Below are 72,089 nucleotides of genomic sequence, written 5' to 3'. Positions count from 1 at the left end.
AGCTCTAATTCATAGGCATTAGAAGAAAATTTCCTCAAAATTTTATATGGACTAATTTTCTTGAGCTTAAGTTTGTTGTATGTTCAAATAGGAAATTGTTCCTTCCTCAAGTATGTCATTACTAAGTCACCAACTTCAAAATCTAATTGTCTTCTTTTCATATTTGCCCTTTGCCTGTACTTGTTGATGTTCTCCTAAAATTATTGCTTGACTCTTTCCTATAACCCTGGCATACTCACTACAAAATATTCGCTTGTTGCACTTTTGAGCTCTTGCCTTCCCAAATTCCTTAGTTCATACACTCCATGGGGTGCATTCCATACAATATTTGCAATGGGATCATCCTTATACTTCTATTAGATGATTCATTGCAAGAAAACTCAGCTTGAGTAAGTATTTGATCCCATTGTCTAGGATGTTCATTCACCAAACTTGTCATAATGTTTCCAAGGCTTCTATTCGTCCATTTTTTTGGGGTGATAAACTGAACTAAAGTTTATACTAGTGCCCAGTTTCCTCCCTGATGTTCTTGAAAAGTGACCTCAAATTTTTCACCCTTGTCTGATATAATGCTTTTCGTTGAGAATAGCAACAAGAAATGCTAAAAATAGTATTCAGAATATTCCAATTTTAATTTGTCCTTGAATTAAAATTGAGAATTAAAATTCGAATTTAGTCTCACCAGCTGCTTGAAAAATAATTAATTAATTCATTATGGATTAATTAGTTGGAGAAATTCAAGCTAGAAGTCTTTGTGAAGTCATGCAACAATTATCCCTTAAATTAAGGAGATTATCCCTTAATTAAGGAGATAAGGATGAGTTGTATTTGAGTTGTAATTAGTTAGCTCAGTTAACTGAGTTATGTCCAATTAAATTAGTTCCAAACAGTTTGAGGAACTAATTGTGAGTTCAGTCTGTTAATGCATACATGCATCAAACTAGTGTACTCCAGATAATTGAAAATTCTCTCATAAATAACTCATGCATGTCTATTCAGAGAGGGACCTAGTTGAGATTAAAGATAGGGACATTGTACTATCAGTTTCATGAGTTTTCCTATAAAGGAAACTCATACATGCAGAAGGAATAAGGTTCCTTGAGGATTGCACAATTCTTACAGTGTGTTAGAGCAGTGTGCGAGAGCAGTGTTACACTAGGTTGAAGGAGATCATCCCAGAGGTAACTGCGCAAGGAAATAGGAGCTTGGAGGGCAGAAGAGAAGGCTTGTGAGAAGCCTTGTTTCCCTGTGAGCATCCAAGAGGATTTTACTAAGAGCTGGCTAGCTGTGAGAGCTAAGGCTTTGTATTATTCTGATATATTTCCACCTTGTATGGTAATATAGATAGCGGGGGGGTTCTTAGCTGAGGATTTCCCCTGAGTATTTTCTGTGTTTCATGTGTATTGATTCTTCTTCTTCTGGTTATATGTGTTCAGCTCTAATTCAGCTAGATCTTTAAGCTTCCGCAAGTTTGATAGTAGAAGTAGATTATAGTATTTTGCTTTGGTATATTGCTTTATCGAGTTAATCTACAATCAGATTTTCTACATAGATCTCAGAGGTAGATTTGTAGAGAATTTGTAGGAATTTCTACACTTTTGGGCCATCCATGTAATCTTACTATTTCTTTAGATAATAAATTTTCCAAACTAGTTGCATTAGTGATTCTTCTACAAGAAATAAAATGTGCCATTTTAGAACAAATATCGACAACATCAAAAATGGAATAAGTACCTTTGTGTGTCTAAGGTAAACCCAAAAGAAAAATCATGATAACAGGATCCCAAGGTCGATTGGGAAGTGGAAATGGCTAGTACAATCCTACATTTTGACTTCTTCATTTTTCCGTTGACATATTCTACATCTTTCCACAAATATCTTCACAATACCTCACCTACCTGACCAAAAATAAAAAGAACTTAATACTAAAAAAATATTGTCATCTCTAAAGTGTCCTATCAATCCTCCATTGTGCTTCTCTTTGATTAAGTTGTCCCTCATGGAACTTCTGGGAATGCAAAGCTTATTATCCATGAACAAAAAGCCTTTTTGAATCATGTAGCTTGACCATGGATTTGAGTTCACACTCACTGGGTTTTCACATGGTTCATAGGCTTCTTTGAAATCTATATCATATTTATACATTTCTTTGAGTTCATCAAATCCTAAAACAAGGAATTGACTTGTAGTGTTAAATTTATACTCTTTACCTCTAGTACTTTTTACTACTTTATAACCCAAGATTGCTTCAATTTCATCCTGACCTTCTTTGGGTAGTTGCTTCATCCATTTGTTGGTTTCATCTTTAGCACCTATAGATGCAAACATTGTTTGGTTCCTTGAAGGGGTATAGGTTTGCCACATTGAAAATTGATGATATTCCAATGTCCTAGGAAGCTCTAATTCAAAGGCATTAGAAGAAAATTTCCTCAAAATTTCATATGGACCAATTTTCTTGAGCTTAAGTTTGTTGTATGTTCCGATGGGAATTTGTTCCTTCCTCAAATATGTCATTACTAAGTCACCAACTTCAAAATATAATTGTCTCCTTTTCATATTTTCTCTTTGCTTGTACTTGTTGATGTTCTCCTACAATTATTGCTTCACTCTTTCCTATAACTCTCGCATACTCACTGCAAAATATTCACTTGTTGCACCTTTGAGCTCCTGTCTTCCCAAATTCCTTATTTCATATACTCCATGGGGTGCATTCCATACAATATTTTCAATGGGATCATCCTTATACTCATATTAGATGATTCATTGTAGGAAAACTCAGCTTGAGCAAGTATTTGATCCCATTGTCTAGGATGTTCATTCACCAAACTTGTCATAATGTTTCCAAGGCTTCTATTCGTCCATTTGTTTGGGGTGATAAACTAAACTAAAGTTTATACTAGTGCCCAGTTTCCTCACTGAAGTTCTCAAAAAGTGGCCTCAAATTTTGCATCCTTGTCTGATATAATACTTTTGGGCCATCCATGTAATCTTATTATTTCTTTAGATAATAAATTTGCCACACTAGTTGCATTAGTGGTTCTTCTACAAGCAATAAAATGTGCCATTTTAGAACAAATATCGACAACAACAAAGTTGGAATAAGTACCTCTTCGTGTCTAAGGTAAACCCAAAACAAAATTCATACTAACAGGATCCCAAGTCTATTGGGAGTGGAAATGGCTAATACAATCCTGCATTTTACTTCTTCATTTTTCCATTGACATATTCTACATCTTTCCACAAATATCTTCACATTAGCTCACATACCTGACCAAAAATAAAAAGAGCTTAATACTAAAAATTATTGTCAACTCTAAAGTGTCCTCTCAATCCTCCATTGTGCTTCTCTTTGATTAAGTTGTCCTCATGGAACATTTGGGAATGCAAAGCTTATTATCCATGAACAACAAGCCTTTTTTAATCATGTAGCTTGACCATGGAGTGGAGTTCACACTCACTAGGTTTTCACATGGTACATAGGCTTCTTTGAAATCCATATCATATTTGTACATTTCTTTGAGTTCATCAAATCCTAAAACAAGGCATTGAAATACTTGTAGTATTAAATTTATACTCTTTACCTCTAGTACTATTTACTACTTTATAACCCAAGATTGCTTCAATTTCATCATGAACTGCTTTGGGTAGTTGCTTCATCCATTTGTTGGTTTCATATTCGTCACCTATAGATGCAAACATTGTTTGGTTCCTTGAAGGGGTATAGGTCTGCTACATTGAAAATTGTTGATATTCCAATGTCCTAAGGAAGTTCTAATTCATAGGCATTAGAAGAAAATTTCCTCAAAATTTTACATGGACCAATTTTCTTGAGCTTAAGTTTGTTGTATGTTCCAATATGAAATTTTTCCTTCCTCAAATATGCCATTACTAAGTCACCAACTTCAAAATATAATTGTCTCCTTTTCATATTTTCTCTTTGCTTGTACTTTTTGATGTTCTCCTACAATTATTGCTTGACTCATTCCTATAACTCTTGCATACTCACTGCAAAATATTCGCTTGTTGCACTTTTGAGCTCCTGCCTTCCCAAATTCCTTAGTTCATATACTCCATGGGCTGCATTCCATACAATATTTGCAATGGCCTCATCCTTACACTCCTATTAGATGATTCATTGTAGGAAAACTCAGCTTGAGTAAGTATTTGATCCCATTGTCTAGGATGTTCATTCTCCAAACTTGTCATAATGTTTCCAAGGCTTCTTTTCATCCATTTGTTTGGGGTGATAAACTGAACTAAATTTTATACTAGTGCCTAGTTCCTCCCTGAAATTCTCGAAAAGTGGCCTCAAATTTTGCATCCTTGTCTGATATAATGCTTTTGCGCCATCCATGTAATCTTACTATTTCTTTAGATAATAAATTTACCACACTAGTTGCAATAGTGGTTCTTCTACAAGCAATAAAATGTGCCATTTTAGAACAAATATCAACAACAACAAAAATGGAATAAGTACCTCTGCGTGTCTAAGGTGAACCCAAAACAAAATTCATTCTAACAAGATCCCAAGGTCTATTGGGAAGTGGAAATGTATAGTACAATCCTGCATTTTGACTTCTTCATTTTTCCACTGACATATTCTACATCTTTCCACAAATATCTTCACATTAGCTCACATACCTGACCAAAAATAAAAAGAGCTTAATACTAAAAACTTATTGTCAGCTCTAAAGTGTCTTGTCAATCAATCCTCCATTGTGCTTCTCTTTGAATAAGTTGTCCCTCATAGAACATCTCGAAATGCAAAGCTTATTATCCATGAACAACAAGCCTCATTTAATCATGTAGCTTGACCATCGAGTTGAGTTCACACTCACTAGGTTTTCACGTGGAACATAGGCTTCTTTGAAATCTATATCATATTTGTACAATTCTTTGAGTTCATCAAATCCTAAAACAAGGAATTGAAATACTTGTAGTATTGAATTTATCCTAGTTAAATTGTTTGCTACTTTGTTTGATGACCCACTAGTATGCTTAATTACAAAAGTGAACTTTTGCCAAAATTCCACCCATTTAGCATGTCTCTGATTCAACTGTGGTTGGGTGCTTATAAATCGGAGAGCATGATTATCAGTAAGCAAAACGAATTCCTTAGGCAAAGGTAGTGTTGCCACTTCTTCAAGGTCTACACAATAGCATAGAACTACTTATTGTATGAGGAGTACTTCTTCTTTGTTTCATTTAACTTCTTAGTTAAATAATTAATTGGTCACTCTTCTTGGCTCAACACAACTCCTATAACAATTTTGTTAGCATTAGTTTCAACCTGAAATGACTTTATGAAGTTTGGCAGCACTAAATCAGGCTACTATGTAATCCTTTGTTTCAACAATTTAAAATTTTGATCTACTGCTACATTCCATTTGAATGGTTGATTACTTTTCTTGATAGTTTCAACAATGGGTGCACACAAACTACTGAAATTCTTTATAAATTTTCTATAGAAATTGGCAAGAATGTGAAATGTTGTTACCTCAAACGCGTTTCTTGGTACCATCAAGTTAATTATCGACTTTAATTTATCTTAGTCCATATTCAATCCATCCCCTGAAATTACAAATCACAGGTACACAAATTTGTTCTTCATGAAGCTGCATTTCTTTAAATTTATCAACAATTTCTCTTGTCATAGAGTGCTCAAAGTGCTCAAAACTAGCTTGAGATGTCTTAGATGTTCTTCCTTTTTTTAATTGTACACTAAAATGCCATCTAAACACAAAATCGCAAACTTGTATGTAAACTCTTTTAAGACCTCATTCATTAATCTCATAAAAGTATTGGGTACATTAGTAAGATCGAAAGGCATCACAAGCCACTCATACATCCCATGGTTTGTCTTAAAGGCATTTTTCCACTCTCCCCCTTCTCTAATTTGGATTTGGTGGTACCCAGTTTTTAAATCAAATTTAGAGAAATATCTAGTACCACTCAAACACTCAATCAAGTCATCAATATGTGGAAGTGGAAATTTATACTTGGTTGTAATATTGTTTATGGCTTTGGGATCAGTGCACATCCTCCATCTTCCATCTTTTTTTGGACTAAACCATGTTGGTACAACATAGGGACACAACTTTCTTTGATAAGACCTTTATATAAAATTTCCTAAACTTACCTCTTTACCTTCTCATTTTCTCGTGGAGTCATCCTATAGGTTGTCTTGTTTCGAAGATTAGATCTTAGGATCACCTCTATGTGATGGTTGATGCTTCTAATAGGAGGAAAACTATTTAGCAACTCATCAATAATTATGTTAGCATACTCATCCAACATGCTTCTACTTTCTCAAGAAAAATGATTTAATCTCTTAATTCAACCTTTTGTGATTCATATTGTTATGATAGATTTATTTGGTAAAATCACATTGACAATATCTTGTCGAGGCGTTTTCAAACCATCCACTGTGGTTCATCATCAAGACGAAGTTGGAGAGTCTCATCTAAGAATAAAGTTAAATAATGTAGAGGTGAAACATAATTCCAATGATCAAATATTAATGATAAAATTATGAATCATTTAATAACATTTCAAATTGAATAAAAACCTTTTAATATAACATTTAAGAATAAATTTATTATTTAAATATTTAATAGAAATTAAAAAAAAAAAAAATCTAATTAAGAAATAAAGAATAAGGTTTAAAAAAATAATAATTAATAATAAATAAAAAGGGGAAAAAATATAAATCAAATACTAAACCATATAAAATAAAGAATAAAAGAATTTAAAAAATGGAATAAGAGTTTAAAACAAAATATCTTAATTTTAAAAATTAAAGGAAGAGAGTATATATACGTGGGAAAAAATAAAATGTGAGAAAGAATCAAATAAATAGAAAAAGTAAATCTAAAAGACTACGACTATATATATATAAGTAAGAGAGAAATATTTCAATATATATATATAAGAATAGTACAACTATTATTGATGATGATGATGATGGTTAACGTCCGCTGAGACCAAATAATGGTCTATCGGATCTAAAGAAACAAATTATCTATTTTGACTTAAGAATTTATTCCTATGCTCAAAAAGCTTGGAGAGAAGCCTCCCGAGCTCACTATAATTTTGACATTGTAAAAGGCTAGGAAGGTCAGTATTGTAACAAAGATTGTGAAACTGAGATCTAATGTGGTTATACGCGGGGCACTCTAAGAGGAAGTGGTTTTCATCCTCGATGTTCCTATTCTCACATATATGGCAGATCCTTTCCATCCATGGCATTTTAGGAACTGCCCAATGACCTGTTTCATTATGGAGCTCATGAGAATTCGTTCTAATCTTTGCTATATTAATTTTCTTCTTTGGGCTAGTTAAAATAGAGAGATACTTTACCCGGATGCGGGTGACTCTTCCAGCATTCAATGAGGAATTATGCCAGACAGACAGCCGGCCTAACGGATGGCAGGCCGGAGGACTGCATGGTACATGTCGTAGGTGGATATAACAAGTTAAAGGCAGGAGATTTAATTCCTGCACAGCCTCGAAGTTGGTTCGAATTCATTTCGAGCATGGCTGCTCTGCATACACTCTGGTTCAGTGCCATGGATTCGCGCAACGCAATTAATGTCTCAGGGTATTATGAAGCTAAGCCGCCTCAGTTCTGTTGTATTGTCATTTGGGTATGGATGTTTGATTGGTGCTAGAGATGCCCTGAGGTTTTTAGCGCTCTCATTTCTTCTGGTCTGCTCTATCTCAATTGTTCTCCATGTTTCTCTGCCCTTGTAATCATGCCGCATAGACGAGGAATCCCGCGCAGGGGAAGTCACTCAGGAAATAGAGGAAGCCTTTCACGACTTACGCCTCAGATTGTCGCTCCTATTGCCTTAGCTCCGCCCTCTTCTCCGCCGTTGGATCAGGATAGGTTTCCTCCGAACAATTCTTATCAGACCTCCAGGTTTTCTTTCCAGAGTCAGCTCAATAGGCCTATAGTGACAGTCAATTTTACAATATTTGTCTCAGAAGAGGAGGGCAATCCGTCTAGTTCGATTCCTTCCGTTTCCTCACCTTCTCAGGATGACAGTATTCTGCTCGGGGACCTATCGGGACGAGTATATCATGCGGACCATATGCAAGAGGACGCCCCTGCTTCGGAAGCGCCTCAGCAGCCGGTTCCATTACAGGAAGACGCTTTAGTTTGCGGGCCATCTCAACGAGATCTTGGAGTTCTGCACTTGGTTACTCATCCGGATGGTGAGCCGGTTCTGGACGCAGACGGTCTCGTGACCTGGCTGGCCTCTACTAGCCAGGAAAAGGAGGACACGCCAGCTTTGCCAAGTCATGCCGATTGAGCACAGCTCCTTCTTGCCGGGTGGCTCTCTAGCTCATATGTTTTGTAATTTTGTTTTTATGTTTTTGAGTCTGAAGTTAGAGGTCGATATCTGGTTTATTCTCAAGCTTCAGGCAGTAACAACTGCAAATCCAGGCTTCACTTTTTGTCTTACAAATGATTATGCCAGGGGCTTTTTTGTGCTTTTAGTCAATGCAGGCCATGAAGATTGTAGGTCTGGTAAATTTAGTCAGTATGTCAGGAACCAAAGCAAAACCTTTGAAGTCTGCATTGTAATTCTGGATGTAGGGCTGAAATGTAATATCCCTGTTTTTTTGGCTGAGGACTGGCTTCGGCCTCCTCTGAGGTCTTGACCTCATTGTACATATTTTTTCACCTTTTTAATAGAATTAGCATTTACGGAGAAAAAAAAAATAGAGAGATACTTTTGATCTTCTAGGGTGGGGTTGATGACCTTCTTATAATAACTTAATTTTCTTTTAGCCGCTAAGTCTTTCTCACACCACATTTTTTCTTTGAACTTAGAAGTAACAATATCTTTAATGTTATTTATGTTTTGCAATGCATCATTTTCGTTGATCTCCCAATAGTTTAACCAGGCCCTTGTGTCTTTATGCCACCCTCGATTGAGCCTTAGGTGGTTTTGGCTAGAATTTAAAGCTAGCTTAGGAAGTCTATGATCGTCTATGTTACTGATTTTGTGCTTGTACAACAAAAACCTAAGCATAGCTAGGCTCTCAATAGGGGAAAGACCCGCTTCTATAAGGAGAATAGGATAGGGTGTATTACTTTTAATTTTCAGGTTATAAGTTATAAAACGCTTCTGGATTTGCTCAATCTTTCTCCATGATTCTCTGGAGATGCTGCAACCCCAAACCTCACAGCCATATAAGATAACAGGAGTAACTAAAGTTTGAAATAGGAACTTCTTTTATCCCACATTACAAGGTTTGCTATTTTACAATTATTTTCAAGGCCAAAGTAAGCTTTCCACCCCCCATTAATCCTTTTCTCAATGCTATGGTTCCAGTTGAGCTTGTGATGAATATCAACTCCTAGGTACTTGTAAGAATACACTTCCTCCAAGTTATTATTGTCATACATAAAATTAGCGTAAGTGTCCTTCTTGGATTTGATAATCATAACTTTTGTTTTGTCAGTGTTAACAGTCATACCCATGGTAGAGCAGAAATCCTTAAGAAGCCTGAGTTGCTTATTAAGATCAGATGGGAACCTTGCCAAAAGAACAATATCGTCAGCATAAAGAAGAAGGATGACGACTATCCCAGCTAAGATCGTGCCATCACATCCTGCGTCCTCTAAATAGCCTTCGAGCTTATCGATGTAAACGCCAAATAGGGTAGGGGAGAGGGGGCAACCTTGCTTAACTCCGATGTTACACTTAATATCTTTCGACCACCCTTCATTGCTCTTTAGCTTGGTATCTATAAATAAATAAAGTATATATATATATATAATTAGAAAAAATAAAAAATTAAATAATATAGAAAATTAAATATAAAAAATTAAGATAAAATATTTTATTATAAAAATACTTTTTCTTTTTATATATAAGAATTGGAAAAAAAAGACATATATCATTAATATTTGGTATTAATCAATAAGAGATTATATATATATAGATAAACTAGTAATAAATTAGATATTAGAAAGAATAAAAGAAATAAAACAATATAGAAAAAAGAGCCCCACTTATAATAAAGAGATTAAAACTAAATATTATAATATTAAATATTAAAAATAAAATAAAATTATATATATATTAAACCAATAAAAACACAAAAAAACAAACAAATATTATTAATATTTAATATATATCTATTAAAAAATTAAAATGATTATTAATAAAAGAAATCATTGTATCATTATTACATTGCATGCGTGAGTAATATTAAAAATATTATTTAGGAGTTATGAACCTATTATAGTTGTGAACCTCATTCCAATTAGGAAGTTGTCAAATTAATTATTCGCTGAATAATATTTCTATTCAACGATGTCTCTTTCTTCCCAATTATATAATATTTTACAAATGAATTACGATGTTTTATAAATATATTATTCAGCAATTGTTTTTTATATAAAATTAAATTAAATTAAAAATTAAAAAATTAATACTCGTTATGTAATGGTATTTTAAGGATTTTATTTTATTTTTAATCATTTTTTAAGAGATTTTTAAAAATTTGAATTTAAGTGGTTTAATTTGTAAAATTTGAAATTTCAAGGTGTTGAATTTATTTATGCATTTAAAATGTATTTTAAATAACAAAAAATTACATTTTTAATTTTGGAGGGATTTTTAAAAACTTGAGTTTAAGTTGTTTAATTTGTAAAATTTGAATGTCTCGAGGTGTTTCAAAGTGTTGAATCTATTTATGCATTCAAAATGTATTTTAAACAACAACAAATCACATTCTTAATCTTGGAGAGATTTTTAAAAACTTGAGTTTAAGTTGTTTAATTTGTAGAATTTGAATGACTGGAGGTATTTCAAGGGGTTGAATCTATTTATGCATTCAAAATGTATTTTAAACAACAAAAAATCACATTCTTAATCTTGGAGAGATTTTTAAAAACTTGAGTTTAAGTTGTTTAGTTTGTAGAATTTGAATGCCTCGAGGTATTTCAAGGGATTGAATATATTTATGCATTTAAAATGTATTTTAAACAAACAAAAAAATCACATTCTTAATCTTGGAGAGATTTTTAAAAACTTGAATTTAAATTGTTTAATTTGTAGAATTTGAATGCCAAGGCGTTGAATTTATTTATGCATTTAAAATGTATTTTAAACAACAAAAATCACATTCTTGTTTGAAATTATATCCAAAGATTATGGTGAAAAAGACTATTTACTCTATAAATTAGAATATATATATATATATATATATATATGAAATTTGATGTTTTATCTTTATTGTGCTATAGGTGTTGTCCAACCTAGTATGGAAGAGATGTTATGTTGAGCTGAGAGGCTCATTCTACAACCCAGTATGAGAAGTAAAAAAAATGTGTGAATCAAATGTTTAAAGTTTATATTTTGTTGTTTAAATTTGATCTTTTTGGGCTCATGTTAGATCGGTACTTAAGATGGATCTATCTTGGTATGTAAACATTTTGACTTGATCAAATTCGAATTAAAAAATAAGATTGGTGAGGTCAAATCGGTTAAAAAAAAAACTAATTCTTATAAATATTGTTATGGTAGTTCAAGGAAAATTGAGTTCATAGAGTCAATTTACAGTTTTTGGGCTCCAAGTTTTTACAACCCATGGTTTTTCCAATGGTATTCTTATGTAATATATAGCCTAGTTCCCGGAGTATGTTTTAAAATTGCTTCTACTTTGCTAAGAGCTAGTCTTTATCGGACATAAGGAAACAGGTTAACAACAAGACCCAAAGGCATTTAGCAGGAGAGAAAGCCAACCCCCTTATAGACCACTCGTGGGTCATTTGAGAAAACATGGTTTTCATTTAATAATGGTGATATGTATGATAGTAGCCATAGATGGTTGTCCTGACTATTTATTTGACAACTAAATTATGATAGGTTCCCTAGTGTTAAAGAATATATAACCTATTTAAAACTCTCAAAATTCTTTTGTAATATTTCTTTGAAATATATATATAATTTCTTACTTAATAAATTTAAAATTAAATAAAATAAATAATAAAAATAATCAATTTAAAAAATAATTATAAATTATTATTGTATATAAATATAAAATCAATAGTAATGGATACACTGATTATCTTTGTCCATAAAACTTGTATTTAACCACAAGAGATTCGGAGAGAATTGACTTTATAACCTTTGATAAGAGAGACAATGACTTAACCAATTTAGCTAATCCTTAAAGCTATTAAAATATATTTTTATTTATATATTATAAAAAATTATTTATTTTATAATAATAAAATTTATTTATTTATTTCAATTTTATTATCATGATCTGTTTATATTAATGGATCCATTTATTTATGAAAGTGGTGCTAACTTAATAATTGTTGCTAACTGTCCTCCCCACTCAAACCAAAGAAAAACCTAATGACACTATTCCATAATGCCCCTTTCACACGCCTTGAAAAATGGTCTTTATTAAGTTTAATTAAAATACATACATTTTAGAATTAATTTATAACATAAATACTACACATATATACTTTTTTTTTTTTCTCATAAAACATATTACCTAATATACACTTTCAACCCAAATTTTTTAAACAAACCTAACTCTTTATCAATACTGTCATACTTAACAAACCAATGACCAAATCAATTATGCATATACAATCTTTTGTTTCTATATCTATTAACATAAATATAATAATAACATGAACAAAATAAAGTCGAAATTGACTTCATTACCGACTCTCTTTTGTTTTTTGTGTTCTTCATATAAACTAGCATGTTGTTTTGAGTAATTTCAATAAAGTGGAGGTACACATTAAAAAAAAAGATGGAGAATATGATTGATAATGTTGAACCAAATTTTAATATACAGATGTCATTGTCATAAGTTAATATGTCAACTTATATAAATAAAAAGTCAAACATAATCATCTAAAATATTAAAGTTAAGTTTTCTTATTTTAAAATTGAGAATGACTTTAATAATGAGAAGAGGATGTTATTATAAAATATCAACTTATAGACCTCCACTAAGAGACCAACTCCCGTGGATAATGCCTTTTAAACCATCTTTATCTTACAATTTATATATATTTGAAATTCTTCATAATAAACACACACCTGCAATTATGTAAAAGGTACATGTTTTTAAACCATCTCCATCTTATAATTTATATATATTTGAAATTCTTCATAATAAACACACACCTGCAATTATGTAAAAGGTACATGCTTTTCTAATAAAAGATTTGACCTTTACCCTAAAGCTTTGGTTCACATCCCTTACACTATTATAAATAATCCATTAACAACCCCCTCCATACTTTTGCACCCAAACACTTGAACACTCATAAGTGCACTTTGCAACTTACCCTAAAAGATCAATCTCAAAAATCTAAAAAAAATAAAAATACATATTAATTAAATTCTAAATGGAATCCAACTTAGACATATATATACACATAATTTAAATGAAAAAAATTAAAGAAAATCTCGTAAAAACCACAAACTAACAATAACTTATATATATATAAATTAAATGAAAAAATGTAAACACAATTTTAATTATTAATATTAAGGTAAAAAATATTAATTATGTATCATGTTGAGGGAGGAATGTTTTATGGAGAACTTCTGGTTGCATCTTATAGATGGGGAAGTCTTATACATAGGATGCAACAAGAAGTTCTCCATGTAGCATTCCTCTCTCAATATGCTACATAAAGAAGTCTTATATATGAGGAAAGTCATACCACGAATAATGTAGTGGAGTTTTGGGCATTGGAAAAAAGGTTTTAATTTGTAGTAAGAACAAGTATCCACCTACTATAAATTTATGGGGATTTTCAAGCCGTCGTTAACATGGTGCAAAATTTTTTGTTGGGTCACCCGTCTGGAAAAACGATTTCTAGTTGGCATTTGCAAGAGATAGCAAGCAATATTAGGGAGCTCCTACAGGTTTTTGATTATGTTGTCCTTGTTCACATGAAGAGGGAAGCTAATCAGGTAGTGAATATTTTAGAAAAATGGGGAAGTAGTGGAACTGAGGTAGATCTAGAGGAATAATGGGGTGTATGGTTGCAATGTGATCCCATTCTCGCACTACAACAATGGGTAGCACGGATAAGAAAAGAGTTGACAAGTTGATCCTCGATGAGGGTGTTCGAATGATGGTAAACCATCACCGACATGGGGAAGGCAATTTTTCAGTGGATGGGCAACATGAATCAAATGAGTATCATGCGAGGCGTTTTATTGGCCAAGGTGGGGGCAACCCTGGGTGAGTGTACCAAGCTACCCACTTGGCACAAAACTCCCGACGCATGGAGGAGGAAAACAACATTTAGAATGGGCATCATATGTTATTTCATGTGAGGCATTTACTTCACAAAATTATGGTACGTAGTAGTGGGCTCTGCAAACATCTTTGAACATGGAGTTGAGGTTTTCAAAGCCGCCATGGAGGAGCAGACCTGTGGGAGGCTGGAGATAGGAAGGATTCGCCTTGGCAGGCGATCGATCAACATTAATGATACATGAATTATGGGTGGTTTAGGACGAGGGAAGCACAAGATAGGGTTCAACACTTGGCGTGTGATGAAGGAATGTCGAAGGTTTTGTCATGTTCCATGGTTCGACATCTCTTCGTTGGCTTGGTTATATACATACCCTATTGAGCACGTACGGTGGAGGAGAGCACTAGCTTCTATAGGGTGGTGCCAAACACTTCTAAATCTTATGGGGTATGCTATTGAACCCATCTACGAACCAAGATCACTGGGTGGCAATATACTGTCTCCATTCCTTTCAGAAACGTGTTAGTGGACGATGTTTTCTATGGTCAAGGCTTTTATGGAGTTACACGCTCTCAAGCTCATTTCCTTTTTAATTGCTTGCTCTGTCCAAATTTGAGCAAATACTACATGGTATATTCAGGTTTAGGGTGGTCATGTGGTCAGTCTAGGTATTTTAATTGCATACGATTTCATTTTGGGTTGTGTGGTCGTGTTAGTCTATGATATTTCCCAGTTCGTCTTGTGATGAGGGATATAGTTAAGGGTGGTGATTATTTTGGTCGGTATCCTCTATTTGTTCTCCACTCTATTATTGTCATAACCAAGGTTGTGAGGTCACGAGAGGCCACCAAATGTATTTTGTGTGCTTTCTACATAACTCATCCCTTGGTCCTTCTTTCAAATTGATGGTGGTGCTTCCATCGACCAATTTACAGTGCCTTGAACCTTCTGGGTTATCTTTTAATTGTCTAGTCTTGGTTGTCGGTGTTTGATACAGTGGTTCATTTTCGATTTGGTTTTAACATTGTGAAGTTTTGAATTGAGCAATGGGTAGTTACATCATCTCAGGAAGGGAAATTGTTTGTGGTTCTTTGCTGCACCCAATCTTGAGTCCTTTTTGGTTGGAATATTCATGGTTGTAGATGTGTGGATGATGTTTTCACCAACTCTTTATTGCGCTAGTTGTGTCTGGTATTCATCAAATCAAGGGGTTTTTTGTCTTGGCCCGACCCTATGGTCCTACGTAAATTCCCTTGTGGGTTGTCTCGAGTCTTGTTGGTCAAATTTTATTGCAGGTTCTTTTGTTCGATGGCACCGTGACAAGGACTCGTTGGCAGAAGAAGAGGATCTACTGCAGGGTCCTCCTCTAGACAACGTCATCTCTTTGGTTGGGAGTCATTGGCAAATTTTTATGATGTTATGCCCCTGGAAGTTCAATAGGAAATACGATCTCTAGAGGCAAGAGAATATGGTGAAAGACATTATCATTCAAATTATGAGGTTTGTGAATGAAAAACAAAGTGGGTACCAGACCCAGGCAAATGGAGAAAGTGTCGGTTATACTTCCTGCATTTAATATTCTCTTATATACAGACAACATCTCTTCTTCATATGGTGTTGCAAGATAAGCAGGATGATAATTATAAGTTGTTTATGAACCAGGAGGACCTCAAGCATATAATGCGGGATATTAGATACGATATGGATGACATCGTGGTCCATTTGACAAAATCGAGTGCTACATCAACTCAAACTCATATACAAATTCCACAACGCCTTAGAATGGTGAAGTGATCATTGATGCCATAACAGTTAACATGGTCAGTGGAAATTCGCCTCTAGATCATCCAATGGTCATCCTTGATGAATTATTTCTCCTGGTGCTCTTCCACTATCCAGTTTCTACGTTGGGCTATTATGTTTTATGGTTCTCTCTTGTTATGGACATGTCTTCCAGTTCAGTAGTATGTATGTTTTGTCAATAGTCAACTTAGTGTGATCGTTACTTCTATTGGGTGGTACTTATGTTTTTGTTGATAGTCGAGGCAAATGCTATTCTCGATTATATGTAGATATGGACTTTTTGATTGACAAAGTCAACAATATGCTAGAACACACATCAATTATAAAATTTGTCTTTTGAATGTCAATAGAAATTAAAATCAAATATTACAATGTGTGTGTGTGTGGTGTAGGGATGAAATTTGATGGTTAATAATTTGTCAAGGAAGCCTTTACTCTACGCTGTTGACACATGGAAAACGTGAAACATTAAGGTGGCTATCTTTTAGAATTTAGTCCAAGGATTTTCCTTTAATTTTGGCTTATTTGTTGTTTCACTAACTTTTAAATTATTTGACAACTTTATAATGTACTTTCATCTTAAAAGTGTCCTATTTGGAGTGAAAGCTTTTTAATATGTATATCTAGTTTAGGGACACTTTATATTGAATTGTTATATATATATAACACCAAGTAATTTCAAAAATAATACAAGTTTTGTTAAAGAGATATTTTGAGTATGGGCTTTCAGGGACACTTTATATTGAATTGTTATATATATATATATATAATACCAAGTAATTTCAAAAATAATACAAGTTTTGTTAAAGAGATATTTTGAGTATGGGCTTTCAGAAGCTCTAGGAATAACTCATAGTGGCTGTTGAAAAAGGAGCTATAATATTTTTGTTTATAAGAAATATGATATGTTTGAATGTTAATAGAAGTAAAAAAATGCAGTTTTATTCTTAGTAGTAAAATTATGAATTATATAACCCCGAACGGGTGGAGGAGCGTGGCTTTAATAGTGTGGCAGGGAGCGGGTCTGATCCTCCCAGATGATGAATGGAAGTCACATGTGGTGTGCCAAGGATAGGTGTCGGTGGGATCCAGTAAGGTTCAATATGTTTGTCGTTTGGTTTATAAATAGGTTGGTGGGTTGGCTCCAACAGCTGGTGTTTCAGGTTATGGGTGATTACAAAGGTGATGAGAGAAACGTCGAGTATGCACAAGTTGCCAACTTGTCCATGCTCTTCAGTTTGGTGATATATGCATTTAATATTACAATAGGCTGGTGGGGTCTACGTCGGGGCTCCATCGGGGAATCAACTCACAGGGTGTGGGATCCTGGAGCGAGGGTTTGTTGGAATCTGTCTTGTTGCTGACTAGTTTTAGAGTGGAAGGGCGCTTCGTTGCGTTGGATCGTTGTTCATCGATGAAAGGGAGATTTGGGCTATTTCGACACCCTTCCGATAAGTCATCTTGTCATGGTCCCTAATTCACAGAGAGTTGCTCCTGTAAGAAGCTTGGGTGTGGGGTTGTTTTGTTTCAATTCAACCCTCTCTCCCTCAGAAAGTGTGGAAATATTCAGGGGTTTTCCAGTTGATAGTGGTAATTATTATGTCTTCAGCCATTGATCGCTTTGGGGTGGGGGGGTTGGAATTTGGATTTCTGTGTATTTTCTTTACGTGTTAGGGGTCTCAGTCCCTTAGTCGCTTGGGGAAATGTAGATGCTAAGCATCTCTAATTTTTTAGGGGGGATGTTTAAGCGACCCTCATGGCCGATTATGTGGTTCCTGGAGGCACTTTTTTTGCTGTACTTAGAAAATGGGCAATAGTGTTGGTCTCGCGTGCTTGGGTAAACATTTGACCTAAGTATTCATGGTTTTTCATAATTGAAATGATGCTTGAGGAATGAGGTTGGGCTCCGATGGGGTTGGGACCTCGTGGCCAGCTAGTGTCTCATGGAGGCCAAGTAGGGGAAGTGGAATGTGATGGGGTGTGGATATAGCGTTCGAAGGTGAATTGCTTATGATTGGGTCTCATCTCCCAATCAAGTGTACCTTCCACCCTCATGAACTCTTTGGACATGCAGATGCGTAATGTCACTGCACTCTTGGAAGACCTGGGGCAGTAGTGGCATGAGCATCACAACGAAGTGATAACTTTTATGAATGACCTACAACATAATCAGTGGGACATCCTCAATTGCTTGACTCATCTTAGAAGGAGTCAAAAGCACACAAATGATCGACTTGATTAGATTGAGGGTCAGCTTGCTCATATGGAGTTTCATGTTCACATGGATCCTAGACCTCCAAAAATACGTGGTGTCGGTACTTTCACAAAAAAAAGCTTTACTTAATTCATTATAAATCACACAAACTTAAATACAAAGATTAATATTTATATTAAAATATTTTATTTTTGATTATACATAAAATATTATAAATAATTAATTTAAAAATATTTTTGAAAACACGAGTAAGAAAATAAAACACAACCATTAGAATTAACTTCTATTCTTATTTTGTTTGCCTAATGATTATGTGTGTTGGTGTGATCAGTGAAAATATTTTTATTAAATCTGGTTAGTTTCTTTTTAACCTGCACATTAAAAATTATTTAAATATAATTAATTAAGCATATTTAAAATTTGTGTTTTTTAATATAATTAATTTAAACATTGTAAAATTTAGTGATGATTAGATTTATTAATTTTTATTACCATAAATATTTTTCATTTATTGAATTTTTTTATTTTTTTAAGAATGGGTAGGATTTTGGCATTAAAATTTTTATGTTTTTAAATCACATCAGTAAATGTTTAAATATAATTAATTCAATCGTATTTAAAATTTGTGTTTTTTAATATAATTAATTTAAACATTATAAAATTCAGTGATGAATAAGGTTGAAGGATGTTTTCATTTTATGTTATTAAATATGTTAGATTTATTAATTTTTAATACGATAAATATTTTTATTTATTGAATTTTTTAATTTTTTGAAGAATGGGTAGGATTTTGGCATTAAAATTTTATGTTTTTAAATATAATTAATTTAAGTGTATTTAAAATTTGTGTTTTTTTAATATAATTAATTTAAACATTATAAAATTTAGGGATGAATAAGGTTGAAGGATATTTTCATTTTATATTATTAAATATTTTCTGTATTCAAGTTTTTGTGATTTATAATGAATTAAATAAAGTTTTTTGGTAGAAATTACATGAGAGAATTTTTTGGCCAATGCGTTTGGAACCAACAAGTGTGGTTCATCGTCAGGACCAGATGAAGAGGCAAACCATGGCAAAGGAAGCCAGACCTGTCTTCAACTAGGAAACCCTTACGCAAGACCGTTCAAAGCGATGAACTTTAATAGCAGTGGCCCTTCCGTATAGGGTAGTAATTTCTGTATTCAAGCTTCTGTGATCCGTAATGAATTAAACAAATTCTTTCGGTAGAAATCACATGAGAGAATTTTTTGGCCGATGCATTTCGAACCAACAAGTGTGGTTCATCCTCAAGACCAGATGAAGAGGTAGGCCATGGCAAAGGAAGCCAGACTTGTCTTCAACTTGGAAACCCTTACGCGAGACCGTTCAAAGTGATGAACTTTAATAGCAGTGGCCCTTCCGTATAGAGTAGTAATTTCTGTATTCAAGCTTCTGTGATCCATAATGAATTAAACAAAATCTTTCGGTAGAAATCACATGAGAGAATTTTTTGGCCGACGCGTTTCGAACCAACAAGTGTGGTTCATCATCAGGACCAGATGAAGAGGCAGACCATGGCAAAGGAAGCCAGATTTGTCTTCAACTTGGAAACCCTTACGCGAGACCATTCAAAGTGATGAACTTTAATAGCAGTGGCCCTTCTATATAGGGTAGTAATTTTTGTATTCAAGCTTCTATGATCCATAATGAATTAAACAAAGTCTTCATCTAGTCTTGATGATGAACCACACTTGTTGGTTTGAAACGCGTCGGCCAAAAAATTATCTCATGTGATTTATATCGATAGACTTTGTTTAATTCATTATGGATCACAGAAGCTTGAATACAAAAATTACTACCCTATACAAAAGGGCCACTGCTATTAAAGTTCATCACTTTGAATGGTCTCGTGTAAGGGTTTCCAAGTTGAAGACAGATCTGGCTTCCTTTTCCATGGTCTGCCTCTTCATCTGTTCCTGATGATGAACCACACTTGTTGGTTCGAAATGCGTCCACTAAAAAATTCTCTCATGTGATTTCCACCGAAAGACTTTGTTTAGTTCATTATGGATCACAGAAGCTTGAATACTTACTACCCTATACGGAAGGGCCACTGCTATTAAAGATCATCACTTTGGAATGGTCTCCTGTAAGGGTTTCCAAGTTGAAGACATATATGGCTTCCTTTGCCATGGTCTGCCTCTTCATCTGGTCTTGATGATGAACCACACTTGTTGGTTCAAAACGCGTCTACCAAAAAATTCTCTCATGTGATTTCTACTGAAAGACATTGTTTAATTCATTATGGATCACATAAGCTTGAATACAGAAATTACTACCCTATACGAAAGGGCCACTGCTATTAAAGTTCATCACTTTGAACGGTCTCGCGTAAGGGTTTCCAAGTTGAAGACAGATCTGGCTTCCTTTGCCATGGTCTGCCTCTTCATCTGGTCCTGATGATGAACCACACTTGTTGGTTAGAAACACGTTGGCCAAAAAATTCTCTCATGTGATTTCTACTGAAAGACTTTGTTTAATTCATTATCGATCACCGAATCTTGAATACATAAATTACTACCCTATACGGAAGGGCCACTGCTATTAAAGTTTATCACTTTGAACGGTCTCGCATAAGGGTTTCCAAGATGAAGACAGATCTGTCTTCCTTTGCCATGGTCTGTCTCTTCATCTGGTCCTGATGATGAACCACACTTGTTGGTTCAAAACGCGTCAGCCAAAAAATTCTCTCATGTGATTTCTACTGAAAGGCTTTGTTTAATTATTAAATATGTTATATTTATTATTTTTTAATATGATAAATATTTTTTATTTATTGATTTTTTTTCAAGAGAATGGGTAGGATTTTGGTATTAAAATAAAATTCTCGGCTTTGTGCCAAAACCTTTACATGATGTTTTGCTTTCTAATTCTACACTACATATAGTTTGCTTTAGCTTATGCTTACTAGAAACCTATTGTAGGTTCTATAAAAAAAAAAACTTTTAACAACAGAACATAGAAATAAGAAAGAAGAAATAAATTATTTTAACATCCACTAGGCTAAAAATAGCTTATGGGATAGATTGCTTCTTCATCTGGTTGTTGTATTCGACCCTTTTCATGTGAAGTCTTACAATAAACGCTCCCAGCTTCTTAAGAAACCTCTCACTGAATAGATTATCCCAAGAGCTAGCTGCCAGAATATCTGCATAGTCTTCCCTGCCGTCTTTAAAGGCCTCACATTCTAAAATGAAATGATTTTCTGTTTCCACTTTTTCAGAAGAGAAAAAATACATACTCTTTCCTCCCACACTTCTTTTGGCATTTTCCAATGCCCTGTTTCACAACAGAGTTGATAAGAATTAGTCCTTAGTTGAGCAATAAGAATTTGGCTCTCCAAGAAATATTGGCCCCTATGTATGCTTTTTGTTGATGATTGTGAGTAGGATTAAACTCTTAAATATAGTACTTTTTCATTCTCCCTAGCTCCTTCTCCCAAGTACGTTTGTGGAACTTATCCATAACAAAAGTTTTTATCTCTTTACTGTTTGTGGGACACATGCTCAAGCAAATACCCCATTTACTAAACCATTTGTTATTTTTCCACATCCAAGTCTTCCTTCTTTTGCACAAAATGTCATTAAACTCAGCCTTAGGCCATCTGCACTCTTCCATTTACTCAAATTTTTTTAAATACCTTATGACTCACACCATAGAAATTTCTTCAATAGGAGCAACCCTTGTTTCACTTAACAAGATAGCATAAGGAACTACACTTTTAATTTTGAATTTGTTTGTAATCAAATGCTTCTGAATTTTCTCAATTTGTTTCCATTGCATGTCGGATGTACTGCTAGCCCACAGTTCACAACCGTAGAGAATCATCAGAATCACTAAAAGCCCAAAAAGAGTTAGAGTGGTTTTCCAGTCTCATAACTCTGCCTCTCTACACCTATTTTGAAAAGCATAAAATGGTTTCCAACCCCACAAAGTTCTTTTTTTTCTTCAACCATCCCAACTTAGATTTTCGTTGAAGTCAATTCTGAGGTATTTGTAATCCGCAACTTCTTCCAAAATGTTACCTTCAACGTAGAACTTATGTTGATTATGTTTCGAATTGTTAGAGAAAACCACTACTTTTGTTTTCCTAATATTGACTTGCATCCCCACCCTTCTACAAAAATTCTCAAGGGAAAGTAAGTGCTCTTGCAAACCAAGAGCAAATTTAGAAATCATAATAAGGTCATTTGCGTACAAAGGAAGCCTTGTAACAAACTTTCCCAAATGAATACTGTCAACCCCTTGTGAATTTAGCCACTCTTCAAGCTTGTCAATATATGAACCAAAAAGGGTAGGAAACAATGGGAAACCTTGCTTGACCTCGATATTGCTTCTAAAACTTTCAGAAATCCCTGTTGAAGTTCTAATTTTGACTTTCACCTCTTCATACAGCCTATGCACAATAGCTCTCAAATGCTAAGGAACTTCAAGTTCCTCCATTCTGTGCCAAATCTTATCCCTAGGAACTATGTCAAAGGATTTTCTAAAATCAACAAAGCAACAAAAGGATTCTTTCTTTTTCTCCCAAACGTTTTCAATGATGTGCCTTAAATTTATGCCATGATAAATTGTGGAATGTGTAGTTCTAAAACTTTCTTTCCCTTTAGCATGTTTATCTATTTCTTCTGCCCACTTGTTGATTTTATTTTCTAACATGCTTCAAAACAACTTTGAAAACAAGGGGCTTATCATTGTGGTCTATAATTGGAGGGATTATTGACATGATCACCCTTGAAAAGAGGTATTGCAAGACTATTTGTCCAATCTGTGGGGAACCCCTGTTGTATGATGTTATTGAAAATTTTTGTAATGTGAGGTGCAAGAATTTTTAAGTCCCACTTTAGATGCTCTGTTTGGAGTTCAACTAAGTCTTTTGCTTTTCCAACACCCAACTTCCTGATACCCATCTCTACCTCTTGCACCATGAAGAGTTTTGTATCAATGTTGACCAAGGGAGGAGGGTCAACCTTGGGATTATGCTCATAAAGTTGTCTTGCATAGTCAAACCATTTAGAAGTTGTAATATTGTTTCAGTTTGCATCTTTCTCGGTTGGAGCTCCTTCCAAAATAATTTGGGGTTATTCTTCCAAAGGAAGATTAGTTCTTCTCTCCTCGAAACCATGAATCAACCCTTTTCCTCCTTAATATTTGCTTGTAATCTTTGAGCTTTATGTTATCCTTGTTGGACTCTTTCCACATTCTCCTTGCCTTTTTGCATTCCTTGTTAAATCAAGCATTAACCAAAAAACAATTTGTTTCAGACTTCTTAATTTTTTCTCTTTTGCACTCTGCAAATGCACTTTGAATTAAATGTGTTAATTTGTGACTATGAAGGTTGTGAAATGGGATTTTCTCCTTTTAGAAGAGCCTCTCTAGCGTTATTTTGAAGGTATTACAATTTTCTGGAGTCAAAATAATTTTACCCTTTGGGATATTTTGTTGAACACACTGAGTTTTTTTACTCTAATTGCTTCTTTTCGGTCCAAGAGAAACTTAAATAAATTGGCTTGTGATATGATTTTAAGTCCCAAAATTGATCTCCAATCAAAACTTCCTCCATTTTCTCACACAAACTATGTGAGAAAATTACATAATCTACTATACTTGCTCCATTATAAGTATTGAAAGTGAAATTACCATAATTTTCCCATCTAGTCAAACCATTACAAATGACTAAATCGAAAGCCCCACATAGAGTAAGCAATTGTTCACCAAAGATATTGCAACCCTTGTCCTATGAAATTCTTTCCCACTGATGATTACTCTCTTCTGTAAGCCAGATAGGGTCGTAGTCTTCTTTACAACAAAGCATGCTAGCTTGCTCACTTACAATCCTAGCATTGAAATCACCTACTATAAGGAATTCACCTAGCTAAGAATATGTTGCAATATCTGCTTTTAAGGCTGCAAATGGATCTTTGTGGTCAAGCCCTCTACTTTTGTAGATTGTTGAAACTTGCAACGCAAAATAGCATGCTGCAATTCTAATGTGATTTCCATTTTCTGATATTTTAAACCAAACAATTTTTTTATTTGAGTCTTCTTTTTCTAGTTGGATGAAACAACATTCTTTTTCTCTCACTAATACCATGATACCCCCTATTTCCTTTGCCATTCCCTACTTCCTTGTTCCACACTGCCATCTTCCAGTACTCTTCAAACAAAGGTGTCTTGCACCCTTCAAGCTCATGTGTTTCTATGAGTCAAATTATGTCTCCATCTTTAGCAATAGGCCCTAACCCATGTCCTCTTATCCATGGGTGACCTCTATAGTTCTAACAAACTAATCTTAAGGAAACTTGGCTATGACTTGATTGCTATTTGTTTTGACATGCAAGACTCACAGTTGAATCTTTGTCCCTTCTTGCCCATACTAACCTTACTTCCTGATTTCTTGCTAAAGAGTTTGTTGCCTCTTCTTTATTACCATCTTGCCGCCATGTTTTGGAAGGAGGTCCAAATCGTGTTATCACAACTTTACCTTTATAAATCCATGCTCTCTTGCCCTCATTTCTTATTGCCCTAACCTTTGACATTTCCTCCCTCCTTTCCTCTTGTTGTCTTGCAATTAAATCATCTTCTAGAAAAAAGTGAGAACCCCTCAAGAGTTACTTCTTGCTTTGAATGATATATTTATCATGAAATCTAGGTATGATGACTTTTATGGTCCTGGCTTTCTCACCGTGAAACATAAGAGAACTTCAAACTATACTAGAAGTCTGGCATAAAATAACCCGCAATCTCTTCTAGTTTTATTTTGTTGCAGATCCTCACTTGTCCCAACTTCCTCCAAATTCAATTTAACATCATTGTTGGATATTTCCGCAATTTCAACAATCCCCAATTCCATTAATGCTAATTTTGTACACATTTATGTTTGGATTTGCTCCATCTTTCCTTGCAACAATTCAAACCTTTTGTCAACCGGGAATTGAAATGTCATCTACTTGATTTCCTATATGATACCCTATGGCTCAGAATTTGCAAAATTCCATCAAGGGATTCCATTAGACATTCCAAGAGACGACTCAAATCGATCGATCCCGCCTCATGGGAAGACTCCCCTTGTGTTGCCATTACCAACCTTTGCAACTTCACACAATTGTAGACAAGATATAACAATCTTCGTTAATCACTATTGGAGATACATTGCACAAAACATGGATGAAAAAAGACTATATTTATCCCTTTATATGTGATTCTCCCTCGGTGTTCCTACCCTGGTGCATTGAAGCCCAAATCTTGCGAATCCATTTTTCTATTAACGAGTAATCCTTGGTATGACATTTCACTAATACAAAGAGGAAGTGAAGTTAAGCTCTGCACGAACGGGAGTAAATTCAATTGTAGAGTTGGGGCTCCCCACGCCTAAGATATCTCCCTTCCACCTTGAGGAGTTAAATTTGCATGCCACTTGTGCCCGCATGCAGGAGGTTACAATCACCAACAATGCTTTGTGCAGTACTCAATCATTGTAAACCAAGCTTAGATTAAGGAAGGTCAGTGATTCTCCCTTAATCGTGATTCACTAATCAAATTTGGAGTACCATGTGTATCCACCCTTCCTGTCTCCAGGATATATATTCAATGTGCCTTATTGATATATTTATTAATACTATTTAAAATTGTTACTGCCATATTAATGTTCTTTATCATGGGATATATAATGTGATTATCATCCTTTGGTTAATTTCTAAAATCCCTTGTTCCATAGTTGTCCCTTGATTGGCCAGAGAATCAACCTTGAGTTCAATTACCTGAGCACATGAAAGTATTCTATTTTCTTGAATTTCTAAGAGATTAAGACAATACTTTGTAGAATATGAGGGAGGACTAGATTTGTTGTTCCTTGTGCTTTTCTGACCTATCATATTACTATCATTGAGTTACCAAATACTGAGAGTTTTGAGATCTTATTTTCAATCCTTTCTAGATAGCCAAATATTCTACCTGATTGTTAGTAGTGACTCCCAAACCCTAGGAAAATTGAGTCTTTCTTTGTTCCTCAGGGTGAAATATAAGCCCTCTCCCTCCTACCACCCCTGGGTTACTTTTTGAATCTTCGTAAAAAAATGAGAGAGAATTGGTTCCTATTGATTCTCCATTGTTAATATTCTATCAGGTTCTGTCTGATACAAAAAAAAATCCCAATAAACGGGTGAAGTTTGAAGCTACTAGCATGATCTGGCGATTTCCCAACAAATATCTATTCCTTATCTAGAGGATTGAGATCTTCAAACTCATTGTCCTTGTATTCACGAATTGTGACTGCTTTGAATAACAGATTGGTTGCCTTACAGGTTACTGAGATGTGATTTAGTTGTTCCCCTTTGAAGATAGCTCGGTTTCGAGCAATCCATCTCGACCAACAAAGATATCCAGGGAGCGTCCCCTAATATTGAACTGGGAGGGAAGAGGCCTTCCGTGGCCACAAACATTTATTTTCCAAGTTTCAAACATTTCTATCCATGATCCTGGTATTGCATCGATGTTTCTTAATTTTGCATATTCCATTTGCCAAACTGCTAAAGGGAAAGGGCACTGAGTAAAAAGATGGATTATATTTTCCTCCTCTTCCCTGCATATAACACATCAAGAGGGTCCTTGAATATTCCTTTTCTTGAGATTTTCTATTGTTATTGAATTTTTAATTTTAAATAATAAAATTAATTGATTTATTTAAATTTTATTATCATGATTTTTATGATAATAAGAGTATTCATAAGAAGTGGTGCTTTCTACTAACATAATGGTTAATTGACTGTGGTACAAATATGCTTGTTGCTTGGCTTTCCCTCCTCACTCTATGCACAATTACATAAAAATAAAATCTCCTACTAGCAATACTCCATAATGTGATCCCTTTAACATGCTTTAAGAAATGCTCCTTACTAAATTACATATGCTTAAAATATGTGCATCATGGAATTATTTTATGACACAAATACCCCTCTTTCTCTATATTATCTACTACAAAATTTCATTTAAAAAATTGATTTTCTTTGCATGTAGCTTTCATTTATAAAGTAGCTTCATTGTAAAAGTGATTCTCACTTTACAAAAAGGCTCACTCATCATCAATCTTATCCATCCTTGACCAACTTATTACCAAATCAACTCAGATATGTGTTGTGTTGTGGAGCGTGCTATATCTACGCCTACTAACATATAATTTTATATCGAATATAAAATAATAAGAGGAAAAAATTTAACGTTGAAATGCTCACACATCCAACATTTTTTTCATGTCATTAGATGAGTGATAATGTGGAATGAAATTTCAATACAAAGATATGTCATTCTTGTAAGTTAACTTGTCACAACACATAAATAAGACTCACAAGTCAAAGATATCATCTAGAAGACATGATGTCAAAATTGCAGATCATGTTAATGATGAGGGAGGAACTTGCACTCCAAAGCCAACTTTGAAATTAGATGTGGATAATGCCTTATAAACTATATTTGTCTTAGAATTGTTATACATGTGGGATTCTTTATAGTAAACATATCTTCAACAATGTCAACATATGCACATTTGTTTCTAATATTAGGTTCATCCTCTATAATGAGGCTTTGGTGTACATCCCTTGCACTATCATAGGAAATCCATTAACAACCACTAATGGGGGGGCTATTACTTTGTATCCTAGCACCTATAACATGAACATTCATGAGTGTAGTGCACAACATGAACTTGGTGGATTTATCCCATAACCTCCTAGAGTCCAAGGACCTAGGGAGGTCAACTTTACTATCTAAGCTCTAAGTAGAACCCAACATAGATACATACACATTCAATTTAAAAGAAAAGAAATAATGTGAACAAAATCCCAACAATATAAGAGTATTACACTATAAAGAGATGGCCTATGATATCAAAATAAATATCAACCACAAATTAACAATAACCTAAAGCACAACACTAAAATTCTTGATTTTGTATCATAATGAGGGAGGATGTTATCACATTAACCTAAATAGTCACTCACATCTTAAAATTATTTCTTATATTGGCAAAGATTTTGATGCGATTTCCCTATGGTGTCGTTTTTAACTCCCTTTGACTTTGCGGTTTAAGGAGTCTTCAGAAGGTGTGGGTTTTATCCAGTTCGGTGCATTGAGGGTTTTGTTGATGATAGTCTTTCGTCGAAATACCTCAATTCTACTCTTTGTCAATTCGCTTTCATGTTTGGTTAAAATCCCTTACGGTAATCTTGGGGTTAATCTACATTGTCTTCTTGGTGCACTTCTCCAAGTGACTATGTCACCTCGATAGAGAATGGAAAGTTGTAGGGGAGGCTCCAACAATAGGTCTATCTCTCACCCCAGGTGTTTGTTCGGGTAGACCTTCGTGGCAACTTTCTTTGACGCAATCCCCCGGAAGTCAGAAAGGAGATTTAACAACTTGAATCTCGGGAATTTGGAGACAAAACTTACTTTTCAGACTCTGAAGTGGGTAATTAGGAACTCAAATGAATTCCAGACCCTGACAAATTTTGCAAGAGGAAATTTCATTTTCTACATTTTGTTGCAGGCTACCAACAGTTGGATTCCCTATTCTGTTTGGTCATCCGAGACAAACAAGTGGACCACTATAGAACATTTGTAGGTCAAGGAGATTTGAAATTCCTTCTCAGAAGCATTTGGTACTGCTTATATGATATTATACTACGTCTACAAAGGGTGGAGAAATATGTTGTGTCAGATTCAGATTTTGACTCGGGGAACACCTATGGCACTCTCGCGTTGATCAATGCTCCACCGGTCAACATTGTACCACCTCTTACCATTGTTCCTTCAGCAAATGGGGATCCTTTTTCCCTAGTAGTTATCTCCTACTAGAGGTATAATTTCTGTAGCAACTACCGTTTTTGGCCGTTTTTAGGATTGTTGTGCACTTTTGGTCTGGTGGTTGACACACATCCTCACAGTGAATGCACGTTGGTTTCTACTTCCCTCCATGATATCTCCTTAGTTATTTTGTGCTCTCTATATGGGTTTCTTTTTGTTTCCTTTTGTACTTAGTGGTTCGAGGAGGTTTTGCATATATTTTATGGAATTGCCTGAGTAATATCCATTTTGATAATGTTAAAGAAGAGTATAGATAAGTTTTGTGAGCATAAATGCGCTTAAGTTTGTTACATATAGCTCAGGTTAAGAGTTTTCCCACTTTTAGATGACATCACTTAGGTCCATGTACTCCCTGTAAACATCTTCTGATTAAGAATATATATATATATATATATATATATATATATATTTGATTTACGAAAAAAGAAAGAAATAAGAAGGGTGATTTCACCCGACAATCTATGTTTAGATCTTAGTAATGGAAGGTAATCGAGATAAAATCATTTTCCACCGAGAGAACTAGCAAGAATTTATATTTATTTAATAATCATTATTTTAAATTTAAAGGAGGGTTGGGTACGAGCTCAAATAACTTGGCTAGTTTAATGGCACTCAAATTGTTTTATGGTCATTTTCAAAAAGGGATTTATAAAATACACAAGATGAGTTGTGAAGCAGCGAGTCCCTGCCAACAGAAACTTGCGATGGAGAATTACAAGACCATGCAATCTATATGTTTTCTAGGGAGGAGGAAATCAGATAGTTTGCTCTTGAGATAAACCTTCTCACAACCTCTCACATGGCTTTCACAATTGGATATCTATGTTACGATATCTGTGTTATTGTGTTACTTGTAAGGGAAAAATATAAAATTAAAATCCTCTTGGTTCTGGTTCTCTAGAATCCTCTTGGTTTTGGTCCATAATTGTTAAAACGCGGGCTCAGAAGCTCATAAAGACAACAAGAATCACACGACACTAATTTTGAAGTCTCGCCTGCAAACAATCCATACAATACAAGAAAGGCACTCTTTCACTTTCAAATCTAAAATGATTTTTTTTTTTCGTTTCTTATATTTGATTTTAATTGTTATTTTTTAATATTCTTAGCAAGAACTTTTGAAAATACCTAAAGGCTTGTTAAAATATATATAGTGTGTTGAATTTGTTAACTAGAAAAATATTTCAGAAGTCATTCCAAAATTATTGCTATAGAACATCTTTTAAATGATTACACTAAAGATTAAGGTTTATTCCACTACCGCGAAAATGGATAAGTTGTCGGGCCATGTATTGGCATTGAAATGTGGCAACAAGAATATTCCAATTTTAATTTGTCCTTGAATTAAAATTCGAATTTAGTCTCACTAACTGCTTGAAAATTAATTAATTAATTCATCTTGAGTTAATTAGTTGGAGAAATTCAAGCTAGAAGTCTTTGTGAAGTCATGCAACAGTTATCCCTTCAATTAAGGAAGTTATCCCTTAATTAAGGAGATAAGGATGAGTTGTCTTCGAGTTGTAATTAGTTAGCTCAGTTAACTGAGTTAAGTCCAGTTAAATTAGTTCCAAATAGTTTGAGGAACTAATTGCAAGTTCAGCAAGTTAATGCATGCATCCATGAAACTAGTGTACTCCAGATAACTAAATATTCTCTCATAAATAACTCATGCATGTCAGTTCAAACAAAGACCCAGTTCAGATTAAAGGTAGGGACAATGTGTTATCGGTTGCAAGAATTTTCCTATAAGAAAATCTCTTGCATGCAGAAGGAATTCATTCATTGAGATTTGCGTAGTTTTACAGTGTGTTGGAGCAGCGTGTGAGATCAGTGTCACACAAGGTCACAACTGGAGCACCCAGGGAAAACTGCGCAAGGAAATAGGAGGCTTGAAGGATAGAGGAGAAGGCATATGAGTTGTCTATTCTATCTATGAGTAGCAGTGAGGGATTGCACTAAGCGCTGGATAACTGTGAAAGCTAAAGCTGTGTGTAATCCTGAGATATTTCCACTTGTATGATAATAAAGATAGTAGGGTTTTTAGTTGAGGCTTTCCCCAGATTATTCTTCTGTGTTTCATGTGTATTGATTCTTCTTCTCTGTTATATGTGTTATGCTTGATCTTGCTCAAATCGATTAATCTTTCGCAAGTTTGATTGTAGAAGTAGATTAAGTATTTTCCTTTAGTTATATTGCATAATCAGGTTAATCTACAATGAGAATTTCTACAATTGGGATTATGTGCATTGGGAACTATAGGTTGCCCATTATTATAATTTAAGAATTAAATTCTAAGTTATTATAACAATTAAAGATCAATGCCAAATGTCTGGGTTACTAAAATTCATTGTCCATTATTTAAATTAAGAGACAAGGTTGCGAAATTGAAATCAATCGGAAACGAGGATGAGAGAGATGCATAATTTTGCACATAACTTGAACATTCAACGAAGACATAGATAATCATTTTCTAGGTGCATGTTGGCCATGTGTTTAAACGCGTACTAGATATGTATGTAGTTCTTGCATGCAACCCACTTGTCGTGTACCTTTTTCCAGTTAAAACATGTTTACATAGCTCCTTGTCTGGTTCGGAATGGACGCTCCAAATCCCATGACGGGTACCAGTGTTGTTCACTTAATTTGGCTGCCATGTTACTTGGTTTTATACAGTTTGTCCACCATGTTACTTGGAAAATGTAGCACTAGTACCAGCAACAATAGAGCTTGATCCCTTCTTCTGTGAGTCACAACATGGGATTTTTGTAATTTTGTTACAAAGTTTATTCAGAGTGAGGAGTGTTTTTCCTATAGGAAGGATTTGATTAGTTTGCCTTTAACTGGCTGTTCAATTTAGCATAGAGTATCCCCGCTTAGAGAAGGAAGAATAAGTGCTTAAACCGCTGAGAAGAAGGAAGGTAATTTGGCTCGCTCACACTACTATGAAAGAGACCTACTCCATAGCTAGGCCTACACCATTTGGCTATGGAGGAGGGCTCAACCATATTGCCAACAAAACAATGAAGACAAAGATATTTCAATTTCCTAGTGACTTGCGAAAACCATGGAAGGGATCAACACCCTCCTCCCTAGATTATCAAGCATCCCAATCTCCCAGAGCAACAACTCGACATAAGGTTGTTGGATCATGGCAAAAGGTAAACTGGTACGAGATATGTATTCACCCATGAATTAATAAGTTTAAAAAATTGTTTAATGATCGTTGCAGTATTAATTAATCAAACTATTGTTCTTCCTCTAATATTAATTGATCAACTATCGCTTTCTAATTAATATATTGTGATTATTGTCGTGATTACTGCTTAAAACCTTTAGCAAAATAATGAGTGGAATTTGGTTTGGGGATCTGGTAAGCTTCAGCAAGCGCTGGCTCCCTTGCATGTGGGTTTGGTGCTTCTTCTACTCACCCTGCTCGTATAATGTTACCTGCATTAGTAGAGGTAACAAAGGCATACATATAGTCATACACATATCTATTTTACCATTAGAACTCGAGGGCACTGATCATAGGAAGTGGTTGAAGCTATTTATTCAGTTGATGCTTCAGTCCTAGCATGAGAAGCAAAGGTAGTACTGGGGGTTTTAGTAGCACCTGTTCATTTCAGTACATGTTGGAAGCAAGACCATCACTCAACCTAGCATCCATCACTTACCCTGTATCTAGAAATTGCTACAAATACACCTGCCTCTACCTTCAATGTAAGCCCCTCAATGTAATCTAATTGACACAGAAGTTTGCACTGAGAATTCCAAGCAGAAGAGAACAATATCCCAACAGGCATACATGTACGAGAATGTTGGCCCAAATTCTCTGTTAGAATTAAATGAGAACACTTATAGTCAGGTATACTTACTCCATGAATGCCCTTTGGTCTCTCAACACCAATTCAAATGAGTCATACCTGTGAAATGAAATGAATCACAACTACGAAGGACGAGCCCCATTATTTCACTAGCTTCAGAAATCGCTACAAATATACTTGCCGCTACCTTCAATGTAAGCCACTTCACATAGAGGTTTGCATTGAGAATTCCCAGCAGAAGAGAACAATATCCTAACAGAAAATTCCCATCAAAAGAGAACAATATCGTAGCAAGCGTAGTCCATGAATTCCCTTTGGTCTCTCAACACCAATTCAAATGAATCAAAACTGCAAAGGACGAGCCCCACAAAAGTGTACAATGTGAAATGTGAATTAAGTTAGGTTTTGGATACCAACTATGGAGATTGAAAGACTATGCAAATGGCAGGCAGGAGGACTATATAGATGGTAGAACTATGCAGATGGCAGGTAGGAGGACTATGTAGATGGCAAGTGGCACCAATGCCACCTTATCTAGACACCACAACGTAGGAGGACTATGTAGATGACATGTGGCACCAGTGCTACATTCCTTAGACACTGCAACATATTCGTATAAGAAACATATTCTAATAAGGAAGGATATTGGTTGTGATCCAGATTTAAACAAGAACACAACAAATTACAAATATATCCATAAATACAAAGATGCAATAGAAATAACACTTCATTTCATTAATATCAAACACTGAAATATGCTTACAAATAGAATGGAAATAAGACTAGCTCGGGCAATGGCAGCTTATCTCTGAGAAGAGATGTGGTGGCTACATGCCTCATAACTGTGTTACAATGAGGCTCAAAGGCCTATTTATTATTGAGAAACAATGGAAAACCCTAAACATCCAAAAACATAACCCTAGGAGATGAAGCGCCAAAACTGTGTGCTCTATTTGGGTAAATTGGTACATCAACTTCCTAGGATCGTAACTTTGGCATATGACATCCATTTCGCTATCATAATACCTCGTTTCGAAGAGCTCGAAGAGAAGGCTGAAAAAAACTTGCAAGCTAGTTTAAGTCAGTTTTAGTCTCTCTGTTGTCCATAAAAATGTCGTTTAGGGCCTCAATACGGCTCCAGAAGTTTAGGACCCGAAAAACTGCCAAAAATAGTAAACTATGCTACAATTTTGGAAACTGAAAAACTAAAAGAGACAGTGTTGGGGGTCCAAGTGGAATAGGTAGGTGGCCACCAATATCCACCTGGATCATTCCTCCCCCCTTAGGAAACAATGGTCCCCATTGCGTTGAGTTCCTCCATGAGATGAGGAAGCTTCTACTGAACTTGGTCCCGGTGAGCCATTTGCCCTGGCGAAGGAGTTGACCTGCTTTGACAACTCGATATAGTTGGATCCTTTGTTGTCGGGTGTTCTTGATCTGCGTGTCCATGATCCGATCAGTTGTGGCTTGTTCCATGCAATCTGGATTTAACTTTGTAGGTGTGAGTTGTTCTGCAATCTTTGATGTGTCTAGCAATGGTGGGAAGTATGGTTGAAGGCGGTCCACATTGAACACTGGGTGCAGGCCAAGGAATGGGGGAATGCTGAGCTCAAATGCATTGTATCCTAGCGCCTTGGTAATGGTGTAAGGACCATATTAGAGTGGTCTGAGTTTCCGATAGGCTTCGGTAAGGCATTCCTTTTGCAAATGCAACTCGACTTTGTCGCCCACTCGAAACTTGTGTGGCACTCGATGTTGATCATGTCGTTGCTTGTACTTGGCATTTGATTTCTCCAAAATGTCATGGACCTGCTGGCTAATATGTTGGATGTGCTCAATGAAGCTGTTTGCGGTCTGAGTTTCCGATAGGCTTCGGTAAGGCGTTCCTTTTGCAAATGCAACTAGACCTTGTCGCCCACTTTAAACTTGTGTGGCACCTGATGTTGATCATGTCGCTGCTTGTACTTGGCATTTGATTTCTCCAAAATGTCATGGACCTGCTAGTAGATATGTTGGATGTGCTCAATGAAGCTGTTTGCCTTATCGGTTTCGGACTAGACATGAGCCGAATCTGCATGAGTAACTGCAAATGGCATGACCACATCAATGGGACATAGTGGCTGGAATCCCAAGCCCACTTGAAAAAGGTTGTGGCCAGTCGAGCTGTGGAGAGCCTGGTTATAACTGTGCTAGACATAGGGGAGGCTCTCATCTCATGTGCATGGATGCTTTGAGTTGTACATGCGCAGAATATGTACGATCATCCTATTGACGACCTCTGTCTGGCCATCAGTTTGGGGATGGAAAGCTATGGAATTAGTGAGCTTGGTGTCCAGCATCGACCAGACTCTGGACCAAAATGTACTGAGGAACCTACGATCTCGATCTGAGATGATAGATTGTCGGATCCCAAAGTGTACCCACACTCGTTCAAAGAAGAGTTTGGTAGTGGCTTCTATTGTGATTTTCTTCTTGCAGGTTGCCATAATGGCCATCTTTGAGAATTTGTCAATGACTACAAAAACACAGTCGTTGCCATTCTTAATAGAAGGAAGGCTCGACATGTAATCCATGGAGATGGATTCCCAAGGTTGACTAGGGGTAGGCAACGGAGTATAGAGGCCTTGCTTCTTAATGGTCGGTTTGGCAATGGCACAAGCAGTGTAGGATTTGATGTACTTCCCAACATCCTGTCGAAGATTCGGCCAAAGAAATACTTCTGTAGTACTGCCACCGTTTTCTCGACCCCGAAATTCCCAACGACTCAATTGTAGTGTGCTTCCCAAATCATCTTGGCACGCTCTCTTGAAGGAACACAAAGGTGTCCCAGGTGGCATAATAGGGCATCCTGGAGATGAAAATTTGGAACTTGCTGACCCTCCAAGGGCGTCTGGTATGTGTGGCCAAATTCTGGGTCGCTTTTGTAGAGAAGTGGCCAATCAGAAGTCTCGTGCCCATAAGAGTTGAGCACGGTGGTTAACGCCATGATCGGTGGTTGGCTGAGGCAATCTGCAACATTATTGGTGCTACCCTTCTTATACTTGATATTCAAATGGAACTGTTGCAGGTATGTGGACCACTTCTGATGGTGATCATTCTGCAACTTCCCTTGCGTCTGTATGAACTACAAGGGCTGGTGGTCTGTGCGGATGACCGTTTCCTTCCCCAAAATGTAATGCTTCCATTATTGGCGGGCCTGCACAATAGAATACATCTATTTGTCATAAGTGGAATAATTCCGGATTGTGTCTGAAAGTGTCTCACTGTGATATGCCACTAGATGCTCGTGTTGAGTAAGGACTGCCCCAATAGCATAGTCAGAGGCATCTGTCTCAATTTCAAATGGTTGTTGCAAGTCTGGTAATGTGAGCAATCTTCCACACATTGGAGGGTTCGATTGGTACTTGGTGATATCATAAATTCAAGTCGATCTTGCTGAAATATTTTGCCCCCTTCAGTTGGTCCAGAAGGTCATCAATCCGTGGGATCCGGTACCTATTCCGGACAATGATCTTGTTCAGCACCTGACAGTCAATACATAGTCTCCAAGTCCCATCTTCTTCTGTACCAATATGATCGGGCTCCCACAGGATGATGAACTCCGCCAGATGTGACCTTTCTGTAATAGCTCCTGAATCTGCCTCTTGATTTTGTCGTTCTCCAGAACAGAGTGCCGATAGATTGGTCCATTAGGCAGTGATGCACCTGGGGTCAGATCGATGGATTACTTGACTTGACAATGTAGAGGCACCCCTGCGGGGGAGGTGAAGATGTCCTCATACTCCTCCACGACCTTGTCCATATGTTGTTGTCGTGCGGAGGGGCCCTGTTTGGAGGTTGTGGCCACCGTCTTCTTCTTTCCCTGAGGGCATATCATCAGGAAAACAAATTTCCTGGTTTTGGAAATAAGCTTATTGCATTGTTTTGCAGTAACCAAAGAGATGGTGGTAGGCAGTACTACCTCCGGTATCTTGTACAACTTATTTTCCAAAGTAACAATAATAGCACGAGGTCTTGACCCAGACATATCATGTCGCTTCCATAAGTATGGTTGGCCTAATAATACATCACAAACATCAAGGGGAGCAACATCACATAATACCTCATCCGTGAAGGGCTTGATGTTGTATGGAAGGCGGCACTGCTGGCTCACGCGAAGATTCGTCCTTGGTGAAACCACCCGATGGTGTACGGTTGTGGATGTGTTGTGGTCAGTAAGCTCAGCCGCTTGATGACCTTTGCTGAAATGAGGTTCTTTTGGCTCCTGTTGTGGACAATGAACTGTAGCGGGGGAACCCTTTACCCACATCTAGGAGTGGAAGAGGCGCTCCTCCTCCTCTGGATCTTCAGGTTCCTCCTTCTAGATCTTCGAGGTGGCAACTATGGCGTTGGGCTCTGCATCGATAATCTACTTCCCTTTGTCATTCCCCTTGTTGGGTTCTGACTCAAAGTCGGAACATGCATCTGATTCCAAAGCCTTTAACTCATCCACTAGTGAATGCTTGGCCCGACACTCACTTGTGTTGTGAGTGGAGCTCTTATGGAACTCACACAACTTTCCCGTGTCCTTCTTCGGCTTTGTAGTGTTGTTCTTTGCTTGCGGCTTTGGCGAGTTGTCCTAGGTCGCCTTGCCTTGGCTTTGTCCTTTGTTCTGCCGTTTGGGGGTACCTTTCCCTTGCTTCGGATTCACAGATCCAAAGTATCGCTTCTTCTGTTTAAACTTTTGCTCGATCTTGACAGCATATCGGTATGCTGTGCCAAGCGAGTAGATGTTCAGGAACTCCATCTCGTCCTGGTGTACTTGTGTAGGTAGCCACGATACTTGAGAACCAAATGGTTCTCAGAATTTTTGATACCCAACTTTGTGTGAAGAATATGAAAAACATTGGTAAACTCTGGTACATCTTGGTCCCTTCCCTGTCGCAGCGTTGTCCACTTTATGTATTTATCCTCATAGCTCCTGACAGGGTAGTACTGCTCCTTGATGGCATCCCGGAACAAGTTCCAAGTGGGTGCGGCTGAAAACAATGAGTTTGTACTTTCATCCTTCTGCTCATAATAGGTTTCCCACCAGTCCTTGACGTGGGGGGTTGCTTTGAGAAGTGAAAAAGTGATATTTTCCTGGCTGGAAAAATCATGAATGGAAAAATATCCTTCTAGCAAATTTAACCATTTATCTACAACATTTGCATCTATCTGACCCTCAAATATGGGAATGTCAAAATTAACTTGTACCTTAAAGGGTGTGGCGCTTCCACAGTAGCTGTCGGAAGTAGATGTGTCGCCCTTGGGTAGTCACTGAAGGATCTGGAGAAAGTTGTCCATCATCGCGTTCCTTTGTTGCTCAAGGGCTTGTTCGAGCAAGATTTTGACAGGATCTCCTGCCCCCTCGTCTTTCTTCTCATCCACCATGGGAGCCCGTTGGGATTTGCGAGGCTAGTCTTGCAAAGGTTCGACCAGTTCAAGTCCTAACTCCTTATATCCCGACCTCGTTGGGGACATGCAAAGAAAAATAGAGAGCGCAGACTGCTCTGATACCATTGATCCAGATTTAAACAAGAACACAACAAATTACAGATATATCCATAAATACAAAGATGCAATAGAAATAACACTTCATTTCATTAATATCAAATATTGAAATATGCTTACAAACATAATGGAAATAAGACTAGCTTGGGTGATGATAAATTATCTATGAGAAGAGATGTGGTGGCTACATGCCTTAGAACTGTGTTACAATGAGGCTTAAAGGCCTATTTATTATTGAGAAACAATGGAAAACCCTAAACATCCAAAAACCTAACCCTAGGAGTTGAAGCGCCAAAACTGTAGGCCTCGTTTGGTAAATTGGTACATCAACTTCCCGGGGTCGTAACTTTGGCATACGATCTCCGTTTGGCCATGATAATACCTCGTTTCGAACATCTCAAAGAGCAGGCCAAAAAAAAAATTGGCAAACTAGTTTGGGATCTTTTTCAATTCTTTGTTTTCCTTAAAAACGTCGTTTAGGGTCTCAAAATGGCTCCAGAATTTCAGGATCCGAAAAGCTGCCAAAAATAGTCAACTGTGCTACAATTAAGGAAACCAAAAAACTGAGAGAGACAGTGTTGGGGGTCTAAGTGGAATAGGCAGATGGCCACCAATATCCACCTGGATCAGGTTGAGCATAAATATTTGAATCTTCACTTGTTGGTTCGTTTCATTCTAATGAGAAAACATTTTTAAAGCTATGAGGTAATGTTGGCATTACTTCAATTCCTGAAAATTATTCATGAAGTGCATCTTTTAACTAAGATATGAATGAATATGACGTCAAAGATCCCTCGAGTATACACCAAATAAGACCTCCAAATTTCTTATTGGCTAAACAAACTTGTTGTAAGTATGTGATATGCCAGCCAAATGCGACCAATGAAATAACAAACTAATACTTTGGATTAATTGTTTTTAATCCTTGCAAAACAACTCATATTTCAAAGCATATCGATAACAATAGTCCTATTATGTATGGCAATGACTAACAAGAGAGGGATGTTCCATAGAGAAATTCTTGTTGCGTTCTATATATGAGGAAGTCTCCACTCTAAATCACATGTAAATGAAAATTCATTTCCTTGCGTTTTGAAAAAATGGAATGAAATGTGATGGTTGCTATTTTTTCTTTTTCACAGAAAGTTAACCCTGGACACATGGAAAATGTGAGAACATCAAAAGGGTCATTTCTCATAATTTGATTTCTCATATTTTGATTGAGGGCATTTCCTTTAGTTTTCCTTTATTTGTCGCTACACATTCTTTTAGATCATTTGAAAACTCTATTTAACTTTTGTCATGGAAGTGTTATAAAAATGAAGTTTTTTGAATCTATACATGTAATTTATGGAGGCTTTATAGTGGATTATAGGGTATATATCCTTTTAATTTTTGCTAGATAGGCTTTGTATAAATAATATTTTGAGCTTTGAATTTTATAAACTTTGGAAATGACTTATAATTGTTGTTAGGAAAGTAGGAGACATGAAATATTCTTATAAGAATTATGACAAGTTTAAATGTTATGGGGAATAAGGAAAATGTAATTTTATTCATAAAATCATGATGATTTGATTTGATTTGATTTATTTATTTATATTTTTTATGGGGAAAAATGATTTTTGATATAGGAATACCATATAAACCATACTCATTTCCCAATTATGTATGCAACTTAAATTAATTGAATAAAATCTCATTAATTTAATGCCAGACCATGATCCAATGAATTTCTCTCATGACTAAACTTTTAAAGTTTAAAAAACTGTTTGGATTTTTTTAATAAATCATTTTAATACACACATACCATATGGTGAGGATGATGCTTGTCAAATGCCTAACTTGTCACATGGTGCATGTCACTATGGGGATGGTCTCTTCATGCGCAATGCTTAGTAAATCTCTATATTGCAATATATATATTGTCCTTAGGATAATTTATACATGGATCTACCCACGCCTACTATTATACACTTATGAATACCATTCTTATCCTCCATGGAAGTAAATGGTATGCAACTTCACATTGTGTATTTATTCTCTTCCAACCCCATAAGAAAATCGTATAGTAATTTTTGCCACTACACATCTCACCCTCTCTTAACAAAAATGGGTAAATTTTGTATTAGAAAGTTGCTACAACTTCATTGAAAAACATGATAATACAAAATGAGAAAGGTCTATCCCATAATCCATGGTCCAAAAAAAGTTCAAAAACCTGCAAGTTCACTAAGGAAAAACTATCCTTCATAGAGTATGCCCAAACTATTTTAATTGTTTAGCATTTGTAAAAGACACATAAACTAGACTAGCTTTGTAGAATATGACAAAAAATGGATTTGATTAAAGGCATGCTCGTTGTAGGCTTCCTCTTGTTCCATTGTAGAAGCCTAGGGATATTAGTCCATTCAAAATTATTTTAGATTAATCACATAATTGATTTTGACTCAAAATCAATGATGTGATTAATTCAGAATATATATTGAATAATGATATGGATAACAGAAGTCTGAAATCTATGATATTATTCCATGTTGTCCATGTACACATATTTGGGCATTTGGTGAACAAACTCCTCCTCGTTGTTTTCTTTAACATATGAGCCAATTGACATAGGGGAATTGGAGATAATCGATTGAGTGCTCTTGGCCACAATTTGAGACTTGGTGATGCATTGAATTGCACTCACTCTCTACAATTTCTCTCTTTTATGGAAATATAGTCTCCACTTTAATTACTAACCCATTGTTTTGGTTTTCTTCATGAGCATAAATTATTCATGTACCAGAGAGAATAGAACCATTGCTATATGTTATAAGAGCCTCTTATCTTTACACTACACAATGAATCCATATAATCTCACACAGAGGTTAACACCCTCGATGGCTATTATTTGCCATGCATTTCAAGTTCTAAAGAAAACTAGATATCTACTAATCAGTCTTGCTTTTTAAAATCCTCTATTGGCACTAAGAACCACTCTACTTCCACAACCAATTCAAAAAAAAAAAACACAAGGATGTATATTGGAAATGTTAATTCACAAGGAAACTAACCTCATCTGTTGCTAAGGCCAAAAAGGGACGCCTTCAAGTAAGCATTATACACACATTGAGGAGAGACAATTCCTGGGCTAGGTTGAGCTAATAGAAGCCTCTCAAAACCCAACCATCCATAATAAACACTAGAGACATAGGATCCATTATTCCACCTACATTTAGGATTGCAATAAAACTATATTGAAAGGGCCACTCCTTGCGATGGTACGTGGGATACGAAGAACTTTGGTTTTCATCATCCTAACTTAAATTTGATGTGCCAATTATGTGAGTTACATGTAAAACTTTAATATATTCATTCTAACATAATTAAAGAATTGGAGAGAATGGTAACCCCCTTTTGACCCAAGGTTTTTGCTTTCTATGTGAGAAGCTTCATTAGCCAAATGACCAACTCGTCTATTCCGATCTCTTAGGACATGGAGAAACTCGTAAATTCAAAACAACTATCCCTTTTTTGGATGTACAAAATGAGCCTTGCTAGATTGCCACTAAATGAAGAAAAGTAGCAGATAGGTCTAATAATTACCACTGAATTTCTAATGACATTTAACTTCCTTATTCACTTTGAGTTAAAGCTATTTAACTTTCAATAGATAAAGCTAATACATCAACTTAGTCACATAGTCTAACTCTTGCACATGTTGGCCCCTTTTCAAACATATTTTTGATTAACTTTACTTGAAATCCATTAAACATTTATTGGAATCTCGAGTTTGAATTATATAATTTGCGCGATCTAAATAACTAAATTTTTTATAAAACGTTGAATTCATTTATACATTCAAAAACACATTTTAAAAAACAAAACATTACGATCTCACAAAACATTATATTACCAAATATCAATTCTAAAACATTAAACAATTAAAGCAAGTCCCATCACCAATTATTTTAAACAAATCCCATCACCATCTCTAATCTCTATAATTTTAATATTTAGAATTTTGAATAATCCCACCAATATTCTCTACCAAATTATTAATAATACCACCAAAACTCCATTAGAAACTCACTTCTCAATCACTATAGCCTACCAATTCCTCACCCCGTCCACCCCATTAAACCAAACTCTTACACGTGTTGAGATACTTTCATAAAAATCTTCCCTACCTACTTTGGAAAAACGCTGTCAACTCCCGCGCTAATTTTTTTTTTTATTTGTTTAGAGATTGCCGCGTATTTTCCTTCTCCGAATGATTATGCCGACACGCGTTGAGTTCCACGGGCATACACCAGTTTATAAGTAAAAGTTCCGCGTCGACCGGTTAAGGGAAAGGCCATAAGTAACTATGTAAATATATATTAAAATTTGTAAAGTTAATGCTTAGTTTACAAACAAAAGCATAGTAACTCGTTAATGCGTAAAGTTACAGTTGAGAAAATTTTGAAAATAAGAAAAATGTTACTAAGCTCACGGAAAAGCTTTCAAAAAAATCGGAAAAGTTTACAGGAAATTTTCAAAAAATCGCTCCAAAAATAACTTAGAAAAATATTGGTTGTGAATTTGAAAAATCAGAGAGATTTGGTTTTAAAATATTTTTGGGCATTGTATTAGTGTACTAAGCCCACGGGAAGAGCTTCCAAAAAAATCGGAAAAGCTTTCAAAAAATCGCTCCAAAAACAACTTGGAAAAACACTGGTTATGAATTTGAAAAACCAGAGAGATTTGGTTTTTAAATATTTTTGGGCATTGTATTAGTGTAAAGCAAAGAGCAATCAATGTAAAAACAAAAAAATTGTTTTAACTAATTTTATAAGTTAAGCCTTTCTTGGAAAAGAGAGTTTTACATTTTTGATATTTATATGATATAGAAGTTTAAGTGGGTTATTTGAGTTTTTAGAAGTATAGAATTTTATTTATTTATTTTAGAGTCCACTGAAAATTTGAAGACATAGTGGTTTCTAATTTTTGACTTTAAAATTTTAGTAAATGAACATATATATATAGAAGGTTATCTAGGAATATGGTTATTTGTCTCAATGCAATGTTTTTTTTTTGGTTTTTGTTTTTTGTTTTTAAGTAAAGGGAATCTTTTAATTAGCAAGACAATTTGATATGTTTAGAAATTATAAAAGACTCCTAGCATTAAATGTATGTATAGTAATAACACTAAGGTTTAATAAGAGTGGCTCTATGGATGCAATCTATATGCATTGAACACAAGATTTGAATGCCCTTAATTATCTATATATCTCACTTTTGAAGTAACCTAGCATGTCCATTGATAAGTGTGGCGTGGCATCTTAATATCAACACTGACTAAATGAAACAATGGGGAGGCTTTGATATATACTTATTATAATGGATCCAATTGGGAGGCTTTGATATATACTTATTATAATGGATCCCATTATCTAATGGGGAGGCTTTGATATATACTTATTATAATGGATCCAATGGGGAGGCTTTGATATATACTTATTATAATGGATCCCATTATCTCTTCGTTGAGTAATAACACTAAGTAGAAAACATAGCTACTTGAGATCATCCATGTGGGGGTGCCCTTTTACTTAAGGCCATGAATCATCATTACAACTTGGAAGATTATGTATAACAATTAGTATAACATTGTTGAACTCTACAAGAATGATGGCTAATGTTGGCTACTTGAGATCGTCCATGTGGGGGTGCCCTTTTACTTAAGCCCATGAATCATCATTACAACTTGGAAGATTATGTGTAAGGATTAGTATAACATTGTTGAACTCTAAAAAAATAAGGCTAAGGTATTGATCTTTGATCTGCTTGTGTGAATGTGTTTTGGAGATATTGAAATACACACTCTCTCATTTCCACAAAGAATAATAGACATAAACTAGCTAGTAAATAAACCAAGTCTTTAGCTGGATGTCATCAAATTAAAGATGAAAACACCACTTGGATGTCTTGAAATTAAAGACGAAAACACCACTTCTCACATGAAGTAAAAGCTACATTTCCTTTATTTAAATGAAATTTTGTTGTGGATATCAAACTAAAATGTAGAATAAAGTGCTTCCTAAATACATGTATTATTATTTTTGAAAATGATAATAATATTATTTGTCTCTATTTTCCAAGCGTTGAAATCTATTTTTTTTGGGTTTCTTTTCAAGTTTACCTCAAATACATATGAATAATGAAAAAATTCCAAAATATTTAATTGATCATTTTCAAGTCTAAAATGAGTCCAGGCCAAACTAACTCTAATATTGGATTAAAAACCAATCTAACTATATATATAAAATATTCTGGGCTCATAAACTTTTACCGTTTTATAGAACAACAATTTCAATTTTTATCTCTCAAATTATAATTTTGAATTTCAACACTTTCCTTGTAAACATTAAATAAATAACCTGATAATAAAACCAACTAATTTATGTTTTATAAATTAACAGTAATTAATTCTTGAAGATGTCGGTTCATGATTCAACCTGTACATAGAATGAGTAAACTTACACCGATCGACCGGGAGACCACGCTACCTCGTGAATGCCTAAAATATCACAAACTTTTGAAGAAAATTTCCGCAATGGTCCCGCCATTCCATCACGGGTCCCATCCATCAATACAGGTCACCTACTCACAGTAACAATAACAAATGCCACATATAACAATTAGATCACAGCCATCCACACTTAACTGGAAGCTTGTTCTTGATGCAATGTGCAGAATCCGCAATATTATTTGAATGGTGGATTCCATTTTAACCTGAGTCAAACTTGTTGGTGATTTTGAAATGGGTTTGGTTTTAGGTATATTTAGCCTTTACACTTGTTTTGGATGCGTTGTTCATAGCTGTCGTTGCTGATGATAATTGAGCTCATCAGCCCAATGCTTGGTCTATTGGACTCAGCATCATGATCGCTGTTGAAACCAAGAGACAGATGTGGGCAACCTGAATTACATGATCGGCAAAAAAATACCAGTGAAAGCTGAAGCATCTTTGTGGGTTTTGAGAATCTTTGGCCCCGTGATTTTATCAAGAAAACCAACAAAATTCACATTGGCACTGTGATTTTATCAAGGAAACCCACCTGACATTCGAAAAAACAGAAAAACTCATTCGGGTATATTGTGATTTTGTGAAGAAAGCCTGTTGGGTATAGCAGGATCTGCTTCATTGTGTGAAGGTTTTGTACGTTTGGCCTGATATTGTCTACCATGGGAGGACTGGGTCCTATGGATGTTGAAAGAAAAGGCTCCATGGATTGGGGAAGAGGCAATAAAACGATCTATCCAATGCAGGACTCCCCAAGGCCTGCGGCAGTCCCATACTTCGAGGCCAGGCCTAACAGGAGGAGGAGTTCATGGATTATTTCACTATTTGTGGTGCTGAATATTGTGATATTCATTGTGGCAATGTTTATCAATGACTGTCCGAAGGATTTAGGTGACAATTGCACCCTGAAGTTTTTGGGGAGGTTCTCATTCCAGCCCCTCAAGGAGAATCCTCTCTTTGGACCTTCATCCGCCACGTAAGATTTCTTCCCTACGCATCTCGTTGTTTTAAAATTTACATATAGTTTGCAGGCTTTCATTGCGCCTCTGTGCATGTAAATGTGCATACCCTGGACATACACGAATTCTTGTTTTATATAAATATTTATATATATACTCATATCCAATGTTTGTGTGTCCCCTCTACCTTCCTTCCTGACAAGATAATGCTGTGGTGTAACGTTCGTTCATTTGTAAGTCCCCGGACTTGCCTTCTAATGTAGGGTCGACCCTGATAACTCTCATTTGAGCATGACTGCAAGGTCAACCGTTCTCAGTGTAGTAAGGTCCCGAGGAGGGGAGCGGGATTTAAAGGTGTATAAATTATTCCAAGATGCCAAATACAGCATATCCCACTGTTTATTGTCATGTTTGCAATCTCACACGACATCCACACTGAGAGGTCTTACCGGGGTTGGGTTGGTCCTGAAAGGTGGCAAGGTCTTAGGCGTATGTATGCAAGTTTTTTCTTTAGTATGTTCATATACAACCCAGAGAGCTATAGTGTGGGCTATCAGATGCTACAATGGTAACAAAGGAATACGTCTTTCTGAAGGACACCTTGGACATATGTATGATATTAGTTCTTGGGTGGTTTTCAACATCCTGTTATGTTAACATGGGTTGTTTCTGTCCATTGGACATTTCTGTTGTTTTTACCATTTTTATGATTTTGGGGGAATTTCTACTTGCTATCATGTTCAAATCAACTTTGATAAATTTTCTATGTACTGGATTAAGGTATTAAGGCATGGAGAGTTTTACTTTTTCAGCTAAAGATTGAGTACCAGAGACCTTGTGCAGTGGAAATTTCAGAATAAAGTGATTCTTTTAATTCTTTTGAAGCCAAAGGTCTAACCGCGGTTGAGCAGTTGCCAAAAGTCTGTCAGAAAGTGCTTGTTAAGGGATAGCCCGTCTGCTGGCTTTGGAAATGCACTTTGTAGGGTAACCCGCAGTTGTGAAAATCAGTAGTTGGATGTCTTCATGGTCAACTGAGGGTAGAAGATGATGATGAGATCTAACAAATACACCTTCTGCCAGTGGTCGTCATCTATGAAATTTGATCAGTTTTTGTTTATAATTTTATACAGTTATTGATAGCCAGAGAAACTCTAGTTATTTTTAATTCAATGTAGATGCTTAGCGCTCTCTCTTTTCCAAGGAAAACCTCATGGAAAACCCTCTGAGTACTTCCCTGTAATCCAGAGATGGTAAATGGGGCACACCGTGGCTACCTAAGTTCTGAGCACCTATGATGAGATAAAGAGTCAAATCTGTGATCTCCCCAACTGTGGAGGGATATTTCATGTCTGGGTCATGACTGCTTGAGTTAACACTTGGGGTGAGATGGTTGGCTGTCTTCAAACTTAGAAGTAAAAACTTTAGCTACTGAATGTAGCAAGACAGGGGAAGATGGTTCCCTGCAAAACCAAGCAGGTAACCTAAGCTCTCCGACTGGCTTGAAGGACAAGTTTCTGATTTTTGTGGACTATAAATTTGTGAAGAGCAAAATAATACCAGTAAAGAAAAATAAGATCCAGCGTAAATGGGAAAATGATCCCAATTAAAGATGAAAACAAATTGTATCTGAATTTGGAGTCAACAATTCAATACGATAAATTAAAGCTAAATTTATTTAGCGTTTTATTACATCTATAAGTATATTGGGAAAGTAAGAGCAGAAGATAAAAAATTTGAAGCACAATATATGTGATTGCAGGTAGAAGCTTTGAATTTTTGTGCACTATCAGACATCTGATATTTCGTATGGCTAATGGATGGGTTCTGTTTCTCCGGTTAACCATTGTGAAAATCTAATTATTAGTAATGCGATGGTTTTGAAATCTAACGAAAGCCTTAAAAGTGAAGCAGATTGTCCATTGCGGAGCACTAAGGTGGAGGTTTTTGCAGGGAAAGCATGTAATGCATCATAACAACAGGATTCAGTGTGTTCTACACAATAATTTGTCCATTGATGTCTAGGAAGGGTGAAATGTAGCATCAACAAGATCTATGTTGTTCCCAGTTTCCATTTTCTCTCCACTTGTATCCTCAATATGTCCGTTGCCTCTATGCAGTGCAGTTTGTTCCCTTTTATGAGCGCCTATACAGCATGCATAAATCATCTATTGCAACAAGCTTTTTGATCTGAGATGAGATAAGATAAATTAAGTAGGTCAATGGGACTGCTCAGTGCATAAGTGACAATACATAGTAGGAGTGCTATAGCCTATAACATCAAAGATCAAAGCTAGTCTATAAGATCTATCCTCTTAAGGTATAAAGCCCAAAAATAGAGGAAATTACAATGCTCTGGAGAAGGGTGCACGTAAAAGAGCTTGGCTCCAAGTGCCTTTGTGCACGTAAAAGAGCTTCAGGACTCCAAGTGTCTTTCACGGGTAAAAGGAAAGGGAGTTTGGTTATGGAGAAGGTCATTTAAGACGCGTGATTATCATATTCAAATGCTTAAAGTCTTCTGTTAACGCTGACGAAACATACTTATGCCTATGTCAATTGTCTAAGAGGCATTTCTATTGTAAAAAATTTCAATGTAGTTATATCAGCTGTATTCCTTCAAAACCAAACTTCGAAATGAAAAGAATCTAGAGCAACAGCTTTAGAATGTTGAAAAAGGTAGACAATCATTTATCTGCAACATCTGGAAGAACTCAAATTTCATGCTTTGGCATATTTGTACTAGTTGTAATTTGTCAGGACACCCTAGTTTTAGTTTGGACAGTGGTTGAAAGTAAGCTCCAAATTAGTAAATTCTATGGGATAATGCACATCGTTAGTATTCCTTCAAAACCAAACTATGAAGGGAAAAGAATCCAGATCAGCAGCTTTAGAATGTTGGAAAAGGCTAGACAATCATTTGTCTCTATTATCTGAAATAACTCAAACTACATGCTGTCATATTTGTACAATGATGGAAAGTATGTTTTGAATTTTAGACTAGGCCCCAAACCTCATAGCAGGTGCCTCATGCATCTATGATCTGAGAAACAGGTGACGAAGGAAGATTAAACGGACTAAATGTTGTAGCTGCAGCTTACGTTAGCCACAATTTAAGATTTCAAATATCCTTTGCCACCCAACTGGAAGGAGGAGAGAAATAATTTTGTGAATACTTGCTGCCCTAAGTGATCATTTTGGCCTTATTATTACTGCAGGGTATGGGGCTTATATTTGAATTGCTGGTATTCTGGTGGAAAAATAGAGGAGTAATAGATATATTAGTTATTACCTAAATGTTAACCTTGGTATTTCATCTTTTCATTCTTTAGATATATGTAGTGGTAGGAAATTGAGATCTTTTGAAATACCCTTGTTGGTCATGACTCATGGTAGGGGCTGAGTCTTGGTGAGAAATAGATATAAAGCGCAATATGATATTTATATCGATCTAAGCAATGGACTTGGAAAGTATGGTTTGAATTCAATAGTTTTTAGCACTGCTGAGTAATTTATACTTACTGTTTTAGTAGTGCTGAGTAATTTGTATTTACTAATGCAAAATGGTGATTGTGTTCAAGATGTCATCGAAGATGTAATGATCTATTTATATAACTTGTGCCCATTCTCATTTGTCATTCATTTTGCTGCAGTTTACAAAAGATGGGAGCTCTTGAGTGGACTAAGGTGGTCAAGGAGCACCAGGGATGGCGGCTTATCACATGTATCTGGTTGCATGCTGGGGTCATTCATCTACTTGCCAATATGTTGAGTCTCATATTTATAGGGATTCGCTTGGAGAAGGAATTTGGTTTTGGTGAGTTTTTATAAATTGTTATAGGCTTTCAGACAATTGCATATTAGTAATGTTTACCTAGAATCTGAATGTTATATAAATCTCCACTTGTCTATTTGATTGGTTGAAAGTTGAAACTGATTGTCATGTGTTTTCGGTTCACATCTAGGTACAAAACATATTGTACATGTGTATAACATTATATGAATGATCACATTTGCAAAATGCAATTAAAGCACGTGAAGGCAGCTTACAATGATGGAAAATGTTACTCTGAAAATATTCCATCAATGTTTTGCAAACTCTGAGAATAAAATCTGATTTCTCATTGCTTTCCCCTATGAAAGCTCGTTAAAGTTTATTACTTCTGAGATTCAGATTTTAACTTTTGCATTTGGTCCTGCTGTATTTCCCTATCCCGCATTTGCTTTTGTTTCCAATTCTGCCCATCTTTCCTTTCCGATTCATTGAACACCTGAAAGCTAACACCATCTCCCCTTTGTATAACTGTGCCTCACCATAACAGTAGGAATACAGTGTAGGAGCCAGAAGAGCAATGCAAGATAGATAGATGCATGCAAGAAAACTTTAAATCGTCAAAATCCTAACCTTTTAGCCTTGGTATAATTTAGTTCATGTGAAAATTAATGTTCAGTCAACATTACATTATTGAAATAATGCACTTGTTTTATGATAGTACAGTCATTTGAAAAGTCTGATAAATTTGCATTTCAATGAAGACAACTGCGAAGCTCTGATTATGGTTTGTGATGTTTTTTTGGGTCCAAATTTAACACTAGTTTTCCAAGGTTTATAGCCTTCATTGATTCACTCACATTTCTGTGTGATACACTAGTCACTGTCTGGTTTAGTTGTAGATATCCAACATTTATGCATATGGATGCACATACTAGAGGTTTCCCTTTATTCATTGTTGATACAAGTGGTAACTAGATTGGAAATGTAGTCTCTGTTTTAGTCGAGGCATACAGCCAATTTCTATGTAATACTTGCATTTTATGATTCTATTGGTTACCCTTGTTGCTGACATTATTGAATATTAGGAATCTAAAATATGAGCTGGCAGTCAATAAATTGCTTGTTTGAATTGTTTCTAATGCAGTGAGGATTGGAATAGTCTACCTAGTCTCTGCTTTTGGTGGTAGTGTGTTGTCAGCACTTTTCAACCAGAATGGTGTATCTGTTGGCGCATCTGGTGCATTATTTGGTTTATTGGGGGCGATGCTTTCAGAGCTTATTACTAACTGGACAATTTATGCCAGTAAGGTTAGTGCAAGATTTCACTATCTTTTTTTTAACAAGAATCCAATAAAATGTTTTACACTTGGTTCTGGAAGTTTTAATATTGGTGGAGTTCTATAACTCTGGTATCTAAGTTTGTTTTTTTGTTTTGTAGTTTGCAGCATTGGTAACACTACTTTTCATTATTGTCGTCAACTTGGCTTTTGGGTTACTACCACATGTAGACAACTTTGCCCACATTGGAGGATTTATATCAGGATTTCTTCTTGGATTTGTGTTTCTGATGCGGCCTCAGTTTGGATGGGTGAATCGCAAGAACATTCCGCCTGGATATGCTGTGAACTCTGTTGTCAAATCTAAGCACAATGTATATCAATATACACTGGGGTTGTTATCACTTATTCTGCTTATTGTCGGGTAAGTGTTTATATGACTCCATTTGATCTGTGTGTTTTAATTGATCTCTCTGGGTCTTTCACCCTCATCAAAAATGATTTTATATCTCCATTTTTTTGTTCACGCAGTCAAATCTTTGTTATTTTTGTTATTGAGCATTTTGTGAACTGTTCTTTTTCCAGAAAGATAAATTCCCCTAGCTTTCCCACACTCGAGCTTTCAGAATGAGGAAACTGGTGCCTTGCCAGTGCCCCTCAGATTTCTCCCATTCTCCGGTTTTCAGGATGGAGGGCAATATTAACTGCCAGTCGCAAAAGCGTCTGGTAAACCTGCTGAACTTGGTGGGAATGGATCCCACAGCCTCCCTTACCATTATGCCTTAGCAGGAAGGGTTGAACCAATTGAGCTAACACTCAGGGTTCATTATTTGAACTTATTTTGCATAGATGGTGGGTGTGGTTTTCTTGTTGTGGTGGTGTTAATACAGAGAAGCAAAAAGTGGCAATGCTTTAAACCTAATTAGAGATTGAGAACAATTCGTATGAATTAATTTAACCACTATGTGCAAATCAATTTTTTTTAGTTAAGCGTGATGCACTCTGGTTATGTCATGTTTTAGGCATTTCAAACTTCCCTATTTTTAGCTAGTTAAATGATTTCATATTTCATAGATTATTGGCATCAGTAACAGTACAATGTGTACATTCATATTGTGAAAAATGTTTTGGGTATTCAGTTATTAAAATATACTTACGGTGAAATTGAATTTTCTTTAATGTCCTCCCATGTTATCACGAAAGCTGTGGTCTTTCTCTCCATTTTTCTAGGACCATGACACGTGTTGTGCATCATTGCTTCTTGTTATTGTTTTTCATATTGGGTTGGTTCTTCTAGGCAGTTTGTGCAATTTGAAGCGCATTTAATAAGGTCGGCCACCAAGGAATGATTTTGTATGTAGTAGCTTTTATGGACCAACAGATCTCTTTCTTCTTTCAGGACATATTGACTTGAATGGTCATATTGTGTTCCAAAAGGCTTCCACAGTGGATAGTGGTGCGAAGGTGTACATACCCTTCTTGCTTTTGGATGCTTCGTGCATTATTAGCTGTGGCCTGTGCTTAAAGCATGGTTGAAACTTGAGTGAAACATGCCTATTGTAGCTGGACCTAGACTATGTCTGGTGGAGTGGGCAATAAATGAAAATTTTCCTAGGTAAGAAGTTACTTGTAGACAGAAAATTATCTAATGTGCATTTCATAGGTGTGTGGACAAATATCCATCAGATTTCTCTGCCGATATGTACCTGCTAGATTTGTCATCTTCCTCCCTTTTTTTGGTCAGTCAGCAATCCACCATTGAAATAACAGAGATGAGGAACAATGTGAGAATGAACATGAAGAGAAGATGGTGTTCGGACAATATGAGAACATAATACATCAGAATATACTGGGAGCACAGTATAAATCCTCTTCTTTGTTACTCCTATGTAATTTTCAAACTCACATAAATATGTTAACAATTTGTTTTCTTTATTCCAATTCTTCCAAGAATTTTAATGCATTCATTTTGTTATATAGGCAAGGACTAGTTGACAGCTTCATTGTGTCTTTCAAGTGCTTTATTTATCAAGTTATATTTCTTTCTTAAGGGATGTTTTGTTGTCAGTTCCTTTTTCATTTCTAAAAATAACTTCTTATTAGCTATTTGACTGCTATGGTTTGTTCCTGTATGTTATAAATACATTGGTTTTTCTAATGTGTGTGAATGTTTCTTGAAAATGTTGTTCTGCCTGAATAGAAGCTTATGTGCTTCAATTACATACTTCTGAATTCATGCCGAACACTTTGCAACCAAGAAGTTTTTGTGTATACATTGTATTTCTTCACTTACCAGCTCTGTACCTCAGGTTTCCTTGTTTGAAATCTCCAGTTTTATACTTTTTCACTGTTAGTCAAATAATTTGGTTGAAAGGCATTTCCTCACAGAGGAAACCATCTTAGACATTGGAAACGTGTAATGTTAGGAAGTTCAAGTGTAACAACAGATGATCAGGGCGTGAGAATCGATATGCGTGAATCAATTCCTTTACTTCCTATAAATGAAGTACAAGATGGTTGAGTATTGGGCAGTATTTCCTGAATCTTCTCTCAGGAAAGATCTACCTCCGGTCTCTCCTGTTTTGCTGTAAGTACATGTGATAAATAGGTGGATACAGTGCAGTCACTAGGTATTTGAATTAATTATCAGTGAACATTAGTTGCTTCATTGATATAATACAACGATGTTATTAATAATTTGAATGAAGATCCCTCTGGGTTTAAGTTCCTACATCATCTTTCCCTACTGCAAAAGAGTACTTTGGCCCAGAGTATGTGCTTATTGTCAATCTCAGTACTGATAGATTGTAATAATTTTGACCTAAAATGCCCTTATGTACCCTGCCATATACTAGCTTCCTAGTAACCAGTTGCAGCAGTTGCTAATTTATTGGACAAGGTACTGGATATGATGCTCACTATGAGCCTCCTTGCACAAGGTGTATGTGTCAGCCTGTCAGTGTCAAACCACCATGACCATGTTAGCTACTACTGCACCTACATTGGCCAACATTCCAAGTTGCTGGTTTTAGATTCCTTGGAGCTCTTACTCTGGGTTTTTACCTGGCTTATCCTCAACCAAGGACTTCTGGCTTACTCAAACATGGATATTCTTTAGAACAGTCGAAATAATTGATGCCTGAGAGATCAAGGGATTCCTTCTCTTGATGTTCGGCAGCTGTAGGACCCTTCAATGCATTGGATTCGCCAAACTTTCCAGCAGGCCTCTCAACGTTTTACCTGTAGCAATTAACAGGTGGTTTTGCTCTGCCCTTTGGTTTCAATCCTCGACTATGTGCCCAAGGACCTTGTATAACTAGTTTCTTTGGTGTGAAATTTTCAATTCTATTGCAGCAACTGGAAATTATTCTTCTAACTGTAAATTAATTAACAATTTATTTGCCCACACAAACAAATGAATAATTCTCTTCTGCAATTTTCACCAAATTAAATTATGTAGAAGATAAACTGGAAACTGAGATATATGCTAGCACACACACATAAAATATGAGTTATTTTTGGACAAAATTCCTCGGAAAAACCCGACTTCGGAAAACCGATGCAACAGCTGAGGGTTTTTATTATTAAGCAGCAATCTGGATGCCTGAAATTAGCAATCCACAGCAAGAAAATTTGGCCGAATTTATCTAAGGGAATTTCCCTTCCTCCACAAGCAACCCCGACACTTGCATGACTACTTGTCCTCACGCTTTTGCCCGTACTTGCGCTGCTGCCCGTACTCGGGCTTCTGCTTGTACTCGTGTGGCTGTCTGTATTTGGGCTTTTACCTCTGCCTCTTGCTGTTGTCTCTCTGGATATAGAAATATTCTTCTGGATCACTGTCCCTGCCCCTCACTGATACCGCGTCCCTCTCTGGCTCAAACTCTTGCTTCTAGCTCGATTTGCGAAAGGAATTGCTGCTCAAGTGTCTTTGTTGTATTCTCAAGTGCCCATTGACTTCTTCTTATGATCCTCTTTTGGAGCACCAACGACCAAGATTAAAACTTAATCAACGGTTAGGATCATCTTGAAGTCGATCCGTGTCAGTTTCTAGACTATTCTCACCTTGACTTGATTAATTCTGATTAGTTGACCAGTTTTCCTAAGTTTAGACTGCCAAGCATTAAAAAAAAGCTTAATAATTTACTTAAGCCATTTCTAGGTGGAATTTCCAGAAACGATTTCTAGGTTATGAAGATCTCATGTATTTTAGCCTCTATACCAAGTTTCGTAAGTTTTGTGACTACAACACATCCAATGCTACAAAAACTAACATTTAGCATCCACCTTTGAGTATTGCTGCTCTGGGTGCAATTGGTTGACTAACACCTTCCTCACTTCACATTGCAAATATTAATTTTTTGCACATATTGAGTGAATGATTTTTGGTTCAGTAATTTTTTTATTCTCCAAAATATCAACATATTTATGTTATAATCAATTGTCATCACATTTGTCATTATTGCATGCCCTTGAAAATAGAATGCAATAGCCGAGTAAAATCAAGATAATTTGCTAGTACGTGTGTTAAATGTGAAGCAGCTCTCATTTTTAGCCTACAAGTTTCATCCTTCATAAAGTTGGATTGTTTCTCTAATAAGTAGGTAAGTTGCATGGAATTGAGAGCTTGGTTGGGATGTTCCTTTAATAATGTACGCAAAGTGTGCAATTAAAAGCGCTTGGCTGATTGTGGTACATTTTAATCTTGTTCAAATCTAGCTGGCCCAAATTCATTCAAAAAGCTTTATCATGTACATTGCAGATTCACTGTTGGCTTGGTGTTGCTTTTCCATGGTGTCAATGCAAATAAGCACTGCAGCTGGTGCCATTATTTAGATTGTGTGCCGACATCCAGGTGGTCTTGTAATGATGGAGTGATTACTTGTCAGGTACTAAGGCTATATGCATTTGTATCTTGTATATTGTCCTGAGATATTCAAATTCACAATAGGAATTCAGAAGTTCCCTTTTCAACTGCGGATTGCAGTAGATAACGTTTTACTAATCAACTGTGGATGTGATCCCTCGCAGGAAATTCAAAGTGACAGTGATTTCACACTGATTTGTCAAAATGGTGGCAAGAGTAAGGTTTATCCATTCCAAAGTATAACCGAAGCCAAGAAAAGGCAGCTTTGTAGTCAACAATGCTCTTAATTTCATATGTACATGCACAGACATACGTAGTAGAAAATATTGAAGGGTTGTTTAAGTAATATTTTCCATTCTACTACAATCTTTACAGGTTGTAAATTAATAACTCGGAACAAGTCATTACACTACTTGCTATTCTTTATTAATAAATGGCTAAGATCTTGATATTGAGTTGGCTAATATCTTTCTTTCTTCTGTGTAGTCATGTGTTCTGTAATGTTTCTATTCCATTCACTATCTAGCATATAAAGTGTGTCTAAGGGAATAGGCAGATTGGTAAGACTGTATGATCCTTGAATTATGTTATGAAGTGGAAACCCAAGGGAGCAGGGTGGGTGCATACCCTCAGAGGGGTCACATATACCAAAGCTGGTCCTGGTTGGTGCTTTGAGCTAGACCCTTGTATTAAGAATACATCTGGAGAGGATTCTGCGATCATCTTTTTAAGATTATTATATCAGTTAAGGTTGATGGTAAAATTCATGAGAAGTGAGCTGGGGTGTCCCTGCAAGGTGGCTATTTAGTGGAAGCTGTCATGTCCATTATGTCAGGCCAGGTGGTCACACTCCTCTATGATAAGTGCATGGAAGTACCAATGCCTTTGATAGGTAGTTAGTTCTTGGCCCTTAGTTAATGGTTATTCAAGTTTCTATATTGATGGGTAAAAATTATTGACGAAGGATGGTGCAAAAATAGAGCTGAGATGGATATATAAAGCTTTGTGAATGCAAAGAAACCTGCATTGGATTCTCCTGCATAGAAGTTTTAGCGATAAACAAAGTATCACTAATATCTGCGCTTATAAATCGGTAGCAGCTATGCCAGTGTTGTGTAAAAATTGTGGAAGGCTTTCGCTGATGTAGCTTGCAATACTTTGCAAAAAAGGGCCACTTCCTTCCATGCCAAATGGTGTACATGTCACTTCAAACTGTTGACCAATGTCAGTTGCCTGCTTTTCTGCAATTTCTATAGGTAATGAAACGGTGTTATTCACAACAAAATAGAACAGGTTTCAAAACATAGAAGCTATAGGTTATCATTTCTATGGAGATATTAGTGTATGTTTTATTTTGCTCATGTCAAAATAGTTCATATGTAAACCATGTAAAGTATTTGTCACAGGAATTCTTGATAGCATCTTGATAGTAAATTTGAGGCTATTGCCCCACATCTTTCTAAATACGCCATTATCTAAATTAAGCAGCAATTATTTACCTTTCAATAAACATTTATACCTAATAAGCATATAGTTATGTTTGAACCTGTCTAACAAGCATGTAGTTATGTTTGAAACCTGTGAACCGTCTTATAGGTGAAAAATTAAAACAAAGTTCAGTTTATGGACTATGTTTTAAAGATACATTACAACATTATATCTAAGACACCTTTAATGATTAGGGCTAGATGTAATCAATATATTAGTGTTTTCTTTTCTGTTCATATAATTCTATTTACATAATTGATTGATGTTAGTGTGGTTTCCTTTAGTTAAGTAGAGATATTTCAAGAAGTGTTATTATATGATAGTGGTTTCTTTATGAGATAACTGAGTGGTTGGTATAATAGGATGCTATCTCTTCTCGTTTCTTTACGGGGATATCATTGGCCCCTTGTGTAAGGCTTAAGAAGTAGACTCCCCTACCTTTGTGGAGTTTCAATTCTTACTAAGTCATAAATCACTGGTATTCTTGGCTTATAGGCTATTGGATTTACTCTTGGTGTTATAGTGACAACTCTTAGATTTGATCTTGGCTCTCGCCCAAATTATTTCAACAAGTTATTGATCCATTATGGTTAAATTTTTTTTTGTAAGTCATAAAAATTACATAAATTACTGATATATTTAGTGGCAACCCCTAGATTTGGTTTCGGGCCTGCCTTAAATTATTGCAACAAGTTACTGATTCGCTATGATTAAAAAAAGAGAGTAGAAGTAGAAATGCTATATATATATATATATATATAATGATACAAGTGTCTACGAATTTAATTATTGTATGAACTTTTAAAAATATTTTCCATTAATTTTTAGCAACTCGCTATGATTAAAAAAAGAGAGTAGAAGTAGAAATGCTATATATATATATATATATAATGATACAAGTGTCTACGAATTTAATTATTGTATGAACTTTTAAAAATATTTTCCATTAATTTTTAGCAACCAATTGCAAATTAAATTCTTCATTAAAATAAGGACCTAAAAATTATTACAGAAATTTATGTTGGTTGAGAACATCCGGTTTGGTTTTGGTAGTTAATTGCAAATTCCTTATTAAAATAAGAACCTTACATAATGATGTTATTGATCTAATTTGTGTTGATTGTGTTAAGACTAATTTATGTTGATTGGGTTAAGACTAATTTACGTTGAATGCGATTGTTGCAAGTTTGCTTGGAATGCAAACACTGATAAGTGATGTGGAGTGCAAACGCTGAACATTATTAAATATGTTGATTGATTATTTTGATGAAAAATAACACAAGATACATTGAGACACAAATTGTAAAATGTATGATTTCATTAAACAAGAAAAATGTATGGTACAAATTTGAAAAATGTAGCTAATACAAATTTGATTGGTCTCTTGCAATTATCACTGTCCAACTATAAATTATTTCAGCGTTATTCTATATTACAATTTTTTTATTATTATTATTATTTTTTTTTTTTTTTTCAGATTTGAAAATGAAAAGATAGATTGTGAACAGTTTTAGAAGACCAACGGACAACTCTTCATTTCGTATACCTACATAGAACACAAACAACCAATAAGCTTTGCTTATAAAATATACGTCGCTGAATGAGATAAGTGTTAGAAAATCATAAAGACAACAATTCTCTTATATTGATAATTACTTGTGATATTCTCGTGGATTTATTGTCTTTTTATGTTTTTTTTTAATCTTTGTTTCATCAAGCAATTATCAAAACAAAACATGAAGATCAACGACACTAGATGTAGGCACTCAATGATCGCTAAAACTCTTTTATATGAGAAAACCCAATCAAACTCTTCCACTAGTAAATCAAATTGAGATAAACCAAGACTTAAGACCCAAAAGCCGTCTCCACCAAGTCAACTTTCCAATAGTCTCTTCTGGTCCAACAACTTCAACCCAACAACAATCCATAATTTCGCCTTGACTCGTTCAGAATCTCGGCCCAACTACTCTAGAATTTTGGGCTATCTACAATATTTCAATTTTGGCTCTTCTAGCAACCCAACAACTTTGCACGTGTGAGACTAGGAGAGAAATTTTGACTTCTTTTGCGTGAAAAAGACTTCTTTCTCCTTCGCTAGGTTTCCTTCTTCCTTGAATTTCACACATTTTTTCTGCTTCCAACAATTGTAGATCGAACTTGTTGTGGATGTGTTCTAAATGATGAGTTTCTCTTTTATAGTGGTTTCTGCTTCTCTAATTAGGTTGAGTTATTTGGGTTGAGATCGACTTGGTGGAGGCCTAAATGACTTCTTTTACATAAAAATACATTTTTTTGATAGATGAAGCCCAAGAAGGGTCTTTTACATATTCACAAAGATAAAGACTCTTGACATAAACCTTAGAAGCCTGCAATAAAGGTTTTAATTCAGATCTTGGGGGAAGGCCCCCATGATATGAAAAATTGCAATGCCGAAAAGAAAAGTAGACAACACAGTAAATAAATAATAATTGTAAAGACTACATTGTGGTGGACAATCTGTGTTTTTACAAAATGCAATTTGTTACTTATAACCTTCTTTGGTTACAATACCACAAGTAAATTCGATGGGTGGGTAAATACCATGGGTGAATGAATACCATGGGTTGATGTCACTTACAATACCATGGGTGGATGCCACTTACAATACCATGGATTAATTCGATGGGTGGATAAATACTATGGGTTGATGAATATCATGGGTGGATGCCATTTTTCATTTGGATAATAACTCCCTCCTTGAGAAGCAATGGTCTCTATTTGTGTGAAGTTCTCTCTTGAGAATCATTTGTTGAATATGAAGAGTCATTAAAGAGAAGGGTTTGTTTGGTTAACCCATAATCGTGATGAACGAAGATTCGATGATAGAGATACCCTATAATGCTTGTGACTAATTGTGATACTGACAGTGTGTGGCCTAACAAATGGATTTCAATAAAGTGTGGGTTTGTGGATGGCCCATAACTATGAAAAACAAAGATTTTGATGACAGAGAGAACATGTAATGCTTGTGACCAATTGTGATAATAATAGTGTGTGGCCTAGCAAATGGACTTCGATGATAAGGATTTTGTGCGGTTGACCCATAACTGTGATGCTAACTATTAATGAAGTAGCAAGTGTCTACATAGCCTAGGGTGAGAGGGCACATCTCCAAAGAACCCAAGCTGGATGTTGCTATGCTGAAACTGATGAATGTGAAGCGGATGCTTACTAAAGTGGGGTGGGAGGGCACGTTTCCAAAGGGAACCCACTTCTAATGCTGCTCTAGATTCAAAATGGATATAACTCGGTCAATATAATTCAAAACTTTTATTATATTATGTTTTTGGAAATAGAAGGACCATTCTGCATCTTCCGATGTTTTTGAAATCCCTATTTGGACACTCTAGAAAGTAAGATTCACGCTGCAACTATTCTATTGCCACAAAAGTTCTGAAAAAATAACTGATTTTAAATCAATGATATCTCCATCATCTGAACTCCTTTTTGACCAATTTTTGATTTTTTGAGAGGAGCTCAGATCTATAATCATTTTTTATGATTGGAGAGTCGCTGTCTACAAATTGTTGTTAGAAAAATTTCTGCAACATAGTTGATTTTAAATCAACAATATCTCTCATTTGGACTTCGACTTGGCCGATTTTTTTTTTTGAATTTGGGTATTTTTTTGTAAGGAATCCAAATTTGTTATTTTTATTTTTCTAAAATTTTCACCAAAAATTTCAGATATGATTTGCAAATTCACTGCTCAAAAAATTCCTGCAAAAAGAACGAGAAAAATAAAATTCTTCTCGCTTTGCCCAAGAAAGTGTTCTATGGAGGTCGTAGAACGTGCATGGAGATTGTTGAAGATTTTTGCAAAACTTTGAAACTGAAATAAGCATCAAAATTTTCATTCCCATGGAGTCATAACTTGAATCTGGTACCACTAATTCGGATTTTGGGGGGAGGCCTCCAAGATCTAAAAAAATGAAATGGATCTTGGGGGGGAGGCCCCCAAGATCCGAAAAATTGCAATGCCAGAAAGAAAAATAGAGAACACAGTAAATACAACCATAAAGAAACTTTTTTTATTAAAACAAATAATAACTGTAAATATTACATTGCAGTGGACAATTTGTCCTTTTAAAAATGCGACTTGTCACTTATAGTCTTTTTTGGTTACAATACAACAGGTAAATTCCATGGATGAGTAAATATCATGGGTTGATGTCATTTACAATACCATGGGTTAATTCCATGGGTGGATAAATACTATGGGTTGATGAATATCATGGGTGGATGCCATTTTCCGTTAAGATTAGGTTTTGACCTAAAAACATAAACCCAAGCATGAAACCCATTCTTTAATAAGTCAATTTTTTTTTATAATAAATTTCTTTTGACAAATACATTACATCATGATTCAAATACAATTATGAAGACCGACACTTGTTACATTTTTCAAATCTCCCTCTTAACTAGAAAGGTATTCATAATTACATATATATAGAGGGACATGGAAGATCTCAAAATGACATGCTTTATGAAGAGTCACAACACACACAATACTACAAATCAGATACCTGACCACAGTACTCTAATTGAGTGGGACTAAGGTGTACTCAAGCTTTAGCCACTCTAGGTACCATTAGGCTTTTAAGTCTAACACTAACCCATGGATCTAGGTGCGTATCCAAGGTCGAAGCTCCATGACCAATGCCATCCTCCCTAGTTCAGGATCTAGACATCAACACACAGGTTAGCCAAATGTCCTCCCAAAAATTTTGTTGCCACAAGATGCTTCATCTCTCCTTATTGACTAAATCAAATATATATCCATCAATCCAAACATGCTTCAAATGTTCAACCTTTTGACAGAGAGATCCTACACAATCACAACACAATCAATGATAAACCTTCAAATATATATACAAGTCAACACGAACCTTCAAGGTCATTCTAATACTACTTATATCATCATTAAGTTATCTAAATACAACTTGTCGGAAGCTTTCTTCTTCTTTCACTTCTTCAGTAGCACCAAATACACCCTCAATACTTCTCATGTCTTTTGTTTTGCAAATCTGTCTGTAGTACTTTCATTTATTCTTCAGCTTCGTTCTTTCTTCAAGGTATTTACTATGACTGTCATATTATGTCTTCCCTCTCAACTCAAGGGATACACATTTTATTCTATCCGAGCTCCCTATTAACTTGAGGAGATCAACAAATTCCTTTTTATAATATTAGAGTAACTTTATACTTTCAATGCTTTATTTCTTTCTCATGACATCAAGGTCATCTTTGATTATCCCCATTCTTGTAGCTTCCTTCATCATGTTGTAGGGTTGTGTTATATTCTTTCCACCACTAGCCCACACAGTTAACTAGGGGGTTTGAGGGGTGCAAGTAGCCTGAAATTTTTTGGTTTTGGACTCTATGTTAGGTTGGGCAGACCTACCTATGGTTTTGGACGCGATGGTTTTCGGTCCATGGTATTGGATGCTTCAGCATGTATAAATATGTATTGTAACATTGAAAGGAATATAATGAAAAATCAAGCTGGTAGTCCCGGTTTTGGGATCCAAGGGAAAATCTCTGTGTATATGTGTTTTATGTGTTATGCTCTCACATTGTTTATTTTATGCGTTTTAGAATTCGTATGCAGGTAATTTCTGTACGGAGTTAAAACCTACATTTGGTATCAGAGCTGTTTTGGCTTCAAGGAGACGCCTTTGTTGCTGAGGGGTTTCGCTCAGGCCTGTGGTAGACCCTGTTCAGTGGGAGATCTGCGAAATCGATTCTAGTGGTGAAAGAATATGGCGAGCAGTGGAAAGATAAAGATCGAGAAATTTAATGGTTAGAGTTTTGAGTTATGGAAACTCAAAATAGAGGATCTGTTGGTAGATAAAGATCAGTGGATTACGGTAGATCCGGGTACTAAACCAAAGGGAGTGTCCAATGAATAATGGAAGAAGTTGGATTGGAAGGAAAAGAGAACAATACGATTGTGTGTCTCAGATTCAGTATTGTTGAATATATCAGGGGAAGCTACGGTGAAGGCTTTGTGGGACAAGTTAGAGACTTTGTACCAATCTAAGTCTCTGGCGAATAAACTGTTCCTACAAAAAAAACTGTATAACCTGAGGATGAAAGATGGAGACTCGGTGACAACGCATCTAAACGCATTTAATACTGTGGTAAGTCAGTTATTATCTGTTGATATTAAAATTTCAGATGAAGATAAGTGCATCAGTTTGTTGTGTTCTCTACCAGATTCATGGGATAGTCTGGTTATTGCAATAGGTAGCAATGCAACTGCCTTGAATTTTGATGAAATAGTCTCATCCTTGTTGATAAAGGAGATGAGACGGAAAAATATAGAGAGCCAAAATGGTGATGCCTTGTCTGTACGAAGACAATCCCAGAACAGAAACAAAAATAAGTCATCGAGTGGGAGATCTAAATCTAGAGGGAGATCTAAATCTCCAGGAAAACCTATAAAGTTGGTGTGCTGGAAATGCGGAAAGAAAGCAGACTACAAAAGGGACTGTAAATCTAAAGCTCCTGATAAAGGAAAGGGATCTGATGATGCTCCTTCTGCAGAGGCGAAAACCATCTCAGATGAAGGTGGGGATGTGTACTTGGCTTCTTCAAGTACACATGTAGACCAAGAGGCATGGTTGATTGACTCAGGTGCATCCTTTCACTTCACTCCCCATAGAGAGTGGTTCTGCGAGTATGAGAAATACGATGGTAGTTATGTTTTTTTAGGGGATGATAGGAAGTCTAGAATCGTTGGTCGCGGAAAGGTAAAGTTGAAGTTGCAAGGTGGAAGGGTTAGAACACTTCCGGGTGTTCTGCATATTCATGCATTAGCCAGAAATCTGATTTCTGTTAGCAAGTTGGATGATGCATGTGCGAAAACAATGTTTGAGAAGGATACCTGCAAGATGGTTTGGGAGTATTGGTATTGATGCGGGGAGTTTGGATTGGAACTCTGTACAAGCTGCAAAGTAGCACTGTTGTTGATGGGTGCAACAGTTCCGTGGTACCTGAAAGTGAAGCAGAAAATTTAGTGGTCTCTGAAGAGAAGACCATGTTGTGGCATCAAAGGCTTGGACATAATGGAGATAAGGGCCTTCAAATACTTCATGGTAAATGTATGGTAGAAGGTGTTGACCACTGCATGTCAACTACCCAGAGCAGTATACCTCCTTTTTCGCAAAAGGGATAGCGCTTGATCGATATGTCCATGCCATTCAACTATCATCATCAGCGTGATCATGTTATTTTGTAAACCCAGTCTGCATGTGTAAATTGTAAATAATCTTAGCAGATCTGTGTCATGTAATTACCTAGGTAAAGCTAATCTTCTAGCGATGATCTACATTCCAGAAGGTTTTTTGTCTCACTGATCCATGATCGGCATAGTTTTCCTTCAGCCTAACCCCAAAGCCGGAATGTACTTTGTCATTAGAATCTTAGGGGAGTCCTAGTGCGCTAAACCAAGTCTATGTAAAAGTGATTTGGGAATATTCATAAGTATTTGATTAGGTCATTACAAATTGCTTGATCTGCTAGATTATATTTGTGTCGCAGAACTGGGTGGTCTATGAGGGTCTATGTCAAATGGGTTTTTCCCCCTTGAGATGTAAAAATGTAAAAATCATGATGTTAAGTGTCTTAAGGGTTAGAAAATGTTTTATCTCCTAATAAGCCCTAGGTCCCAGGCGATTTTTTCAAAGGCTAAGTTCGAGGGTCCCTTTAAATAAAAATAAAAAAATAAAAAAATAAAAATAAAAAAACATAAAAATAATAAAAAATAAAAAATAAAATAAAATGAAATAAAATAATAATAAGTCAAAGTTTTGAGGAAATAAATGCAAAATTTTAAATTTTTATATTAAAATGTGAAATTTCCTCAACATTTAAAATTTTCAACGGATGAGATTAAAAGATATTTTAATCCTCATCGATGGTCGAGATCACTTTGACATGGATCACTCGAACTAGCCGTTGGGAAATTTTTCTTTAAATAGGGTGTTAGGGGTCATTTGAGATCATTCAATCTGTGAGTCTTGTGCTAAAGAAAGCTCTCTTGTAATCGTTTTTCATGTGTAATAAAGAAAGACTTTGGGGTTGAAATCTTGTTGGTGTTATTCTTCTGGAAATGCTGTAAGATGTTTTTTTCTGTGCATGATTTTAATTTAAGCCATTGATGATAGCTTTATGAAGAGTGATTTAAAACACAGGTATCTTGTTTAGTTGCTAGGGTTTGAATGGTAGTTAAATTTCTGAATATGATGGCAGGTATCTCCATTAGATCTGGATTTTAGTATCGTTTTCTCCCTCTTTGTTAATGGTTGAATTAAGGTGTGCATGATTTTTTTTTTTGAGATTACCGGGCGTTCGGGGAAGTTCTCCACTGAACCAACCAACTCCCGAAAAAGCATTTTCTGAAGAGCTCAGTTGGTTTTGATCTCGGGCTTATCATTAGATTTTTTTTGGCCAATGCATGAAGGGTTTTCTGAAGCACTTCATATTGAAATTAAAATTTTGAAATATTTTTATGGCATAATGATAAATCTGGCTGCCTAGAGCTTTCAGTTTGTAATTATTGTGATTATTTAGTTAGTTTTTTGGGTTTTTTTTTAGTTTCGTCATTGCATATTTTGTTTTTGGGTGTTTTGTTTTGTTTTGCTATTGCAGGTTGCAGATCTGAAGGTAGAGTTTGATTTTGAAGCCAGATCTAGGCCTCGGAGGGTAAGATCTGGCCTCAAAACCAACTTTTGCAGAGGCATTAATTTTGCAGACCAAGAGTTTTCAAATATTTTGAATTTGGAAAATTTCCCAAGGGGTTTTACATCTGAAGGGCTTCATATTTCTTCTAAAAAAATTCTAAAGTTCTAGAGAAAAACTTAAAAAAAAATTTATTTTGGGAAATTTTTAGGTATTTTGGTTGCTTCTTGAGGTTTTTGTTTTTGTTTGTTTGTTTGGTTTTTTTGTTTGTTTTTGTTTTTGTCTTTGTTTTTTGTTTTGTTTTTTTATCGGACTTGTTTACTGCCTGGGGTTTCTATTTTATTTGCTATAGAGAGATTTCGAAATTGTTGAAAACCTTCACCTGCAACAAACTCGCTCCTTCACTCTTCGCTGCCCACAATACCACGTTATTGACCTGCAAGAACCCACACCTTCTCCATTTCCCTAATGCGCAGTCATTTCTCCATTCCGCCTACAAAAAAAAATCGCTCGATTTGCATCACCTTTCCTCGTAGCGTCTCCTGTGGCTTGCCATTACTGTCTCCCCTCCCTGCCGACGAGTTCCTCTTGCCATTGTTGAGCCCTGCACTGGCAGCTCTTTCGCTCAAGCCTCCTCATCCTCACTCTCCAAGCGTTGTCTACATCGTCGTCAAGGTCTGTTTGCCCACGTATCATCACTAAAGCTCCCCATCGTTGCAGTTCCAGTTCTCCATCGTCTAGCTCTTTCTGTAAAAAAAAAAAAACTCGCTTCAATCCCTGCGTCCCTCCGTCTCTCACATAGTCATTAAATCACACCCTCGATCTTTCATGCGTCCTTTAAATTGTGTCTTCGCTGATCGATTTCTCTCTCCATCAACACGCAGTCCATACGCTGCTACTCCTTCAGCTCCTGCGAACAGATCCAACCTCATCCACTGTCGATTATCTTTTCATAACGCAGTAGCTATTCATTTCTACATGCTCCCTGGCTCAACCCTCGCTTTCCGCCATTGAAGCTCTCCACGCAGCCTCATATGCCAAACCTGCGTATTTCTTCTCCGTCGTCACCTGCACACACTAAGCACACAATACACTTGATTTTTATTATTTTTGTATAGGATTAGTGTGTGTATAGTTGAATCTCATTTGATTTTTTTTCGGTTAGCATATTTCCTTTTTTATGAAGTGTGTTTTTAATATACACAAAATAAAATAAAAATTTCGATTTTTATCCTCTGTTATAGTTAGCATCATTTTTTTAGAATTAGATTTTTTAATAATTTAGATTTATTTCTTTGCAATTTTAATTTAGATTTAAATTTTGTAAAATTTTGACTTTAAAAATAATATTAAAAAAATATAAAATATAAAAAAATAACAATAATAAAAAAGGCATAAAAATCTTAGTTCATTATATTATTTAGGATTTAGGTTTTTTTTTTTAGAATTTAATATAATTTTTTTTAGGACTTTTTATTAATTCTTTAAAATTAGATTGTAATTTTTTTTTAGTTTAGATTAGATTTTAATTTTAGTTTTGTTATATTTAAATTTTAAATTTAGAAATTTATAACAAAAAAATTAAAAGATATGAAAATCATAAAGTTTTTTTTTTGGTTTTGGTTTGGTCTTATTTTAGAATTTAGTTTTTATTTTATGATTTTGATTTTAATCATTAAAAATAAATTTTTGAAATATTTTGTCACATTTAGTCTTGGCATATTCACTCAAGGATTTGTCATTTTTGGTGTATCTTTTCCGCTAAGGCTAAAAGATTTTAAATGAGGGATTAATGTTTTGCCATTTTTATATAGTTAAATGTGCTTAAATTTTATCTGAAGATTAGCTATATGAAAGTGGTGAATCATTTTATTGAATTAGTAAGCATTTAAATTTCGTGATTGTTTCAAATATTTAATCTTTTGAAATTTATTTGCTAAAATATTGTGCATCTTGCATTTGGTGAAATTTATCAGTGCTTGGATTATTTGATGATAAATGATTGTTAGTCGTGGAATTACAAATTTCATATTTCTGCAACAGTTGATAAACAATTATTTGATCATTAACTAAGGCACTGGTCTTAAAGCATTTAAAGATTTAATCTAATTTCAATCAAGTGCTTGTTTCCCCCTTCGTTGTGTCTCCCAAGCCAACTAATTCTCAGTTGGTTTTCCTTTATCCCATAGGGTCTATCCCCCTTAGCCAAGGGAGACGGCTTAAACGGAGAGATCGGGGATCAGGGTGACAGCGCCGGTCTAAGCGTTGTCACGGTGCTTAGACACTCTGCACGACAACATTTTTGGTGCCATTTCCGGGGATATAAATTTTTTCTGTCCTTGGTTTCCTCGACATTTGACTCGTTTCTTTCCTCTCATCCTTTCCTGTCTTTGACTCCCTTCTTTCGAGTTTTTCTGTGTTCTACTTTATGTCCGGGTGGCGACTCCACTTCATATATCATCTGCAAGAGTGTATACTAGAAGACATCCAAGTAGTTTGTGTAATCTTGCTCTTGATCTTGAAAGGGCTCTCAGAGTGCGATTACGCAAACTCTCTTCTCGTACACTTCTTGTTAACCTCGGATAAGAAGCCCTCTCTGATATCCGCTTGTTATTTACTAGCTTGGTTGAGCACGACATCATGGACATATTCGCCCCGTGTAACTTTGCTAACATTCAGGGTTATCCCAATGATATTCCTAAGCATGGGATGGATAAATTGCCTATCTTTCAGGGAGATAACACAATTAGTGCTAATTCACATCTGAAAGCTTTTAGTTCATGGCTGGGGAAGTACGCAAGGGCTGCTGATTTTAATCATGAAGATGTTAAAATGACCCTTTTTGTTCTGACCTTGGAGGGTGATGCTTTAGATTGGTTTACGAAAAAGCCTCAAAATTCATTTGATTCCTTGCAATCGATTGTTAATGCCTTTAAGGAAAAGTATGGAGATAAGAGAGAAGGAAGACACCTTGTGAAAGCTATCAGCATAATCAAAAAGAGAGAGAATGAAACCGCTGAAGAATTTAATAAAAGGTTTAATGATATTATTAAAGAATTACCTCAAGATTATAAACCTATCGACAAATCTCTTCGAGATTTTTATATTGACGCCTTTAGCCCTGAGCCTTCCTATGAGTTGAGACGCGCTAAACTTCCTGATTATAGGGATTGCCAAGCCTTAGCAGTAGAACTTGAAAAGGACAAGGCAACATCTGGGAAGTCTGAAATCCCAGGTTTTGATAGGGCTGCTACGAAACTAAAAGAACCTAAAGGAAAAGCGGTTCAAGAACCTGATAGCGAGCTTGTTCAGAAATTGCTCCAGAAGATCGAAAGCATGGAAATTAATCAAGCGAAATTAACATCTAACCATGCTAAGGAGATAGCTACTTTGTAGAATAGGTTGGTCCAAATGGAAAGAGAGCAAATGCAAAATTTCCAGCCTAGAAATAATAATAATAATCGAAATAATAATTGGCAAAAGAAAGGTCAATCTAGTGAATAGAGACCTCCTAATCCACTTACTAATTTGGTCGATGATGCTCCGCCTTACTGTCGGGTTTGTGATGCTCTTCATGAGGAGGCTACTTGTCCCATTGTTAGAAGAATTTTGGATAATGGAATGTTTGGGGTGGGTGATCAAATAAATGTAGTGGGTAAAGAGTTTCCTTTGTCTATGAACGATTGGATGGAGGTTAAGGAAAATAGTCGAGATGTTATGCATCCCTCGTCAGCTTTTGGTATAAATAATCTTGAAAATGAAAATGATATTTTGGCTAAGTTATATGGCGAAAAACCCTCTCCAGAGCAAATCATGGAAATTGCTAGAGACAAAGGTTTGACTTATCAGAGAAGGGATAAAGATCAGAGCGGGAATCCAATTCCCCCTCGAACCTTTAACCCAAGTTTAAACTCTGGATTAGATGTCGATTTGGGAAGTTGGTTTAACAATGCGAAAATCTGGGTTCCTGTCTCCGAGATTGTGAAAATCCCTTCCCAAAGAGATAAGTTACTAAAAGCTATTCAAGGTCCTCAAGCAAATGCTTCTCAACAGAAGACCCCGGAAGTTGATTTTCACGATGCTCCCATATATTTGCAAAGTTTAGACTCGGATAACAAAGATCATCAACCTTTCTTTATCACTTTGATGGTTAATGGGTATAAATTGAATAATTGCATGCTGGATTCTGGTGCTTCATCTTGTGTCATGACTAAGAGGGTCATGGAGCAACTTAACTTAAGAGTTTCTAGACCTTATTTCAATATATGCGCCATGGATTCTAAAAAGATTGAAGTTCATGGTCTAATCAAGGATTTACAGGTTCATTTATCAGTTTACCCGGACATCATGATTGTTATGGACATTGTTGTTGTTGATGTGCCTGATGCTTGGGGTATGCTTTTATCCAGAAAATGGGCCTTTGATCTACGAGGAAGTATTCAAATGAATTGGTCACATGCTATGATTCCTTCTCCTAGAGGTGATGGTTTTGTGAGACTTAATAGAGAGCTCGAGAGAAAGTTCCATGTCAAAGATCCTAAGAGACCTTATAACGAGATAATTAAAGAAAAATCTAACAGTGGGAATTACGCTATCATGTCCAATTTCATAGTTCCTCTTGATGATAAGGTTGATAAAAAAATTAAGGATCTCACTGATAAAGTTTGGTACATGTATTTTGATGGTGCATCGTCTAGACATAGTAAAGGTGCGGGTATAGTTTTGAAATCTCCCCTTGGTCATATTTTCAAGTTTGCCTATCGATTGGAATTTGAAGCAACCAACAATGTCGCTGAATATGAAGCTTTGTTGTTGGGTTTTGAATTGGCAAAGGCTTTAAGGATTAAGTTGCTTAGCATTAAGGGGGATTCTGACTTAATTATCATGCAGCTTAAAAATAAATTCACATGTAGAAATCAAAGGTTAAGGAATTATCGGAATGCTGTATGGGATACTATGGAACACTTTGATGCCCTTGACCTTGAAGCTATCCCAAGAGAACATAATAGTTTGGCTGATGAACTTGCCGTAGTGTCTACTACCTTGCAGTTATCTGATGAGCTAATTAAGGATAAGATTAAAATGGAAGTTATATTTAGGCCGCTTGTTCCAGATAACTTAGAGCATTGGCAAGTCTTTAATGATGAAAAGCAAGTGATTCGTTTTCTTGATAGTCTGGATGAGTTTAAAAATTTTCGGGTAGATTCCAAGGAGGATGGATCCGATGATCATGAAGATATCATAAATCCTACTCCTGGGAATGTGGTTTCTTAGAACAACAATTTGATCGGCATGATGCCACAAAATTGAAAGAGGAGAATAAAATGGATCTAGGCGAATACCTCGAGATAAACATTGGTACTCATGCGAACCCAAATATTGTTAAAATTGGTAAGGGTACTAGTGTTGAAGAAAGAAAAAATTTAATCAATTTACTTCACGAATATCGAGATGTTTTAGAATTTTCTTATGATGAATTGAAAGGCTATAGGGAAGATGTCGTGGAACATACTATCCCCCTAAAAGATGAAAATGCTAAACCCTTTCACCAGAAGCTTAGGTAAAATAATCCTAAGTTAGCCCCTTTGGTTCAAAAAGAGCTTTCAAAGATGCTTGCAGTAGGAATTATTGCTCAAACGAGGCATTCAACATGGTGTTCCAACCTGGTGATTGTTAGGAAAAAGAACAGTACGATAAGGCTTTGTGTCGATTTTCGAAATCTTAATCTAGCATGTAAGAAAGATAATTACGCTTTCCCAAACATGGAATGATGTCATTACTAGACGATTTTTTTGGGTATAATCAGGTATGGGTTAAAAAAGAGGATCATCACAAAATCACATTCACCACACCATGGGGTACTTTCGAATACATTAGAATGCTGTTTGGATTAACCAACGCTAGGGAAA

The 72,089-nt window shown here is 35.7% G+C and overlaps 1 protein-coding gene across 1 annotated transcript; it reads left to right on the top strand.

Moving 5' to 3' along the window:
- The first annotated feature begins 45,223 nt into the window (after window positions 1-45,223).
- Window positions 45,224-56,429, top strand: LOC149212221 (RHOMBOID-like protein 2). The gene is made up of 6 exons (XM_089391783.1): window positions 45,224-46,069; window positions 49,700-49,863; window positions 50,966-51,129; window positions 51,260-51,522; window positions 55,861-55,987; window positions 56,130-56,429. The coding sequence occupies exons 1-6, from the start codon at window positions 45,756-45,758 to the stop codon at window positions 56,250-56,252; spliced, it is 1,155 nt and encodes a 384-aa protein (XP_089247909.1). The 5' UTR covers window positions 45,224-45,755; the 3' UTR covers window positions 56,253-56,429.
- Window positions 56,430-72,089: the final 15,660 nt, after the last annotated feature.

The sequence above is a fragment of the Pinus tabuliformis genome, chromosome 1_1, assembly GCF_031772625.1.
Source record: "Pinus tabuliformis cultivar Carrire ecotype Pingquan chromosome 1_1, CPIR1, whole genome shotgun sequence".
Lineage (NCBI taxonomy): Eukaryota > Viridiplantae > Streptophyta > Pinopsida > Pinales > Pinaceae > Pinus > Pinus tabuliformis.
Note: the sequence above shows the minus strand (reverse complement) of the source record. Positions and strands in the feature narration are given on the sequence as shown.

Excerpts from the sequence above, each read along its gene's own strand:
- LOC149212221 (XM_089391783.1), top strand. The coding sequence starts at position 45,756 with ATGGGAGGACTGGGTCCTATGGATGTTGAAAGAAAAGGCTCCATGGAT. Across the intron at positions 46,070-49,699 it reads TTTGGACCTTCATCCGCCAC|TTTACAAAAGATGGGAGCTC; the intron begins GTAAGATTTCTT and ends ATTTTGCTGCAG. Across the intron at positions 51,130-51,259 it reads GGACAATTTATGCCAGTAAG|TTTGCAGCATTGGTAACACT; the intron begins GTTAGTGCAAGA and ends TTTGTTTTGTAG.